The sequence below is a fragment of the Phacochoerus africanus genome, chromosome 2 (genome assembly GCF_016906955.1).
Source record: "Phacochoerus africanus isolate WHEZ1 chromosome 2, ROS_Pafr_v1, whole genome shotgun sequence".
Lineage (NCBI taxonomy): Eukaryota > Metazoa > Chordata > Mammalia > Artiodactyla > Suidae > Phacochoerus > Phacochoerus africanus.
This window is the reverse complement of record NC_062545.1, coordinates 265,593,626-265,665,714: the sequence shown is the minus strand read 5'-3', so window position 1 is coordinate 265,665,714 and position 72,089 is coordinate 265,593,626. Positions and strand designations below refer to the sequence as shown.

The window sequence follows — 72,089 nt, the reverse complement described above, 5'->3', positions numbered from 1 at the left end:
TTGTACGCTGGTACAGTGATACATTAAAACTACAGGTTCGGAGTTCCCGTGGTGATGCAGTGGTTAACAAATCCGACTAGGAACCATGAGGTTGCGGGTTCAGTCCCTGCCCTTGATCAGTGGGTTAAGGATCCGGCATTGCCATGAGCTGTGGTGTAGGTCGCAGACGCGGCTCGGATCCTGCGTTGCTGTGGCTCTGGTGTAGGCTGGTGGCTGCAGCTCCGATTTGACCCCTAGCTGGGGAACCTCCATATGCCACTGGAGCGGCCTAAGAAATTGCAAAAAAAGACAAAAAAAAACCCCAAAAAACAAAAAAACAAAACAAACTGCAGGTTCACTGCAACATCATTCACAATATCCAAGAAACAACCTGAGTGTGCACTGGCAAATTAATGTACAAAGAAAATGTGCTGTATATATATGCAATGGAATATGATCCAGGCATGAAAAAGAAGGAGATCTTGTCATTTAGAAGAGCATGGATGGACCATAAAGACATTATGCTAAGTGAAATAAGTCAGACAGGAGTTCCTGTCATGGCTCCACAAAAACAAATCTGACTAGCATCCATGAGGATGCACGTTCAATTCCTGGCGTCATTCAGTGGGTTAAGGATCCAGCATTGCCATGAGCTGTGGTGTAGGTTACAGAACTGTTTGGATCTGGTGTTGCTGTGGCTGTGATGTAGGCCAGCAACTATAGCTCCAATTCAACCCCTAGCCTGGGAACCTCCATGTGCCACATGTGTGACCCTAAAAAGAAAAAAGGAAGGAAGGAAGGAAGGAAGGAAGGAAGGAGGAAGAAAGAAAGAAAGAAAGAGAGAGAGAGAGAGAGAGAGAGAGAGAGAGAGAAAGAAAGAAAGAAAGAAAGAAGAAAGAAGAAAGAAAGAAAGAAAGAAAGAAAGAAAGAAAGAAAGAAAGAAAGAAAGAAAAAGAAAGTCAGGCATCAAATGCCAGTACTGTGTGATATGACTTGTGTGTGGAAACTAAAAAAATCCAACTCACATAATCAGAGTAGATAGATTACTGGTTGCAGGGGGCTGCAGGAGGGGGGTAGCTGTGAGAGAAATGGCAAGATGTTGATTGAAGAGTACAAGCTTCCACTTGTAAGATGAATTAGTTCTGGAGATCTAATGTACAGCATAGTGGGTGACCAGGATTTGTATCTTCTTGAAGTACTGACCTTTTTAATCAATCTATAATGTCTTATTTATCTCATGTAACATTTTTTTACTTAAAGTCTATTTTTTGATAATTAGCATAGCCATTTCAGCTTTCTTTTTGTTACTCTTTTCAATGAATATCTTTTTCCAACCTTTCTCTTTTATTTGTGGCTCTGTATGTAAATTGAGTCACTTGTATACAGTTTACCATCAGATCATGGCTGTTTGTTTTTACAAACCCATTCTGCCAACCTCTTCCTTTTAATTGAATAGTTTAATTAATTTACATTTAAAGTAATCACACCTAAGGAAGGACTTAACTTCTACCATTTTTTACTTGTTTTCTATGTCTTTCATCTTTTTTTTGTTTTGTCAGTTCCCCATTACTCCCTTTTTTGTGTCTAATTATTTTTTCTCACATACTGTATTCATTCTCCTCTCATTTATGTCTGTGTGTATACTATTTGTATATATTAGCAATAGATAGATATGATTTTATTGATAAAATAGCTGGACAATTGGCAATATAGCACATAGTGTCTGAAATAAAGCCTGGATTTGAATCAGGGCAACAAAGAGCTTTCAAGCTTTATCTGGAAAGAAAGAAATGACTAAATTTTGGCTCCCTAAGCCATTTAAAGCTGTTCCTTAACAAAAATGTTTAATTTTTTCAAAGCAAAATAGAGAGGCCTTTTAGTGCAGTAATTGATCCAACAATGTGGTTTGGCTTCAAAGAATCCTTGGTTTAGTCTTTATTTTTCTAGTTACCTTATTTGTTGAAGTCACATAAAAGGGAGACAATAAGGGCTCAGGATATGAGTCTGTTGTGTGCATCATGTGACAATGGCTTACAAATTACTGAATACATAAATATTAGTTGCCTTCAGATGAAAGATCATATAACAATGGACATGATTTGTATTTATAAGAAATTCATATATAAGACTAAAACAGCAAAGACAGATATTTCATTCTAATCAGGTTATCAAGGTATGCTTCATATATGAGACTGTATTTTAGCCAGGAAAAACAAATGAATGGAGAAATAGAAGGAAGTGAGGTGGTTGAACTCTAAGATGTAGTAAGAAATCTTGGGAATTCCCATTGTGGCTCAGCAGAAGCAAATCTGACTAGGAACCATGAGAATGTGGGTTCCATCCCTGGCCTCACTCAGTGGGGTAAGATCCAGCATTGCTGTGGCTGTGGTGTAGGCTGGCAGCTACAGCTCTGATAATACCCCTAGCCTGGGAACCTCCATATGCCATGGGTGCAGCACTAAAAAGACCCAAAAAAAGTGACAGGAAATGAGCACCATGTATTTGGCAGGGGATGCCAAGACCCTGATGTGTGGGTGCTGTGTGCTTTTATCCATTAAATAGTGAAATGTCTGAAGCTGATCGCTTTCCCCAGGGGTTGTAGCAGGGAATGGTAAACAAATATCTGAGCAGTAGACTTGGGTGTTGGCTGATAAAGGAAGGTTGACCTAAGGTTAGTTTCCAAAGGTATGGCCCTCCCTTTTGTTAGAGGACAGAGGCATAAGGGCACAGCTACTGAACTAGCAGTTTGTATCTGAACTTGAGAGCAATGAGGCAGAAGATGCATAACATGTTGTGGGAGGGAGGAACTCTGGGTGTAGCTGTCCTTTGGAGAAATGGAGAGATTTGGGGGTGGCAGGGTGGATGTTTTATAGTTTCAAGGGCAAGATTGGACCCAGATGTCCCTGCCTGGTACTCCATCCTCTGTGGTACATGAGACATCTCCCAGTTAAGCCCTCACAGGGGTTGGAAGAGCCAGGTCCAGAACATTATTTTCCTTCTTGGACACCTACGTCAGGTGAGGAAGAAGTTGCACTACACCCAGAAGTTGAAGAAAGGGATGTGGGGCCACCCAGGAGGGAGAAGACTTGTAATTTCTCCTGAATCTGTGGAGACAGTCTTGCACAAAGATAATGGATGTTTGTGTGCATACTCTCCCCTCCACCAAACACCAGGGACTTAGTGACACAGTAGTAGAGGATGTTCCCAGGAGGAAAGCAGGAGCTGTATCTACACCTGGCAGAGGACCATGAGAATCCAAGAAAGGGAGCATCACTTTCAAGAAGCACAAGAAGATTGTCTGCAGTCAATCAGGTGCCTTTGCTGTATGCTGTTTCTTGGCTCAATTTTGTCTTTTTTGACAAATCATCCCATAGAGTATAATGTAAAAAAAAATGAACTAAATACATGAAGCAGGACTACCATGTTCTTCCCAGGTAAGACATCAGCTTTGGAATGAATGCCTGATGAGAACGTGTGAATCTCTGATCTCAGAGAATTAGTCATCACTGGATACTAAATAAAAGTGTTAACTTATGTTCATGTGAAATCTAGAGGTTTTTGATCTATATTCCAAAAGTGAATCTTCCTTTACTCATTGCTTGTGAAGCACTCTCCACTGACCTCAGGATTTGTATCATCAGCTGATGAATAGAAAGGTTTGGAGAGAATTTTCTCATCCAAGTTCACTTCCTCCTTCTCAGCCTCCAGGCCAGAGATCAGATCTGAGCCACAGTTGTGACCTATGCCACAGCTTCAACAATGCTCAATCCTTAATCCGCTGTGCCAGGCCAGGGATTGAATCTGCATCTCAGTTCTCCAGAGAGGCCTGCTAATACTGTTGTGCCACAGGGGGAATGCCTACATTCAGCTCAATACTTTTTGAATGGCTTTCTTCCTTCCATTATAAATGATGTGGAAAGAAGCATCTTCTATTTTAAAAGATGACTACTCATCAACCACAAGTTAGATAACTTATCTTATGATTATCAAGATGTGGGTTAATCACTGATAATCCTTAATCAGAGGCAGACCTAAACCTGCTTTGCAGACTGACTCTGTGGTTCCTGTGATCATCAGACATGGAGTAGGAAATAGAAAAAGGGAAATAAAACTCTCAACCACCTTCTCCCTCTCTCTTCCTCTCTCCCTTTCTCTCTCTCAACAATGCTGCCCTGTATCTGTTTCTGAACATCACTTATCTCAAAGATTTTAAAAGACCAAGTGAAAGCACACCTTTGGATATGTTTTTTTTTCCATATTCAGGATGAAGAATATTGCAATAGAAACTGTATTTATACCTACTCAGTGTAAGGACAAGATGGAAAAAAAATCCATGTCCTCCTTACTGTAAGAACCATCAACTGACAGTATTGTTTATCTGTAAGTACACACACATCCATGGGAATGTCCAACCTCACAAGACTCTCTGAATTCATCCTATTGGGACTCTCTTCTCACCCAGAGGAACAAAAACCACTCTTTGTCCTCTTTCTTATCATGTACCTGGTCACCTTGATGGGAAATCTGCTCATCATCTTGGCTATCCGCTCTGATCCTCAACTCCAAAACCCCATGTATTTCTTCCTAAGTGTCTTGTCCTTTACTGATATTTGCTACACAACAGTTATAGTCCCCAAGATGTTGCTGAACTTCCTATCAGAGACAAAGACCATTTCCTACAATGAATGCCTGGCACAGATGTATTTCTTCCTGGCCTTTGGAAACATGGACAGTTATCTCCTGGCAGCTATGGCCATTGACCGCTATGTAGCCATTTGTAACCCTTTCCACTATGTCACTGTTATGAACCACAGACGCTGTGTGCTGCTACTGGCTGCCCTCACAGATTTCTCCTACCTTCACTCCCTCCTGCATGTCCTCCTGGTCAGTCGGCTCACCTTCTGTGCATCAAATATTATCCATCACTTCTTCTGTGATGTGAACCCCGTTCTGAAGCTGGCCTGCTCGTCTACATCTGTCAATAGAGTTGTTGCCATGACAGAAGGGCTGGCCTCTGTGATGGCCCCATTTGGCTGCATTGTCATCTCTTACCTGAGAATCCTCATTGCTGTCCTCAAAATCCCCTCAGCTTCTGGAAAATGCAAAGCCTTCTCCACCTGCAGCTCCCATCTCACTGTGGTGACTCTGTTTTATGGGAGTATTAGTTATGTGTATTTCCAGCCATTGTCCAGCTACTCTGTCAAGGACCGAATAGCAACAGTCATCTACACTGTGCTGACATCAATGCTGAACCCATTTATCTACAGTTTAAGAAATAAAGACATGAAACAGGGCTTGGAAAAACTGATAAGCAGGATTAAGTCTCATATGGATAGTCTTTCCACTGCTAACTCCATGAAAATTTGTGGACCCTGATTACAAAGTGTGGGGTGTGACGATGTGTGCACACATGCACACTCCTGCACACACACAGCCTCTGAGGAAAGTCTTCCATGGAGAAATATTCTTTCATCAACTGGAACCACGCCCTGTCATTTTCCACCCCATGGTCTCTGTCATGCTGCAGTTGGACAGTTCTACCCATGTCTTGTTTCATATGCTACAATGATAGACCCACACCATAATACCTCTCCTCTCTAGAAAATCATATTCCCTTTACTTTTTCCATATTTATTCATAACCTCCCATATTTCCCTATATTTCTAACTTCAGCCAAATTCGGTCTCTTAAATTTTTATATACATCTGTGTAGAAATCTACATGCATGCAAAGTAAAATGAATATATAAACACTCTGCTACAGTTAAATTTCTAGAAGTTTTTGCAGGTGTTGGTGTGTGTATTTGACCTCCAAATCAGATCAGGTGCTCCCCAATTGCAGCATCTGTGTTCCCCAATCATGTGCTGATGGCACCATGGTTCTTTTTTTAAAATTCTTCCAAAATATGGATATCCTATGGCTATCCTGGGCTTTTGGTGTATTAGATTTATGACAAAGAAATCACTTAATTGACTATTATTTGGCCAGCTCTATGCCTTTACACATGTTTTGGTCTCTATTCTTCCTCACCTCAGTGGGCTCAGAGTGAATTCATCACTTGACTCTTTCTGCTATTCCTTGCCTGTGTGTTCTTCTCTTTTAGTGATGGCTGCTTTTCCATATATATATATTTTTTCAGAATGAAGGAAGGATTATTTGTTCTGTTTAATCAGAAATGCTTCCAGGAGTTCCCTTTGTGGCTCAGTGGTTAATGAACCTGACTAGGATCCATGAAGGTGAGGGTTTGATCCCTGGCCTCACTCAGGAGGTTAGGTATCTGGTGTTGCTGTGAGCAGTGGTATAGGTCACAGATGTGGCTCAGATCCCACATTGCTGTTGCTGTGGTGTAGTTGTAGCTGCAGTTCCCATTTGACCCCTAACTTGGGAATTTACATATGCTGTGGGTGTGGCACTAAAAAGCAAGCAAACACACAAGCAAGCCAGCAAGCCAGAAAGCCATCAAAACATCAAGCAAGCAAGCAAGAAAGAACAATGGATGTACTTCAATTTAAAAAAAAAATCAATGGCAGTAACTAAATAGGAAGAAGCCTTTGGTATAAAATGATGTGAAAGACACTTTTAATTTAGGTAAAGAATGAATTATACAGAAAAACATTCAGAATCATAGAGAGAAAGAAAAATACCATAGTTTTCACTTATGTGTAGAATCTAAACACCAAAATAAATGAACAAATATAACAAAACAGAAAGATACTCAGAGAACAAACCAGTGGTTGCCACAATTGAGGGAGGTGGGGGTGCAGATATGGGCAAAATAGGTGAAGGGGATTAAGAGGCACAAATTCCCACTTATAAAAGTAAATAAATCACAGGGCTGTAATGTACAGCACACGTAATATAGTCAATCACACTGAAATAACTTCATATGGTATGCAATCTGTAAAATATAGAATCACTATGTTGTACACCTGAAACTAATATAAGGCAACAATACCTCCATAAAATATAAGAAAGAACAGCAGTCAGATGAATTATTTGATACTGTGTTGTTGTGAAAAATGGAAGTTTGTGTGATTCTTCTGGTATTTGTGTTTTAGCACACAGAAATATTGAGGTCAAACAAATTAATATTTCATGGCATTTTACGCAAGGACTTAATGGAGGAAATTGAAGTTTTAAATGATAGACTAGAAATCTTTAAATCACTTTGATTTTGCCTCAGTCAGCCCTAACCTAGGGTGGGGCAGAGTGTGGGTGAGGATTTATTCCTCAATTTCATTCCTTTATTACATGTGTAGCATGTAAGTTTGAACATTCATGTCATTTCTCATCAATTGATGAGGACTTCTTGCATTGCTGCAGTGAGAAAACTTGTGCCTTCCTCTGGGATGAATGAAGAAGGGTGAATAAAGATGGATTATGATGGCTGTTATGGATGTGGGTTCAAGAAGCACTAGTACATATAACAAGTGAATTTTCAGTCACCATAGTGCTCAAAAACTGGGCAAGCAAAAATGGAACTTTGTTTGTATAATTTCATTTCAATAGTTTAATTGAAATTATTATTATTTTAGCTTATTAGGGCCGCACCCACAGCACATGGAAATTCCCAGCTTAGGGGGTCGAATCAGAGCTGTAGCTTCTGACCTACACCACACAGCAACTTGGTGTCTGAGCCACATGTGCAAACTACAGTACAGCTCACGGCAATTCCAGATCCCTGACCCACTGAACAAGGCCAGGGATGGAACCCACACCCTCATGGGTACTAGTCAGATTTGTTTCCACTGTGCCTCAACAGGAACTCCTAATGATATTTTATTTTTGGAAATTGTAACTCAGTTCTGCCTTTTTTCAATCCAATCCAACAATTTCTCAATGACTTCTGATTTGCAATTTAGGCCCATTCATTCATTCCCCACTTCTCATGGCTATCACTGCTCCTTCCAAGTTCTGTTTCTAATCTCTCAGGGATTATGCAACTTCCTCCACATGTATCCAAAGAGAAAGCAGGTCTTTATCATACTGGTCCATTTTTTGGTCCTACACAAGAATCTGTGGCTGACATCTGACCTTGTTCCATTCATTTGTCACCATGCATGACAGCTAGGACTTGCTTTTGAGAATGGAGACTGGTTCTCATTACTCTTTATACTGTGAGATGATAATCCAATGGAGATGCCATACATTCTTAGCCACCATGCAGTGGGCCTTACCATGTCCCTTTGATGTTCATCTCTCTTCTCCCTACCAACCTGGCTTTTGTTCTTTCATTCATTCTCTAATTTGAATGAGCCACTCTAGACCCTCAGTATGGCCATCTTCAAAAAGTCGACAAACAATAAATGCTGAAGAAAGTGTGGAGAAAAAGGAACTCTGCTATACAGTTGATGGGAATGTAAAGTGGTGCAACCACTATGGAGGACACTATGGAGGTTTATCAAAAAACTAAATATAGAAATGCCATATGGCACTGGGAACTATATCTAGTCACTTGTGATGCAGCATGATGGAGGATAATGTAAGAAAAAGAATGTACACATATATGTGTGACTGGTTAACTTTGCTGTTCAGTAGAAAATTGACAGAAAACTGTAAATCAAGATTAATGGAAAAAATAAGTGTCATTTAAAAAAAAAGAGCTACCATATGACCAAACAATCCCATTCCTGGGCACATATACAGAAAAAAAAAAAACTCTAATTTGAAAAGAAATGTGCAACCCAATGTTCACTGCAGTATTATTTACAACAGCAAAAACATGAAAGCAACACTAACATCAATCAACAGAGGAATGGGTAAGGAATATGTGGTACATATTAACAGTGGAATACTACTCAGCCAAAAAAATAATGAAATAATGCCATTGGCAGCAACATGGATGGACCTAGAGATTATCATACTGAGTGAAGTCAGTCAGAAATTGAAAGACAAATGTCATATGATATCATGTATGAGTGGAATCAAATAAAATATAACAATAAAGAACTTATTTAAAAAACAGAAACTGGGGGAGTTCCCATCATGGTGCAGTGGTTAACGAATCCGACTAGGAACCATGAGGTTGCAGGTTCGGTCCCTGCCCTTGATCAGTGGGTTAACAATTCGGCGTTGCCATGAGCTGTGGTGTAGGTTGCAGACGTGGCTCGGATCCAGCATGGCTGTGGCTCTGGCATAGGCCAGTGGCTGCAGCTCCGATTCGACCACTAGGCTGGGAACCTCCATATGCCTCAAGAGCAGCCCAAGAAATAGCAAAAAAAAAAAAAAAAAAAAAAAAAAAAAAAAAAAAAAAAAACAGAAACTGGGGAGTTCCCATTGTGGCTCAGTGGAAACAAATATGACAAGCATCCATGAGGATGCAAGTTTGATCCCTGGCCCCTCTCAATTGGTTAAGGATCTGGAATTGCAGTTAGCTTAGTGGAGGTCACAGACAAGGCTCAGATCTGACATAGCTATGGCTGTGGTCTAGGCTGGCAGCTAAAGCTCCAATTTGACCCCAAGCCTGGGAACCTCCATATGCCACAGGTATGGCCCTAAACAAACAAACAAACAAACAAAAACAAACTCAGAGATTTCAAAATGAATCATATGGTTACCATCAGTGAAATCACTTGGGGGAGGGAAGAATCAGGAGAGTGGAAATAACATACACACACTATTGCATAAAATAAATGATTAAACAAAACCTTCTGCATAGAAAATGAATGTGTAATCAATAGTTTGTGATCACCTATACCAGAAAAAATAATGGATATATGTAAGACCAATTCACTTTGCTGCACACCTGAAATGAATACAACATTGTAAATTAACTAAAATCCTATATATATATATATATATGTATATATATATATATTTCCCAATATTTTCTTAAAAAGAAAACCTTTCGATTACCTCAAGGAAAGTGCTGAGGACAGTATCTAGCATTCTGGTGTATATCAATCCAGCACCATCATTTTCTTCTTATCTTTTTCCTTTTTTTGCGGGGGGGGGGGGCTTTTTTAGGACTGCACACACAGAATATGGAGGTTCCCAGGCTAGGGGTCAAATCAGAGCTTTAGCTGTCAGCCTATGTCACAGTCATAGCAAAGTCAGATCCCAGCTGCATCTGTGGCCTATACCACTGCTCACAGCAAAACTGGATCCTTAACCCACTGAGCAATGCTAGGGATTGTACCAGCATCTTCATGAATGATAGCTTCATTTCTGCTGAGCCATCATGGGAACTCATTTATTTTTTAAGAATGAATTGTGTCCCATCCAAAATTCATAAATTGAAATCCTAACCCATAGCATCTCAGAATGTGACTTATTGGGAGAGATGTTCTTTAAAGAGGTAATTAAGATAGCCCCTTCGATAATTGGTGCTGGGAAAACTGGACAACCACATGTAAAAGAATGAAATTAGAACACTCCCTAACACCATACACAAATATAAACTCAAAATGGATTAAAGACCAGACACTATAACACTCCTAGAGGAAAACACAGGCCAAACACTCTCTGATATAAATGACAGCAACCTCTTCTCAGATCCTGTTTTTATGACAGTAAAAACAAAAATAAACAAATGGGACCTAATCAAACTTAAAAGTTTCTGCACAGCAATGGAAACCCTAAACAAAATGAAAAGACAACACACAGCATGGGAGAAAATCTTTGTAAATGAATTGACTGACAAGGGATTAATCTCCAAAATTTATAAACAGCAGCTCCATACCAAAAAAAAGAAAAGAAAAGAAAAGAAAAACCATCCAAAAATGGGCAGAAGATCTAAACAGTTCTCCAGAGAATACATGCAGATGGCCAAAACACACATGAAAGATGTTTAACATCACTAATTATTAGAGAAATGCAAATCAAAACCACTATGAGGTACCGCCTTACACCGGCCAGTGGCCATCATCAAAAAGTCTAGAAATAATAATGCTGGAGAGGGTGTGGAGAAAAAGGTATCCTACTACCCTCTTGGTGGGATTGTAAACTGGTGCAACCACTGTGGAAAACAGTATGATGATCCTCAGAAAACTAAAAATATAGCTACCATTTGATCCAGCAATCCCACTCCTGGGCACCTATCCAGAGAAAACCATGACTCTCAAAGACACATGTTCTCTGATATTCATTGCAGCACTATTTTCAGTAACCAAGACATGGAAACAACCTAAATGTCCATCGACAGAGGAGTGGATCAAGAATATACATGATGGAATATTACTCAGCCATTAAAAGGAATGAAATACCAGCATTTTTAGCAACATGGATGGACCTAGAAATGATCATGCTAAGTGAAGTCAGTCAGACAATGAGACACCAACATCAAATGCTTTCACTGACATGTGGAATCTGAAAAAAGGACACAATGAACTTCTTTGCAGAACAGATATGGACTCACAGACTTTGAAAAACATATGTTCTCCAAAGGAGACAGTTTGGGGGGTGGGGGGATGTGCTGGAGTTGTGAGATTGAAATCCTATAAAACTGAATTGGGATGATCATTGTACAGCTACAAATGTAATAAATTCATTGAATAATAAAAAATAAAAACAGAAAAACGAGATAAAATGATGTCATTAGGGTGGTCTCAAATAATATATGACTGGTGCCTTTATAAAAAGAATAGATTAGGACCCAGATATACACCAAGGGAAGACCACATAAAACACATGGAGAAGATGGCAAGCCACACAGTGAGGCCTCAAAGGAAACCAAACCTGCTGATACCTTGATCTCAGACTTTTATCACCGAGAATTGTGAGAAAATAAATTCTGGTGGCTTAAGCCACTCAGTCTATTGTACTATGTTACAGCAGCCCTAGCAAACTAAGAACACTTTTTTTTGTCTTTTTAGGGCCTCACCCAAGGCATATGGAAGTTGAACCTAGGGGTCAAAACAGAGCTGCAGTTGCCAACCTACACCACAGTCACAGCAACCTCAGATTCAAGCCATGCCAGTGACCTACACTACAGCTCATGTCAACACTGGATCCTTAACCCACTGAGCAGGGGCCAAGGATCAAACCTAGTCCTCATAGATACTAGTCAGTTTTGTTACCACTGAGCTACAACAGACACTCCCAAGACAACTTTTTTGATAAATTTTTTGGTGATAACTGAAAAGTAAATGATACTTAAGGTCTCAACTTTTTAATCCACAACAAAGGCTTCCCACATGTCTCCCAAGCTGGCTAGAAAATTAGTTTTCCAAACATGAACATATCTGATTTCTGGATTATCCAGGAGAATATAAAATTGGGAACTTTCCATAACCTCTAGCTTGTCTGAGAATAAGACCTAGAACTCAACTAGTAAGAGATAGGTGTGCAAAAGTCAACATGACAAGGGAACCTGGATTTTAAACCAAAGCCTTAAGGACATAAAGAATTACTATAACCTAAAGACATCTGGTTATGTCCCTGCCATCAGCCCCATGAATTATGTGGGAATATGAGAGAGCCTTCTTCAAGTCAAGCTTGAACTTTGCCATTTTTCCTTGGACAGCCTTTTCCTTAGAAACCTCTTGGAAGGAGGAAGCTGGTTAGAGTGTGAATCCAAATTTTCCTGAGTTCCCTGGTCATAATGCCCTGTCTTAATTTCCATTATATGGTGAGCTAGCATATGTTTTTTTAATAATTTCTTTTGAATAAATTTAAAGATGCTTGCTGATGTACATGCCATAGGTTATCACAGTCATGGGAAGGTAACTAGCACAAATCAACCACCTCCAGTTCAGACTGTTGGGATTTAATGAACTCATTTCAAAAATGAGGAAACTTCTCTTTCTCTTATGGCCTCATGGGGTTTAGGATCAGCTGACCATGGTGCAGACATGGCGAAGTCCAAGAACCACACCACAAATAATCAATCTCTAAAGTGGTACAGAAATGACATCAAGATACCCTGATCACAATGATATGAATCCCTTAAGAGGGCGGACCCCAAATTTCTGAGGAACATGCATTTTCCAAGAAGCACAATGAGAAGGGCCTAAAGAAGATGCAGGCCAACAACAGCAAGGCCATGAATGCATGTGCTGAAGCTATAAAGGCTCTTGTAAAACCCTAGGAGGTCAAGCCCAACATCCCATAGGCATCTCAGTTGACATGCTTACATTGCTCACCCCAAGCTTGGGAAACATGCTCCTGCCCTCATGGCCAAGGGTCTCAGGTTCTACCAGCCAAAGGCCAAGGCTGCAGCTGGAGCTACAGTTGCAGATCCAGCTCTGGCTCTAGCTCTGACTCTCAAAGGTGCCCAAGCCCACACAAAGTCTCCACAATAGAGGTGCTTATCTGCCACTCTGAGGACAGAAGCACTGGTGTGATCCCTTGGCTGCTGTCTATATGGGGCTGGTGTCCACCTGTACTATTTATACACATAAACCTGTGGCAAGATCAGTCAAAAAATGAGGAAACTAAAGTTCAAAGAGGTGCAGTGACTTGTCCAACGTCATGAGCAGGGAAGTGGTAAACAGAACTCAAACTCAGAGTTGATCAATGGGAAATCCCAACTGCAAAGCCAAACACTATGGGGAGAAGTGGGCACTGTCTGAGGCCACCTTAGTCTGTATGAGGATATCACTAAGGACAGTCATGACTTTCCCCAGACTTTCTTTGGCTTCCATTATAAAGGAGTTCTCAACCAGATGAGCCAATGGTCTGACCAGATCAACACTTTTGCCCTCGAGAGACAGCATGTTTTTCTGACTATACAGTGGGATGGGGGTGCCTGGGTGGTCTGTTTCTCTGACCAAGGTCTGTGTTGGGATCAGTTGCGACCCATGGTTACACTGAGACAAGCTTGTGGTAAGAGAGTCCAGGCTTAATTCCCAATCAACCATGCACAAAGAGGATCCAAACTTTTACCTCTGGAAACTATTTGATTAGGCTGTAAGGAGGGGCCCTGAGTGGTTAATTAGCATCAAAGGAAAGGAGCCTGGAGGTTCACCAGCAAGATTTCCCTTGAGCCTTGTTAAAAAGCAAAGATGGGACCTCAACCCTCTGAGGAAGCTTCTGCAGAAAATTTCCTGACACATTGTTATGAGTAAGGTGTCCTGGTTTTCCTCCTGTGCTGCTCTCAGGGGGGCACATTCTGCTTTAATTTTAGAAAGATGAAAGAGTATTCCATAACTCCAAGACTTTGCCTTCTCTCATTTGAGGCCAATCCTCAAGGGCAGCACTGAAGGAACCAATTGAATAATCAGTTTTATAGGAAGGGGCTTGTTTTAATGATTGTTATTTTTTCCATTAAAGCTGATTTACAGTGTTCTAACAATTTTCTACTCTGCAGGAAATTTACCTAGCCACACATACATATATACATTATTTTTCTCATATTATCATGGTCCATCATAAGTGATTAGATATAGTTCCCAGTGCTATACAGCAGGAGCTCATGGCTTATCCATTCCAAAGGCAATAATTTGCATCTCTTATCCCCAGATTCCCAGTCCATCCCACTCAAGGGAGGGGATTTTTAAAGCATTTCTACCCAGGGCCCTTTTCCCTTGTTATTTCGTGGACAACAATATCCTTGATGCAAAAAAATCAATTCCCCTATTCCTTTTGGTCTCTTAATGAAAAATCTTTGTGATAGTGTCTACTTTATCTAAATCAGCAGTTCTAGGCATCATCTGTGTATGCAGCATCATCTGGGGAGATTTAAAACAATCTTGATGCCCAGAACCACACCCTCCACCAATTAAATCAGAATCTTTGAGATGCCACCCTGATATCTGTAGTTTTAAGACTCGGAGGATATTCCAATCACCAGCCAAGGTTGAGAACAAGGGAACTCTTAAGATGACCCCAGTTGTCTTGAAATTTGTTAAAGCCAATGTAGTGATTTTAGGGTTCAGAAAATTAATAACCTTCTCCTCTCTCCTAGGTATGTATTCAGATATCATAAGAGGTGCTTTTATGTGATTAATGTGTCATTATTAGATGCTGAGGAATTCCCTTGTGGCTCAACAGGATCTGACATTGTCACTGCCATGTCTCAGGTTGCTGCTGTAGCACAGGTTCAATCCCATGCCTGGAATTATCCACATGCTGCAGGCATGACCAAAGAGAAACAAAAAAATTGATGCCAAGAGACAGCATAAAGAAAGCACTCTATCAAAAATATTTAATTCTATGTTTCTTATCTTTCATTCTATTTTCCAAGTTTTATTTCTTATGGACACTGATAACACATGAATACAGTCAAATTGTAAGATTCAAACTGAAAGTCCCTTCTGACTCCCACCCACAAACCTCTCACATGTAGAAATATATTTTCACATCAGCACATTTAAAGATTCCTAGCATTGAAATCACACTGCATAAATATATTGTCTTGCAACATGAATTTTCATCTAACAAGATGTCTTGGGGATGACTCAGTTCCAAGTCACTGTTATATACAATCTACACTATTGTTTTTAACTGTTCCCTATTATTTTTGTTTTAGGGCTGCATCCATGGCATAAGGAAGTTCCCAGGATAGGAGTAAAATGGGAGATGCAGCTGCCGGTATACACCACAGCCACAGAAACATGGGATTCAAACCGCATCTGTGACCTACACCACAGGTCACTGCAATGCCAAACCCTCAACCTATTGAGCAAGGCCAGAGATCAAACCCATGTCCTCATGGACATTAGTTGGTTTTGATACTGCTGAGCCACAGCAGGAACTCCCTCTACAGTATTTTAATAACATTTTATAATATGAAATTACTACAGTTTAGTTAAACATTTCTCTATTCCTGGACATTTGGGAGTATATTTTTTCTTGTCTCTATTATTATAATTAATACTTCTATAAACATCTACTCCATATACATTGTTCAAATATACCCTATGCCTTCTATACATAAAAGGTGTTCATACCAAACTGCAGGGGTTGGGAGTTTGTTTTATATGGAATATTTGATAAATATCACTGTCCCTGCCACAACTGGAATATTTATCATTTTCTTATTGAGTTATTGGGATCCTTTGTATTGTGCAGATATTATATGCATTAGTTTGCATGTATACATTATATAGATCAATATTTTCTCCAAGTCTTTTGCTTCTCTTTTAACTTTGTTCTTGGAATCATTTATCACACAGGTTTTAAATTTTAGGTAGTCAGATCTGTCAGTCTTTTCTTTTAGAGCTTCAGGGTTTATATTTTGTTGTGGAAGGTCTGATCCACCCCAAGATTACAGCATCCTGTTAAAATTTTATAGATTTTTGCCTTAGCTCTTCAAATCCATCTGGAATTTATTTTTTATATGTGGTATACATTAGAGATCTAAACATATTTTCTTCCAATTGAATGTCATCCCACAATTTTCTTTTCCACCAGATACTAAAAGGCTAAATATGAGTTACCATTGCAGCTCAGCAGATTAAGAACACGACTAGTATCAAGGAGTATGCCAGTTTAATCCCTGTACTCATTCAGTGGGTTGTGGATCTGGCATTGCCTCAAGCTGTGGCATAGATCAAGAAACAGCTCGCTTCTGGTCTTGCAGTGGCTGTGACATAGGCCAGCAGCTGCAGCTTATATTCAACTCCTAGCCTGGGAACTTCCATATGCCATGGGTGTAGCCCTAAAAACAAAGCAACCAACAAAACAAAACAAAAGGATAAATGGCAAAAAAAAAGGCTAGATGTATTTTTATGTAGGTCTTCTTCTGTATTCTAGTCCCACTCAAGTTAATAGATATCTACTGAGCACCCTACTATGTGTTACATAGGATTTTCAGCACTGGAGATACACATATGTTCAGGACACAGTCACTGCCTGGTGGGAAGTCTCCATCCACCAGGTGAGACAGAGATAACTACAACACAATGTGATGTCAAGTGAGCAAAGTGCAATGTGAGGCTGGAGGCAATATTTGCTTAGTTTATCTAAAAAGTCCATCAAAAATTTACAAAGAGATGGTATCTAAACTGGTCCTTAAAAAATAAAGCAGACATTTTTGAAATAGAAAGGAACAAGTTTGAGAAGTACATTCCACTTAGAATATATCCTTTTGAGCTGTCCATGGGATAGTCTAGAGGACTACAGATGGATGTGCCTGCCTAGAGGTCAGGAAACATCTCCTCTTCCAGTACCTACAGTGCCTGTCACCATAGGAACACGCATGGTTCCTAAGATGCATCACAGCCCCATCAACAGAGCTCAGTAGGATGGAGAAGAGAATGGGAACTGGAAAGAAGGTGGCTGCAGAGTGGCACTGGGACATGTACACCATAGTCATCATTATCACTAACATTTGTTGAGGGATAATTATATGCCAGGCAAGAATCCCTGGGCTATATAGTAGGTCCTTGTGAGTTTTCTATTTTATATACAGTAGTGTGTACATGTTAATCCCATCCTCCCAATTTATCTCTCATTCTCCCATGGTTTCCCCTTTGGCAACCACAAGTCTGAGCTCAAAAAGGATTGTTAGCCAAAATCTACAAAGAATCCTTAAGACCCAAGAATAAGAAAGCAAACTACCCAATTTTTAAAATGGCAAAAATCATGAGTAGACAGTTCACTGAAGAACAAATGGAAAATAATCATACAAAAAAGATGCTCAATATCATATGCTATCAGGAAGATGCAAATGAAACCACAAGAAGATACCACTACACACCCATTAGAATGGGAAAAATCAAGAACTTCCAACACCAAGAGCTGAGGAAGACACAGAGCAACAGGGAACTCTCATCCTTGGCTGGTGGGAATGCAAAGTGGTATAGCCATTTGGGAAGGCAGTTTGGTGGTTTCTTAGTTTCTTACAAAACTAAACATACTCTTATCCAGCAATCATATCCCCTGATATTTACCCAAAGGAGTTGAAATCTCATTTCCAAAGTATATGTGGATATTTATAATAGCGTTATTCATAATGGTCAAAATTTTGACCTTTTTCCTTCAGCAGATGAATGGATACATAAACTGTGGGACATCCAGACAGTGGAGTATGATTCAGCTACAAAAGGAAATGAGCTATCAAGTCACAAGAAGAGAGGGAGAATTTTACATGCCTATCACTAACTTAAAAAGGCCAATCCAAAATAATGTAAGATATATGATTCCAAATAAATGATGTTTTAGAAAAGGCAAACTATGCAGACAGTAAAAAGATGAGTGTTTGTCAGAGCTTGGGGGAGTGTGGGGAGGGGTGAACAGGCAGAGCACAGAGGGTTTTTAGGGTAGTTAAACCATCTGTATGAAACTCTTACCCGTGATTACATATGATTACACATTTACCAAATCCACAAAATGCACAACACCCAGAAAGAACCCTAATATCAGATGAGGACTATGGGCAAAGATACACCAAGGTAAGCTCATCCACTGTAACAAATGCACCACTTCAATGCAGGATGTTAACAACAGGGGAGACTATGGGTGTATGAGGACAGGAGGGATATGAGCAACTTTGTTCTTTATGATCAGTCTTGATGTGAACCTAAATTTCTCTAAAAGAAAAGCTGAGTTAAAGAAGAAAAAGAAGAAAAAAAAATAAAAAAATCAATCCAAAAGTTGTCTTCACATACACATGAGGACAATGTGGGTTAGTGAAGATAAATAATTTGCCCATTTAGTCATGGAAAACTGGGATTCAAAATCAGTAAGTCTGGCTTAAGAAATTGAAACAACAAAAGGTTTAAGAAAGGTAAAGAGCAACAAAAATTAGGCTCAGAAAAGGTGACTACTGCAAAAGGTCACACAGCGTGTAAGAGGCAGAGCCAGCATCTCACTCTATTCATCTGGCTCCAGAACTTGTACCTTTATCCTTTGCCCAATAACATGACACTTGCACCTAGACACTATCATCCAAGCAGACACAGATGCTCAGAGATGTCAGAGGTCATCACCTCTCCATCCTGTCTACACACTGACACCCACAGGAGCACAAGCATGTCCAGAGAGCACATACAGTGTGCCAGCACACACATGTGTATAGTGCACATGGACCCTCATGAACGCACATCCAACCCTGTGGCTTTATGGATCCACTGCCCTTCCCAGGTGCAGAGGCTACAACCCTGGAACCCAGGCTTCCAGGCTCCTGGAAACAGAGCTCAGAAAGTGCATCAGGAAGGCTCTCCCTCCTGGGAAGGCTGCAGGGATCCTCCCCCAGCATTCTGGCTGGCTAGGGACTGGGGGAGGACAACCCCCTCGGCTTCCTGTTGTCAGCAGTTCCACTGTGGGCAGAAAGAAGAACCAGCAGGGTCCTGAACTAAGAGCAGCACTTCATGCTGCCTCCTGCCTCAGAGATTCAGAGCCTGATCACAGACTGTCAACAGGCTCCCAGGCCTGGTCAGGACCCAGAAACTCCTCTGCCAAGCCCACAGGTAGGCAGGCTGAGGGGTCTTTGGGAACAGAGCCCAGGGGTTAACTTCTTCCTGTGATCTTTTCCTAACCCCATTTTCCCTCCTTCATCTCAAAAGCCAGGAAACATTGACCCTCCGCTAGTTCTTCCTCTCTCTCCTTCAAAGTGTAGATCCACATTTTTCAGAACCTACTCTGGGTGAAGCACTGGCTCCTGCTTTAAAGGGAATCACCCACATCCTACAACCCAGAGCCACACAGTTATCTCAGCCAAGAGATGGGTCAGCAAGGGAACAGGAGAACAAAAAAGTTAGCATAATTCAGGGGCTAAGAGCAAAATCTCTGAAGCCATCAGGATCCACCCACCCAGTTGTGTGGCCTTCGGAAGTCACTTCAACCCTTCTCCCTCAAGTACATTATCTGTAAACTGGGGTCTGTAAAGACTATGTATGTCAGTATATGTGAAGTTCCTAGAGCTGAATCAGGCACATGTAAACACTGTGTGATTCTTATCTAGGACATCACTGTGATTGAGAATGCATGTGGGAAGGGGCTGAAATGAAGTGGGGGTCTCAAGGTGGAGATACCTGGGTGAGGCATGGCCAGCTCAGCAGGGGTACAAGAGAATGGCTTTCCACAAAAATTCTACTTTAAGCCCCTCTGGCGGATCAGATGGGTATCAAGGGGCATTAAGTCAGAGAGAATTATTCACAAAAAGGATTCCAGTGGGCATATTGTAAAAGTCCACTTGCCTTGACATCTACAATAACAGGGGCAAAGTAAAGCTTTAATGTGATAGGGGAGTGAAACCTCAAAGAGGGAGGAGAGAGTTCAGAAAGGGGAGGAGGGAAAGACCATCCTGAAAAGGGCCCTGCAGACCCCGGAGCAGGACATCCCTGTTCAGCAGGCTGCACACCTGTCTTACTGAAGGCAGTGGGAAGAGAGGAGACAAGGAGAAGCTGGGTTTCAGAAAACCTGGGCTCAAATTTTTAGCTTCCACCTGTAAGTGATATTTGTCTTGGACTTACCTCACTTAGTATGATGATCTCTAGGTCCATCCATGTTGCTGAAAATGATACAACTAAACTTATTTACTAAACAGAAACAGACTCACAGACTGTTTTATTTTATTTTATTTATTTTTATATCTATTTTTTTTTTTCATTACTCAAATGAGTCAGGCTCACAGACTTTGAAAACAAACTCCTGGTTACCAGATAGGAAAGAGAAGGAAGGATTGGGGTTTGGGGTTGGCGTGTGCACACTAATACATATGGAATGGTTAGTGGACAGGGACCTGCTGTACAGCACAGGGAACTCTACTCAATATTCTGTGATACCCATCATGGGAAATGAATCTGAAACAGAATAGGTATGTGTATATGTACAAATGAATCACTTTGCTGTGCAGCAGAAATTAACACCATTTTGTAAATCAACTACACTTCAATACAATAGTTTAAAATGAAAAAAAAAAATTAAGAAACACCTTAAAAACTGGAGAGTTCCAATTATGGCTCAACAGGTGAAGCACCCAGCACAGTGTCTGTGAGGATGCAGGTTCAACCCCTGGACTTGCTTGGTGGGTTTAGGAGCCAGTGTTATGGCAAGCTGCAGCATAGGTCACAGATGTGCCTGGGATCCAGTGTTGCATGTGGCTGTGGTGTAGGTTGCAGCCGTAGCTAAGATTTTACTTCTAGCCCAGGAACTTCCACATGCCCAAGATTGGCTGTAAAAAGAAAATATAAAAAGGAGCTCAGTAAAGATTCTAAGGTCAGATACTGATGATGGGAAAGCAGAGAGCATTTGTTTGCTCAGAATCTGCCAGAGCTGAGGTCCACAGATTTCACAACTGTTCTGATCTGAAGGCAAGGAAGATAGCAGAGCCTCTGGCTTACTGAGATGAGAGGAGCAAAGGAAGGAGGAGGAGGATCAGGTCAGCAAGGAGGCTTCAGTCTGTTGGTAGGCAGAGGACTTCTGCCAGCAAAGGACATGCCAGTTTAGTTCTCTACACAAATGATGGTCTGGGAGAGATGTTTGATCAAGTAAGTTGAAACACACAGTCTGAAATCAGGCATTCCTAGATTTGCGTTTCAGATAGACCAGCTGTGTGATCCTCCAAACTTCAGTCTCTCTATCTACAAAAAAGGATAGTAATGCTACTAACATCGCAAGTGCTGAGCTCAGATACTCTCCAGTGTGTGTCCACTACATTTTCTTTCACTGTGGTCATTTTTAAACTGCCCTTGCTCATTCATGGGAGCAGGCACGTGAATGATGGTAATTTTGCACCAGTGTTTTACCCGCTAAAATGTTTCTATCCCACTTAAATAGTGCACTCTGTGCTCCAAGTTTCTGTTCTTTGGTTTCAAGTGGGCTGGTGGTGAAGCAAAGGAAATTACATAAGTTATTAGGAATCAAGGGAGATAAAATAAATCTTAGATGATAAATATCCACAGAGTAGAAAATTCCAGAGGAGAAAGTAGACCAGTATAGAAATAGTCTCCTATTTCCTATCTATCATAAAAGGGAGAAAATACATTTTGAGGGATAGTGTGATTTAAATGACTTGGAGAGGTACCAGTCCCTCTTAGTCCTTCCCAGCCACTGACAGATGACAAGCGCCATCATCTAAATGTAATTTCTACAGCTTATTGTATAAGCAACAATAGTACAGAGAATTATGGAAAGCATTACCAAATTCTCACTCAACTTTCTTATTTTTCATTTTGCCAGTAACACAAAATATTTTATTACTAACCATAATTACATTCTTTTATAAATTCCTCTACCATGTAAATATGTGTTAGCATGTATTATTTAAATAATAGGAGGATGGTGAATGAATGTATAGAAATAATAATAAATTTCAGAAGACACATAATCTAATCAAGCTATTATAAATTGTGATTTGAAAGAAATGAAAAGTGCTTCCATTTTTACACTTAAGTTTACTCTGGACCAAAATCCCATGTTTCATCTTAATCATCTCCAAGTCTTAATAAAGCAGCATCCTATCACCACCTAATATGCGTCATGCAAAACCAAAAGCATTGGAAGGAGAGGCTAAATATTAGGAAGGGCCAAAGGTGGTTCATTTCTGAGTTCTAGCACTCTCATTCATGGACCCTGCATTTTCATGCCAAAATAAATAATATCTGTCATGATATGGCATCAGATAACATGAGTTCACCTCTAACTGTGCTGTGCGGGCAAGAAACAGGTATTCCAGGTAAGTGGAAATTGACTTTTAGACATGAGACTGCTCAATCAACTGCAGTCAAAAATCACTGAATTCTTTTCAGGTCTACCTCTGAAAAGTTTACAGAGACAGTCAATATGGCAGGATGCTCATTATCTATGAATATTATGTCTGCAAACCTTCCAGGATCTACAATCTACAATGCTTCTTCTTTTTTTTTTTTTTTTTTTGTACTGTTTTTGTTGGTTTGCTTGTTTGTTTGTTTTGGTAGGGCTGCACCTGTAGCATATGGAAGTTTCCAGGCTAGAGGTCAAATTGAAACTTCAGCTGCTGGCCTAAGCCACAGCCACAGCAATGCAGGATCCAAGCCACATCTGCAAACTATACCAAAATTCACGGCATCATGGTATACTTAACCCACTGAGCAAGGCCAGGGATCTAACCCACACTCTCACTGATGCTAGTAGGATTCATAACCCACACTCTCATGGATACTAGTAGGTTTCATAATAGGAACTCCTTTTTTTGCATGTTTATTGAAGTATAATTGATTTACAAGTCATATTTAATGCATATGATTTGGTGTGGTGATAGTACATGGCAATATACAAATGGCATTTGAGTGTAGGCAGGAAGAAAGTTAAAAAAACCATCTTATTGATGGTACATCGTGGGGAATAGACCTTCCCAAGGCATGAGGAAATATGCAATGTTATCACTTTCAGCTAAATGGAAAGGAGGGTCCCTATGTTTTGAGAAATGTCACAATAGATCTGAAGGATTCCAAGTTCAGGGCCAAGGAGGGTCAGATATCCCTTCACCATCAGGGAAAACAATGTCCCAGAACTGAGGACAGGGAAAGACATGGGGAAAGAATCCAGAGTCAAGTCAATACATTTCCCAGGAGTGAGATGAAGGATAATTGCCTCATATTGGGAGCAGCTACTAAAATTGTTTATGTTCTGGGAGTTCCCACAGTGGCTCAGCAGAAATGAATCCAGCTAGTATCCATGAGGATGCAGGCTTGATCCCTGACCTAGCTCAGTCGGTTGGGGATCCAGTGTTGCCATGAGCTGTGGTGCAGGTCGCAGATGCAGCTTGGATCTGGCATTGCTGTGAGCCATGGCAAAGGACGGCGGCTGTAGCTTCCATTCAATCCCTGGCCTGGGAACATCCATATGCTATGAATGCAGCCCCCACCTAAAAAATGTCTAAGTTCTTAACTCCAACCCAGCCGTCCATCATCCAGAATGTACTCTATGCTGTCACAGAAAACTCTCTTGAATGCCACATATTTATATACAAAAGTATTCACTTCAACACTCCTCTGTGATGGGAGGAAAAAGTAATAGGGATAAGTGACCCATTTCTGAATATAATATGTGTATAGATCCAGGCAGAGAAAAAAAACTTTAAAATATGCCCACATCTATGGTACTCTGGGAAGTGGAATTTTTAGTGAACTTTCACCTTTTCATTATAAAATTAATAAAAGAAACATGTGCCCCTTATTTTTTAAAAGTTAAATACGGAAGGACCTCCCCACTACCCCCTCCATCCCTCTCACTTCAGGAGGCGAGGACAGCACAGAAACACACACAACACACAAACACAGCATAGGAAGGGGACATCTTTTTGGACAAAAATGAGATTATTCTATATCCATTGTCCTGCAACTTGTTTTTGCCACTTAAAATATCACAGACAGTGGTGTAACTGGGATGACATAGCCCAGCAAGGAATCACTCTCTCTCTGCCATCAGACTGACTGAACTCAAATCCCAGCTCTACTACATACAAAGTGGTTTAACTTTGCTAAGCTCTTTTTTTTTTTTTAATCTGTAAAGTAGAGATATAATGGTGCCTATCTCTTAGGATTTGGAGACAATAAAATGATAAAAGACATGTAAAGATAGCTCAGTGTGTCATGTATATCCAGGGTTAATAAACATTTACTAGCATTACTCATTTAAATTCTTTACACTGTGTGATATGAAGTAAGGCTAATTCACTATAAGTTATTGTAATAATTTAACTTCTTTTGGATATTTAGTTTGTGTGATCTGTGGGTTGTTTGTTTTGTTCATTTGTTTGCACTGTTTTATTTGGCAATATAAGGAGTGCTACAATAAAAATGTGTGTATATAATTTTGTGCTTCACATATATGACTATTTTTAAATGACAGATTTCTGTAAGTGAATTATTGGATAAGGAGAGGTAGTTTTCAGATCTGATGGAAACTACCAAAAGGTTTATTTTGATAACCTCCTCACTATCAGGGAACTTGAGGGTCTTCTTGCACTTGGATATTAAAAAAAAATAAGGCCATTCCAATGAATGATAATTGTACTTAAGTCTAATTTATGTTTTCTGATCACCAATGAGGTTGAACATCTCATATGTTTTCTTTGGTGAATGTGTTGTAGATATTTTCTTGGAGTCTAGAGATTCTATTTTACCTTTTCTTATGGTCTCTTTTGGTTGAATTTTCACATTAGAGCATTTTGTAATCCTACATTTTACTTCTTTGCTTGGAATGTCATCCCCAATCTTAGACCATAAAAAAAGTTCCCTTTATTTGGGGCTAATATATTTTATGGTTTGGATTGTTTACATTTAGATAATTGATTTATGTGAGTTTTATTTCTATGTTCAGGCTAGAGAGAAATCTAGCTTTATTTTTTTCCAAATGTTCAGCCAGTGTCATAAATGTCACATGTTTAATAGTTCATCATTTCTCCCTTGCTATGAAATAAATATTGCATATTCTATACATATCTAGATCTATATACATACATAAATACAGGTACATAAAATTCTTTATGTTGATCCATTGATTTATTTTTCTGTGTGTACAATTACCTTATTGTTTTCCATTATTATGTGCTTTGATTTTCAGTTTGAAAAGTCATCTCTCATTAGTCCAGTATTTTCAAAATGATCTTGCCTTTCCTTAGCCATTTACTCATGTAGATGACTTTGAAAAGGGCCTTCTCAAGTCCCATTAAATTCTCTTGGGGTGTTATTATATATGAAGTGAATTTGATTAATTTGAGAATGGACCTTTTTTTCTCAGATTTATTGAGATATGATTGACATGTACCACTGTGTAAATTTAGGGTGTATGATGTGATGATTTGATACACTTTTTATAATTGACATGTAACACTGTGTAAATTTAAGGTGTATGATGTGATGATTTGATACACATTAACTGCAAAATGATTGCCACAGTAGTGTTAGTTAACACCTCCATCACCTCACACCATTTTCTTTGTGTATGTGTGTGTGGTGAGAACATCTAGGCTCTACTCTCTTATAAAGAATGGAGGTCACCAGGGATGGGAATTGGGGGAACTGGGAAAATGTTGTTTAAACGTACAAAATTGCAATCATTAGATCAATAAGTGCTGGAGATCAGCACAGCGATTAGCGCCAACAACAGTAAATTAGATAGGCACTTCAAAAGTAGCTAAGAGACTAATCTTAGTTATTCCCCACAAAGATATAAATGATAATTACATACGGTGATAGAGGTGTTAGCTAATGTTCCGCTAGTAATTATAGTGCAATATAAATATGTATCAAATCAACATGTTCTTCACTTTAACTTACACAATGTTATATGTCAATGACATATAAAAATAAATTTTAAATGAATATGTGAATAATCTACTCTTTCATTATAATTCAAGTATATCATATAGTGTTGTTAACTGTAGTTGCCATGCACCATTATGGATCCCTAGAACTTATTGATCTTATTAACTGGACGTTTGTACCTTTGACTCAGACTGACATCTGCCCATTTCCTCCACCCTTCAGCCCCTGGCCACTACCCTTCTACTCTCTCTTTCCAGGAGTTTGTCTTTCTTAGATTCAGTCATGAGAAAGAAGGAAGGCCTACCACGTATGACAACGTGAATGGACCTTAAGAGCACTGTGCTAAGTTAAATAAGTCAGACAGAGGAATACAAATGCTGCATGATATCATGTACCTGTGGAGACTAAGAACAGACATTTGAAATATTCCTTTGTTGGAGTATCACACTTCCACTCAGTCTGATCATCCTTTCTATTCCGTTATATCCTGTCGCAGCATAGTTATTCTCACCTCTCTTTACAAACTCCTTCTCAGGTTGATTCCTAATTCTATTTTAGACTTTCATCCTATATTTTTCTAATACATGGAAAGTATTAATAATCACATACTTAATATGTATCTGAACACTATTATAAACTTCGTAGGTTTTTAAAGAGTTCAGATGTTCCTCTTGGATTTTTCTAGATGGACAATCAAATCAGTTTTTAGTGTTAGTTTCATATTAACTGATTTTTACACCTCCTTTCCATTCATTTTGCTTCTTCAATGGCTTAAACTACCACCTGAGCAATATGACAAAATAGTAGTAACCGAGGCCACCTGTACATCTTTCTGTGGTATTGTAGGAAATGAGATTCATATTCAAAGTGTTATATTCCTGTATTATTAGAATGTTTAGAATGAGAACTTCAAAGTTTTTAGTCAGGAAAAAATATGTATTTAAAGGAATAAATTCAGTACCATAAGCAATTGCTTGTAGGAAAGTTGACACTTGAAGAACATTGGGTAAGAAATACAAAATCGTCCTGAGTCAAAAATTCCCATTTTAATTCACAGTCAACACTCCAAATCCACAAGTTCTTTATTTATGAATTCAACCAACCCACAGATGAAGTAGTACTGTACTATATATTTATCGAAAAAATCTACACATCAGTGGGTCTGTATGGTACTCCTGTGTTATTCAGTGGTCAATTCCATTCCTATTTTGAGTGGCATCCATCAACCAAAAACATAGGATTCAAGTGTCCAGATCACTATTGGCCAAATATAAATGCATAAATAAATATTAAGCAGGTTTTGCTCTGAAGCCATAAGAAAGTTTCATGTGAACTCTCTGGGACCAAAGAGAATTCATTAAATCCAATATGGCCCATGACCATATGGACCATCACCTATGGATGTATGAGTAGGAGAGGATCAGTGAGAGGATCTCATTCATGGAGACCCCTTGTATTAAAGCATCCTGATTCAAGGTGTGACTCAGCAACCCCTTCCCCTAAGACAAGAAGGGAGCAAAAGGAACAGGAGAGGTAGTGTATCAGTCAAGAAGCAACTTCAGAAGAATATTTAGAAAGAGTATTGAGAAGAACTCAAAAATTTAGGCAACTTAGAAGTTCCTAACATCATCTGGAAAAAATACAGTTTCTCAAATAGGGAGCACATTAGAATTATTTAACTTTCCCATTGGTGGATTTTACCTCCTGCTCTCTGTACTTTATTGAAATAATATCATAACAAAGAGCAGTGGTCGTCTTCTCTCTCTCTTTTTTTTTTTTCTTAGGCTGGAAGTTAGCCAAGAAGCCATTTTGGTCAAATTGCCATCTCTCCTATAGCTTCTTCAAACTCTGTGCAGGAGGTCAAGGACATGGACATGGAGACAAAGAACGACAGCAGCAGCATGTCAGACTTTATCCTTCTGGGCATCTCTTCCAACCCTCAGCTTCAGAAACCCCTCTTTGCTGTCTTCCTCATCATGTACCTGGTCACCCTGGTGGGCAATGTACTCATCATCCTGGCCATCAACTCTGACACCCAGCTCCACACCCCTATGTACTTTTTCCTCAGCAACCTGTCCTTCATGGACATCTGCTTCACCACAGTCATTGTGCCCAAGATGCTGGTGAACTTACTCTCGGAGACAAAGTCCATCTCCTATGTGGGCTGCCTGGTCCAGATGTACTTCTTCATGGCCTTTGCAAACACTGACAGCTACCTGCTGGCCTCTATGGCTATAGACAGGCTGGTGGCCATCTGCAACCCCCTCCATTATGATGTGGCTATGAGCCCACGGCACTGCCTCCTCCTGCTGCTAGGTTCCTGCACCATCTCTCACCTGCACTCCATGCTGCGTGTGCTACTCATGTCCCGCCTGTCCTTCTGTGCCTCCCACACCATCAAGCACTTCTTTTGTGATACCCAGCCTGTGCTGAAGCTGTCCTGCTCTGACACCTCCTCCAGCCAGGTGGTGGTCATGACTGAGACCCTGGCTGTCATTGCAACCCCTTTCCTCTGCATCCTCTTCTCCTACCTGCGAATCATCCTCACGGTGCTCAGAGTGCCCTCTGTAGGTGGGAAGTGGAAGGCCTTCTCTACCTGTGGCTCCCACCTCTCTGTGGTGGTTCTGTTCTATGGAAGTGTCATCTATGTCTATTTTAGACCTCTATCCATGTACTCAGTGGTCAAGGACCGGGTGGCCACAGTTATGTACACCATAGTGACACCCATGTTGAACCCTTTCATCTACAGCCTGAGGAACAAAGATATGAAGAGGGGTTTGAGGAAAGTAAGGGACAGAATTCACTCATAGGAAGAACATAATAGAATATCACAATTGGGAGGTAACCTAAGAGGTGATCAGGTTATCCTTCCTTCCTACCATTTTCACATGGAACCAAAAGAGGTGATAAGAGGTGGTGTTGAAACACAGTGAGAGCACCGACATCAAAGCAGGATTATTTTGTTTCTACAGTGACCTTGATCAGTCCCAGGCTAATTACTGCTAGGAATCCTGATTTCAGGAGAAATAGTGGAAAAAAAGTACCTCCAAATTATGCTTGCATACATTTGACAATGATCAGTACTCAAGTACTAGAAAATCCTATTCATTTTTATAAGACATTACATGGACTCCATAGAGTATAGGGAATGTCTTCTTGAAATGTCCTTAAGTATGAATTGAATTTTGACAGTTGAAAGTTAATAGAACAAGGAAATAGAGAGTTTCACATGTGGAAACCATCCAAGCAAGTAAAAGCAATAAACACTGGAATGTGTTTGAGAGACAGTGAAAAGCCCTGTGGTGCTTCCTTGATTTGAGATTAGGGAGAATAAAATGGGGATGGGGGGTGGGGGTGAGAGCAGACAGAAGAATCTATAAAACAGATTTACCTCCCCCAACACCACAGTGTCATCACAGTGTGAATTCACAGGACTCAACACGTTTTCCCTTCCTTATTAATTATTTTTCCATGTGGCCAGAGTCCTCACTGAAATGACCATTTTGTCCTGGATAAGCAACTGTCAGAGTCAAGATAAGTGGGAAGAAACTGAAGTTGAATACAAGTCTTTTGGACTTAAAGATAAAACAATAGATACATCCCCATTGAGGCCCAGGGGAAATAAATCTGACTAGTACCCATGAGGATGCAAATTCAATCCCTGGCCTCGCTCAGTGGGTTAAAGGAATTGGCATTGCTGTGAGCTGTGGTGTAGGTCACAGATGCAGCTTGGATCCTGCATTGCTGTGGCTGTGGTGTGGTCCATCAGCTGTGGCTCCAATTTGATCCCTAGCCTGGGAACTTCCATATGCCAGTGGTATGGCCCTAAAAAGAAAAAAAAAAGAGATTTAACAAGAGGTACATAACAACCTAATGGAACACAGGGATGCCTGGGCCCCAACATCCAAGTCCTTGCCATTGCTCTATGTCCACTTCCAATTTTCAAGAAGCCATAAGCATCCAGGAAACACACTCCTTTTGCAAAAGCCTATTTATTTGCACAGGCACCTCTGGCTTTCACCACTATCTCCCACCAATCACTCAGCTTTGGGAAGACTGGCCTGGAAGATCTCTACCCATTCCACTTATTCTATTTATGTGCCAGGTTTTGCATGCTCAGCCAAATACAAAAATCACATTAGAATATGAAAAATTCACAGAATATAGTAAATAAATAAATTCATTAATGATACTTTCCATAGTTTATAAAGTTCATTAAGTCCTTTGGTCCCAGGAAAGCTAACAGTTTTTTAGTTCAAACCTCCCTCTGCCCTTAGTACCAAAGACCTTTTTCTCAAGAACACATAGTTGTTAAGAAATCAAGATCCTTTACTTAAGATTTATAGATATTCCAAAAAATTCAAATAAAGAGAAATACTTAATTAGTGACCATGCAATAACACATTTGAGTGAATGATTAGCCATAAACTTCTCAGTCAGAACTAAACTGTTGTCTTTTTTAGAATATGAAGAAATTCGCTTAAGATGTCTTGCCACCATTCAGAAGTGAGTTCATGGGGACAGGTAGTGTTTGGAGACATTCATAAAATGTTTGCTATCCAAACAAAGCAGCCCAGAAATTAACCTGGGGGGTTGCTAATAAGCACTGCTAAGAATAAGTCCCATTTGAAAGTAGATATAATCAGAGGAAATGTCCCTGTAGTCCTTCTAAACACTTTGCCAGGTTAGGAAAATTTCTTCTCTACAGCCCTTGGGAGACCAGGAAATTTCTTCACAGTCTTTCCACCATACAGAAACCTTGGAGCCTGGCTGACTCTACAATGGAATAAGACTGCTGTAATGAGGTCCTTTGATGAGAATATAAGGAAGGGAAATGGATTAGGGTCCTTCTGCTGAAGGCTCGCATATATGTAAATGTCGTCAATTTTTCATAATGTTGATCTAAGAAAAATCTAGTTCTTTGAACCTATTTTGCCTGTTGATCAGAGTGAATGACATAAAGAAGGAGGCTTATATGAAAGCTGAGGAGGGCCTAGGGAAGTGGGCTGAGTATTTCTCACATTGAAGAGGCTGATAGAGGAGGTATTAGCCAAGAGGTCTGATAAGAAATGGCCATATAAGGCAAAAATAGAAGAAGTTTCAAGAGGCAGTAGCTATTAATCCACATCAAAATATAGCAAAAATTTAAGCAAAATAAGTCAGGAAGATGGTTCATCAGCTTAAATGACAAGGAGGCCGTTGGTAATGAGGTTTTAGGTCATGAGACTTTAATGAAAAGGGGACATTGGTAATGAGGTTTCAATGGGGGAATGTAAAATCAACCAGACTGTAATTTGTTAAGGAATCACTTGTGATTCTGTACACTAGCAATGAACAATCTGAAAAGTAAATTTAAAAACAGTACTATCAGTAGCATTAAAAGAATAAATTACAGAGGAGTAAACTAAACCAAGGAGGTAAAAGACTTATCTACTGAAAATAAAAATATTGGATAAAAGAAATTAAAGAATACACAAATACATGGAAAGACTTCATAAATAGAAAGGTTATGCATTATTAAAATGTCCATAATATATAAAGTGATCCACAGATTCATTGCAATTTTTAGAAATCCCTTAAATCCCAATTGTCTTTTTAAAAGAAATACACAAATCCTAAAATACATATAGAATTATAAAGGACCCAAAGTGTCAAAAACAATCTTGAGAATAAAAAACAAAGCTGGAGGCTTCATACCTCATATTTTGAAAATATATTACAAAGCCACAGTAAGCAAAATAGTATAGTATTGGCATAAAGACCAGTAGAACAGGACAGAGAACTCAGATATAAAACTAAATAGAAACCATCAAATTTTCTTCCTTTATTTTTTTAGGGTGGCAACTGTGGCATATTTCCCTCAGTAGTGGTTGAATCAGAGCTACAGCTGCAAGCCTACAACACAGTCATAATGCAAGATCTGAGACCTTCTGCAAACTACACCACAGCTCACAGCAGCACCAGATCATTAACCCACTGAACAAGGATAGGGATTGAATCTATACACTCATATATACTAGTTGAGTTTGTTATGACTGAGTCACAATGGAAAATCCCCCATCAACTAATTTTATTTATTTTTTATTTTTGTAAGTTATTTATTATTATTTTTTCCCACTGTACAACAAGGGGGTCAGGTTATCCTTACATGTATACATTACAATTACATTTTTCCCCCAGCCTTTCTTCTGTTGCAACATGAGTATCTAGACAAAGTTCTCAATGCTACTCAGCAGGATCTCCTTGTAAATCTATTCTAAGTTGTGTCTGATAACCCCAAGCTCCCAATCCCACCCACTCCCTCCCCCTCCCATCAGGCAGCCACAAGTCCCTTCTCCAAGTCCATGATTTTCTTTTCTGAGGAGATGTTCATTTGTGCTGGATATTAGATTCCAGTTATAAGTGATATCCTATGGTATTTGTCTTTGTCTTTCTGGCTCATTTCACTCAGGATGAGAGTCTCTAGTTCCATCCATGTTGCTGCAAATGGCATTATGTCATTCTTTTTTATGGCTGAGTAGTATTCCATTGTGTATCTATACCACTTCTTCCGAATCCAATCATCTGTCGATAGGACATTTGGGTTGTTTCCATGTCCTGGCTATTGTGAATAGTGCTGCAATGAACATGCTGGGTGCATGTGTCTCTTTTATGTAGAGTTTTGTCCGGATATATGCCCAAGAGTGGGATTGCAGGGTCATATGGAAGTTCTATGTATAGATTTCTAAGGTATATCCAAACTGTTCTCCATAGTGGGTGTACCAGTTTCCATTCCCACCAACAGTGTAGGAGGGTTCCCTTTTCTCCACAGCCCCTCCAGCACTTGTTATTTGTGGATTTATTAATGATGGCCATTCTGACTGGTGTGAGGTGATATCTCATGGTAGTTTTGACTTGCATTCCTCTGAAGATCAGCGATGTTGAGCATTTTTTCATGTGTTTGTTGGCCATCTGTATATCTTCTTTGGAGAAATGTCTATTCAGGTCTTTTGCCCATTTTTCCATTGATTGATTGGCTTTTTGGCTGCTGGGTTGTATAAGTTGTTTATATATTCTAGAGATTAAGCCCTTGTCGGTTGCATCATTTGAAACTATTTTCTCCCATTCTGTAAGTTGTCTTTTTGTTTTCTTTTGGGTTTCCTTTGCTGTGCCAAAGCTTTTCAGTTTGATGAGGTCCCATAGGTTTATTTTTGCTCTAATATCTATTGCTTTGGGAGACTTACCTGAGAAACTATTCATGATGTTGATGTCAGCAGAGTGTTTTTCCTATGTTTTCTTCTAGGAGTTTGATGGTGTCCTGTCGTATATTAAGTCTTTCAGCCATTTGGAGTTTATTTTTGTGCATGGTGTGAGGGTGTGTTCTAGTTCATTGCTTTGCATGCAGCTGTCCAGGTTTCCCAGCAATGCTTGCTGAATAGACTTTCTTTTTCCCATTTGATGTTCTTGCCTCCCTTGTCAAAGATTAATTGACCATAGGTGTCAGGGTTTAGTTCTGGGTTCTCTCTTCTGTTCCATTGGTCTGTCTGCCTGTTTTGATACCAGTACCACACTGTTTTGATGACTGTGGCTTTGTAGTATTTCTTGAAGTCTGGGAGAGTTATGCCTCCTGCTTGGTTTTTGTTTCTCAGGATTGCCTTTGGCGATTCTGGGTCTTTTGTGGTTCCATATAAATGTTTGGATTGTTTGTTCTAGTTCTGTGAAAAATGTCATGGGTAATCTGATAGGGATTGCATGGACTCTGTAGATTGCTTTGGGTAGTATGGCCATTTTCACAATATTGATTTTCCGAATCCAGGATCATGGAATATCTTTCCATTTCTTTACATCTTCTTTGATTTCTTTGATTACAGTTTTATAGTTCTCGGCATATAAGTCCTTTACCTCCTTGGTCAGGTATATTCTGAGGTATTTGATTTTGTGAGGTGCAATTTTAAAAGGTATTATATCTTTGTATTCCTTTTATAATATTTCATTGCTGGTATACAGAAATGAAACTGACTTCTGAATGTTAGTCTTATATCCTGCTACTTTGCTGAATTTATTAATCAGTTCAAGGAGTTTTGGCATTGAGTCCTTCGGGTTTTCTATGTATAGTATCATGTCATCTGCATACAGTGACAGTTTGATCTCTTCTCTTCCTATATGGATGCCTTTTATTTCTTTGGTTTGTCTAATTGCTGTGGCTAGGACTTCCAAAACTATGTTGAAGAGCAGTGGTGAGAGTGGGCATCCCTGTCTTGTTCCCGATTTGAGTGAGAAGGCTTTCAGTTTTTCCCCATTGAGGATTATATTTGCTGTGGGTTTATCATAAATGGCTTTGATTATGGTCGGGAATGTTCCCTCTATAGCCACTTTGGCGAGGGTCTTGATCATGAGTGGATGTTGGACTTTGTCAAATGCTTTTTCTGCGTCTATTGAGATGATCATATGATTTTGACTTTTTTTTTGTTAATGTGGTGTATGATGTTGATTGATTTGCGTATGTTGAACCATCCTTGTGAACCTGGGATGAACCCTACCTGGTCATGGTGTATAATCTTTTTGATATGTTGTTAGATTCGGTTGGCTAAGATTTTGTTGAGAAGATTTGCATCTATATTCATCAATGATATTGGGCGATAGTTTTCTTTTTTGGTGGTATCTCTGTCAGGTTTTGGAATGAGGGTGATGGTGGCATCATAGAATGTCTTTGGGAGTAGTCCTTCTTCTTCAACCTTTTGAAAGAGTTTCAGGAGGATGGGCACCAATTCCTCTTTATATGTTTGATAAAATTCACCTGTGAAGCCATTTGGTCCTAGACTTTTTTTTGTAGGGAGTGATTTTATGACCTCTTCAATTTCATTTCTAGTGATCGGTCTGTTCAGTTGGTCTGTTTCTTCTTGATTCAGTTTTGGCAGGCTGTACGATTCTAGAAAATTGTCCATTTCTTCCAGATTGTCAAACTTGTTGCCGTATAGTTGTTCATAGTATTCTCTTATTTTTTTTTTTGTATTTCTGCTGTATCCGTTGTGATTTCTCCTTTTTCATTTATAATTTTGGTTATTTGGGTTCTTTCTCTCCTCTTTTTAGTGAGTCTGGCCAGGGGTTTGTCAATTGTGTTGACCTTTTAAACGAACCAGCTCTTGGTTTTATTAATTTTCTCTATTGTTTTTTGAGTCTCTATTTTATGGATTTCTTCTTTGATGTTTATAATTTCCTTCCTTCTGCTGACTTTAGGTCTTTTTTGTTCTTCTTTTTCTAATTCATTTAGGTGGAGGGTTAAGTTGTCCATTTGGGATCTTTCTTCTTTTTTGAGAAAGGCCTGTATTGCTATAAATTTCCCTCTGAGCACTGCTTTCGCAGCATCCCATAGATTTTGAGCGGTTGTGTCTTCATTATCATTTGTTTCAAGGTATTTTTTAATTTCCTTCTTGATTTCCTCATTGACCCATTGGTTTTTTAGTAGCATGTTGTTTAGTCTCCATGCAGTAGGTTTTTTTCTCTTTCCTTTTCCCAGGGTTGATTTCTAATTTCATTGCATTGTGGTCAGAGAAGATACTTGAGATAATTTCTATGCTCCTAAGTTTATTGAGATTAGCTTTGTGTCCCAATATGTGGTCTATTCTTGGGAATGTTCCATGAGCATTTGAGAAGAATGTGTATTCTGCTTTTTTTGGATGTAGTGTCCTGAAGATATCAATGAAGTCTAACTTTTCTACTTGTTTCCTTTAGGATCTCTGTTGCTTTATTGGTTTTCTGTCTAGAGGATCTGTCCATTTATGTGAGGGGGGTATTAAGGTCTCCTACTATGATTGTATTATCATCAATATCTCCCTTTATGTCTGTTAATATTTGTTGTATGTATCTGGGTGCTCCTGTATTTGGGGCATATATGTTGACGATAGTAGCATTCTCTCCTTGGATGGATCCCTTAATCACTAAGTAGTGTCCTTCTTTGTCTTTCTTTATGTCTTTTGTTTTAAAGTCTATTTTGTCTGATATGAGCATTGCGACTCCTGCTTTTCTGTCATGTCTATTGGCGTGAAATATTTTTCCCCATCCTTTCACTTTCAATCTATATGTATCCTTTGTCCTAAGGTGCGTTTCTTGTAGGCAGCAGATTGAAGGTGTTTGCCTTTTTATCCACTCAGCCGCTCTGTGTCTTTTGATTGGGGCATTCAGTCCATTGACATTTAAGGTGATGATAATTGATAGATGATTATTTATTGCCATTTGAACCTCGTGTTCCAGTTGATTCTATGGTTGTCCATTCTTCCTTTCTTTTTTTTTTTTTTTTGTTGGATAGTCTCCTGTTATTATCTGCTTGAGTGTATTTTTTTTTTCATTTTTTGCAAATGCAATATTTGGTTTTGGCTTGTGGTTGCCCTGTTTTTTAAGTATGCTAACCGTTTCCCATAATTGTGTGTTTTAGCCTGATGGTCCTGTAAGTTCAAACACTTCATTACTATATTAAAATTAAGAAGAGAAACATACAAACAAACAAAAAGGGTTATTTACTTCCTAACATCCCTTGCCCACATTTTATGGTTTTGATGACTCTTTTTTATTTTTTTTCTTTTTAATTTTATTTTGTTTGAGGCCTGTTCATGGTTAAATCTGTATGCTGGCTTAGTTGAGTGACTGCTTTCTGATTGCGGTTTCCTCAGTCCTAATTCTTCCTCTTCTTCTTTTTTTTTCTTTTCTTTTTTCTTCCCTTTCCTTCCTTTCTTTTTGGTTTAGAGAAGCCCTTTCAATATTTCCTTTAACCTGGGTTTTGTGTTGCAGTATTCTTTAAGTTTTTGTTTGTTGGAAAAAATTTTTATTTCCCCTTCTATTTTAAATGATATTCTTGCTGGATAGAGTATTCTATTCTATTTTTTCCTTTTAGCACTTTAAATATCTCTTGCCATTCCCTCCTGGCCTGTAGTGTTTCTGTAGAGAAATCAGCTGATATTCTTATGGGGGTTCCCTTGTAGGTAACATTCTGTTTTTCTCTTGCTGCCTTTAGGATCCTCTCTTTATCACTAATTTTTGCCATTTTTATTATGATGTGTCTTGCTGTGGGTCTATTTGAGTTCAGTTTGTTTGGGGCCCTCTGTGCTTCTTGTATCTTGAACCCAGCATCCTTTAGATTTGGGAAGTTTCCATTGATAATTTCTTCAAATATATTTTCCATCCCCTTATCTTTTTCTACTCCTTCTGGAATTCCTATTATGTGTAGATTGTCCTGCTTTATATTATCCCATAGGTCTCTGATATTGCTTCCCTGTTTTTTGATTCGGTTTTTTGTCTGTTGACCCGATTGAGTGATTTCCATTATTCTATCTTGCATATCCCTGATTCGTTCTTCTGCATTATTCATTCTGGTTTTTACTGTCCTTAGTTCAGTTTGCATCTCTGCAAATGAATGTTCTAGTTTTTCTTGGCTCCTCCTTATATTTTCTACTTCCTTTCTGAAGGTATCTGCATTACTGTTCATATCTTCTCTTAATTCCTTCAGTATTTTCACTATTTCTCTTTTGATCTCCAGGTCTGTCAGACTGCCGAGATCTGTTTCATTGTTGACTGTTTTAGGTGGGTTTTCCCGTTGGTTTGACTGGGGGTGGTTTCTCTGCTTCTTCATCTTGCTTGTTGTTTTCTTTCTCCTGAGGGAGTTGTACTCTCCATGATTGGGCAGTGTTTGTCTTGTCTCTGCCGTGGAATATTTCCTGAGGGCTAGCGTTGTTGGTCAATCTTTTTTGAGGCAGTGTGGCTTTTCTGGAGTGTTGATGGGGCTAACAGTGTTTCTTTGAAGCAAAGGAGGGCTTCCTGAGGGCAGTCAGGACTGGGAGGTCCACACCACGATGGTAGCAGATTTCACTTGGTCATGCAGAGCTTGCTCTGGTGTTTTTAGGCTGTGGGGTTCTTGCAGGGGGTTGGCAGTGTTGGGCAGCTGTTCCTCAGGAGTACAGCACCCCCTGGGGGCTGGAGCAGCTATCTGGGTCACTGAGAACCTAAGAGGCTCTTCCCTAGGGCAGCCCAACTCAGAAGGCTGGCCTGAGAAAGTAGGCAGATCTTTTCACCGTCTGGCCAAGCTTGTTGCAGCTTTTCTGGGCTGCAGGGGCTCTTCCAGGGGGCTGGTGGTGCTGAGCATCTATTCCACAGCAGTGGGGCACCCCCTAGGGGCTTGGGCCGGTAGCAGGGCCACTGGAAACCCTAGAGGCTCCTCCCCAGGGCAGCCCGACTCAGAAAGACCGTCTGAGATCTTTTCCTGGCTTGGCCAGGCTTGTTGCAGCTTTTCGGGGCTGTAGGGGGTCCTGCCTGGAGCTGGCAGTCCTATGCAGCTGATCCACTAGGGCACCCCCTGGGGGCTTGGGCGGGTAGCAGGGCCGTTGGAAACTGAAGAGGCTCCTCCCGGGGGCAGCCCGACTCAGAAAGACCATCTGAGATCTTTTCCTGGCTTGGCCAACCTTGTTGCAGCTTTTCTGGGCTGCAGGGGGCCCTGCCTGGAGCTGGCAGTCCTATGCAGCAGATCCACTAGGGCACCCCCTGGGGGTTTGGGAGGGTAGCAGGGCCGCTGGAAACCGAAGAGGCTCCTCCCCAGGGCAGCCGGACTCAGAAAAACCTTCCGGGAATTAGGCAGGTCTATTCACTGCCTGGCTAGGCTTGTTCTAGCTTTTCTGGGCTGCAGGCCTTTTCTCGGGGGCTGGTGGTGTTTGGTGCTACTCTGCGGAAGTGTAGCCCCTCCAAAGGGCAAGCAGGCCTGTGCAGGGACAGCCCCCGCGGTGGTAGGCTTCAGGCAATTGTTGAGGCCAGCCCTCCTGGATGGCAGGCAGCCCCAGGTTCGGCGAGAGTGCAGGGGGTGGTGGGGGTGGGGGGAGGGGATACACTGGGAAGCACAGCTTTCAGCTAGCTAGTGGGCCTGTAAGCTTGCTGTGGCGTGGGGGGTATTCTATGGGGACCCTCCCCTTCTTCTCTCCCCTCCCCAGCACGGGCACAGACCAGGCTCTTTTCCCAGGTTCCCTCTGATACGGCTTTCCACTTCCCTGCCCCTAGAGTATTGCTCCCTTCCTCTGCAACAGCTTTGTTTTCTAGTCTCCCAGGCAGTCTCTGCCCAGTCAAATGGTTTCTAGACCTCCCAAGCCGTTTCCGCTCTGCCCTGCCCCCCCAGCCCGGGGACTATCCTCTGGAGCCTAGGTCTCGGTGTCCAGCCCCCACCCAGGAGTCCCCCTGCCCTTTCTCGGCGACCAACCTTCGGAGGTGAGGTCTCGGTGCCCAGCTCCCACCCAGGTGTCCCCTGGCCCTTTCCCGGGGACTAACCTCTGGAACCGAGGACTCAGTGCCCAGCCCCCACCCAGGCGTCTCAATTTTTGGTGACTGTGCCTGTAGTTCAAATGGTCCGTTCGGTTATTGATCGGCTTTTCCGTACTCCAACTTACTGATACACTCTTCTCTGCATCTGGAGATTCCTCCGGTTCGTTTGATCTTTCCCCCGTGTAGGTGACTTTCCAGGGTGCGGGATCCCTTTCTCCTCCTCAGTTCCCTTTCGGGAGCGCCTGTCCCGCTCGGATTCACCTTCTCTCACTCTCCTCTTTTCTCCCGTTCTGCCCAGTAATGTCACAAACTTCTTGCCGTTATTGGAGTTTAGGTTCTTCTGCCAGCGATTGGTTGCTGTTCTGTGCGAGTAATTTATTCTGTAGATGTGCTTTTTTTTGTTGTGTTTGTGGGAGAGGGTTAGCGTGTCCCTCTACTCCTCCGCCATCTTGTCTCCCCCATCAACTAATTTTAAAAGACAACTGTACAGTAGAAAAAAAAAAGGTATTTGGGAAATAAAAGTAAAACAAAATTAAAAAAAGAATATACAATCAAGCATTCCCTGGTGGCCCAGGAAGTTAAGAATCCAGGATTGTCATTGATGTGACTCAGATTGCTGCTTTGGTGCAGGTTTGATCCCTGGCCCAGGAAATTCTACAGCCAGCCATGGACAAAAAAAAAAAAAAAAAAAAAAAAAAAGGAAAAAAGACATGTAAATCAACCAACATCATACAGGAGATTCACAAAAGAAAAGTCAAAAACCATATGATCATCTCAGTAGATGCAGAAAAAGCATCTGACAAAGTCCAAAATTCATTCTTAATCAAAACTCTTACTGAAGTGTGTATAGAGGGAACATTCCTTAACATAATCCAAGTCATTTATGCCAAAAACACAGCAAATATAATACTCAATGGAGAAAAGCTGAAAGCCTTCCCACTAAAATCTGGAACAAGACAAGGATGCACACTCTTCCCACTGCTATGCAACATCATATTTGAAGTCCTAGCCACAGCAATCAGACAAACAAAAGAAATAAAAGGCATCCAAATAGGAAGTAAAGAGGTAAAACAGTCACTGTATATATGCAGATGGCATGATGCTAAGGACTCAACTCAAAAACTAATTGAACTGATCAACAAATTCAGCAAAGTAGCAGGATAGAAGATTGACATTCATAAATCAGTCACATTTCTAAATACTAACAATGAAATATTAGAAATAGAATACAGAAATACAATACCAATAAATCTGCACCCAAAAAAATCAAATACCTGGGAATACACCTGACCAAGGAGTTGAAAGACTTATTTTCTGAGAACCATAAAACAGTAATCAAGGAAAATAAAGAAGATGTAAAGAAATGCAAAGATATTCCATGCCCCTAGGTTGGAAAAAATAATATTGGCAATACTACACAAACCAATCTACAGATTCAATGCAATCCCTATCAAATTATCCATGACATTTTTCACAAAACTGGAACAAACAATTCAAAAATTTATAGGGAACCACAAATGACCCAGAATTGCCAAAGCAATTCTGAAAAACAAAAGCCAAGCAGGAGAAATCTCTCTCCCAGACTTCAGGCACTATCATAAAGCCACAGTCATTAAGATAGTGTGGTACTGATATCAAAACGGACATAGAGACCAATGGAACAGAATATACAACCCAGAAAAAAAAACCCTGACATCTTTTGTCAATTAATGACAAAGGAGGCAAGAATATAAAATGGGAAAAAGACAGTCTTGTCAGCAAGCATTGCTGGGAAACCTGGACACCTGCATGCAAATCAGTGAAACTAGAATATACCCTCACACCATGCACAAAAGTAAACTCAAAATGGCTGAAAGATGTAAATATGTGACAAGACACCATCAAACTCCTGGAAGAGAACATAGGCAAAACATCCTCTGACATCAACCTCATGAATATTTTCTCAGGTCAGTCTCCCAAAGCAAAATAAATAAACCAAAAATAAACCAATGTGACCCAATCAAACTGGCAAGCTTTTGCTCAGTAAAAAGTAAACAAAAAGACAATTTATAGAATGGGAGAAAAGTTTCCAATGATACAATAGACTAGGGCCTAATCTCTAAAATTTACAAAAAACTAATACAACTCAACAGCAAAAAAGACAACAATTCCATGGAAAAATGGGCAAAAGACCTGAATAGACATTTCTGCAAGGAATATATACAGATGGCCAGCAAACACATGAAAAAATGCTCACCATCCCTGATCATTAGAAAATGCAAATAAAAACTACCATGAGATACCACTTCACACCAGTAAGAATGGCCATCATTAATAAGTCCACAAAGAACAAATGCTGGAGGGGCTGTGGAGAAAAGGGAACTCTTCTGCACTGTTGGTGGTAATGTGTGCTGGTATACCCACTATGGAGAACAGTATGGAGGTACCTTAGAAAACTATACATAGAACTATCTTATGACCCAGCGATCCCACTCTTGGGCATATATCCTGATAAAACTCTCCTTAAAAAAGACATGCATCCACATACTCATTTTAGCACTATTCTCAGTAGCCAAGACATGAAATCAACCCAAATGTCCACTGATAGATGACTGCATTAGGAAGATGTGGTATATATACACAACAGAATACTGCTCAGCCATAAAAAGAAAAAAATAATGTATTTGCAGCAATGTAGATGGAGCTAGAGACTCTCATCCTGAGTGAATTAAGTCAGAAAGAGAAAGACAAATACCATATGATTTCACTTATATCTGGGATGGAATATATGACACAATGAAACTTTCAACAGAAAAGAAAATCATGGACTTGGAGAATTGACTTGTTGCCAAGGGGGAAGGGGAGGGAGTGGGAGGTACTGGGAGCTTGGGGTAAATAGATGCAGAATGTTGCCTTCAGCATGGAATAGAAATGGGATTTCTGTCTAGTATGGAACACATAATGTGAGAAAAAAGATTGTATACATGTAAGTGTAACTTGTTCACCATGTTTACATTTAAATATAAATGTATATATAAAAATGATTTAAAATGTGTATATATACATATGTTATTTAATATATATTTCTACTGTATAAATATGTATATAAATATAAATGTATATATATGTAAATGATTTTAAAAATAATATACAATGATAATAGTAAAGTCTCTTCAATAAATGGTGTTAGGAAAAATGGATATCCATATGTAGAAGAATTAATTTGGAACATTAAATGATTTACAAAATTCATTTTGAAACTGATAAAAATTTTCATATTTGACCAAAAAAATATAAAACCCTTTGAAGGAATGTTCCTTGACATAGGTCCTTGTAACAAGTTCTTGGATATGATGCCAAAAGCACAGACAGCACAATCAAAAGCAGACAAGGGGAAATACATCAAACTAAAAAATTCTACAAAGCAAATGATACAATAGAGTGCAAAATGCTTTAGGGAATAGGAGAAACTATATGCAAAAAGAATGCAATATGATGTTCATCTACAAAAAATATAAGGAACTCCCACAACTCAATAGCAAAAAAACTCCCAAATCACCTGATTTTTTAAATGAGCAAAGGACATTAACAGACATTTCTCTGAAAAATACATACCAATGGCTAATGAGTATATGAAAAAGAGCTTAAATGTTAGTAATCCATCAGGGAAATGCAAATAAAAATAAACATGAGATAACACTTCACAACTGTTAGAATAGTCATTATCAATAAACAAAGCAAAACAAAACAAAATAAAAAGTGTTGAGGATGTGGAGAAACTGGAACCCTTGTACACTATTGAAAGGATTTCAAAATGATACAGCCACTATGGAAAACAGGATGGAATTTCCTCAAAGTATTAAAAACAGAACTACCATATCATCCAACAATACAACTTCTGGGTATTATTCCAAAAGAACTGAAATCGGTATCTCAAGGATATATTTGCAATCCCATGTTCATACAGCATTTTTCTCAATGTCCAACGCAGGCAGACAACCTAATTATACCTTAACGAATGGATAAAGAAAATATGCTGTATACCTACAATGAAATACTACTCAGCCATTTAAAGAAAAGGAAATTCTGGAATATATGACCCCATGGCAAACATGGAAGATGTCATGCTAAGTGAAATAAGCCAGTGACAGAAGGACAAATATTGCATGACTCCATTAATGTGAAGTAGCTGAAAGAGGCACATTCATAGAAACAGAAAGTAGAATGTTTGTCCCCAGGGGATAGGAGGAGGGGAAATGGGGAATTGTTGTTCATCTGGTAAAGAGTTTGTATTAAACCATGAAAAAAGTTCTAGAGACTTGCTGTACAGCAATTGTGCTTATTGTTAATACTGTACCATGCAACTGAAAATATGTTAGAAGGGAGATCTCATGTTACAGTTTTTTAATCACAATTGTTATTAATTTTATTGGAATGTAGTGGCCTTACAAAGTAGTGTTAAGTTCAGGCATACAGCAGGGTAAATCAATTGCACGTACATCCATTCCTTTTAAGATTATTTTCCCATATAGGTTATTATTTTCCCATATAGTAAATTTCCCTGTGCTATGCAGTAGGTCCTTGCTCCCTGTCTATTTTATATACAGTAGTGTGGATATATGGATCCCCACCCCCTTTAATCCCTCAACCATGTTTCCCCTTTGGCAAATATAAATTTTAACCACAATATTAAAATATAATAATACAAGAGGAAAAAAGAGAAGCTCTAAATAAAAGTAGAAAAGAGGAACAGAACCAGATGGCTCAGAAAGTAAAAGACCCTATTTTTGAAAATGTTATGAAAACAACAGCTAATTACACAAAAACATATTGAGATAAGAAGGAATGTATGAGCTAAGGTTTCATATCCAGTCAAAATTACTTTCAGTATGAAAGCCTCTTTCACTATTCAAGTTCTCCTGAGGAACCTACTACAGCAAAAGTTTCAGGAAGCACGATGACTCACCAGACAGCAAATTAAGAACAGGTGAGAAACAGCAAGCATATATTTACCTGTATAACTAGTACTAAATGGAGTGATGTCACCAAGATGGTGGAGAAGCAGATCCCAGCATCCACCTCCCACCCACATAGATCAGCAACTAGACAGCTCTCCACCAACAAAAACAGCTCTGGGAGAGCTCCTAAATCTACTTAAGAGACTTCAGGTTTTCTCTTGCAGCTCAGCGGGCTAAGGATCAGTTGTTGTCACTGAAGCTGCTGGGGCATGGGTTTGATCCAGGTCCTGGGAAATTTCATGTGCCATGGGTGCAGCCTAAAAGAAAGAGAGAAATAAGGGTGGGGGGGACTTCAACAACACAATGAAAAAAAAATACCCTTGAGAATAAAAGCACCAAAAGGGAAGGACAAACAGCTTCGTTTTGCCTGCATCAGCCCATACTCCAGGCTGGCACTGCTCGGTGCCAAGGGGAACTCCCTAGTAGGAAAGAGTTTCCCTCTGAGGAAAAGGAAGAATTGTAAGTGAGCAACTAGCTTCCCTGGCCTTTGGGGACACCAGTTGAGGGTCCAGCTTCACCCGACCCAGAGATCTGCAAAGCTGAGGACATAGAGATTTCTAGGAAGCAGGAAGAAAAATCAAGACTTGCATTATTAGCCTTGTAGTAAGAGAGACCATAGTTCCCAGGGATCTGCCCTGCCAATGACTCCAGCAGCTCTCTCCCCTGAAGAAATCCATGGCTGGCACAGCCACCAAGATCCCCAGCAGATTTCACTAGATTTTGCCCCACATGTATTTACACTTCCTGATGCCAGCCACTTGAGTCCATCTCTGCTGCCCCACCATCCCTGCCATATACAATGGACTATTGCAGCATTTTTCTCCATCGCTTAGATATGGAAAAAAAAACCTAAGTGTCCATTGACTGATTAATAGATATAGAAAATGTAGTGTGTCTGTAGATAGATGATAGATAGATAGATAGATAGATAGATAGATAGATAGATAGATATGGTTATGGGTCTAGAGTTCCACTAATAGGATGATGGAAAAGCTCTGGAGGTAATTGTTCCACAACTGTGTTAATGTACTTAATGCAACTGAACTATACATTTGAAAATGATTATAATGGTAAAAATTATGTCAGGTGTATTTTTTTAAATAGTTTTCTTTTAATGGATGGATTAATAGGTGTGGCTATATGAGCACCAACTAATCAACAAAGAACATTTTTTTTAAGTTTCAACAGAGAACATTTATGTGAAGACCTGGATACTTCTCTTGACCCACTACATTCTCCCCCACCTCTTGGGAGAAGCCCCAGGCTTTATCTATGTGTTTTCATCTGTTTCTTTAGAAATCATTACTAACACGGACTAATTATCTGGGATGCTAAGAAAACCAATGCTATGGTAGCCTGGGTTCTCTTGGACTTCACTGAGTGGCCTCAGTTCCCAAATCAGGGATTGGACCTGGACCACAGTGATAAAAGCACCAAATCCTAACCTCTAGACCATCAGGGAACTCCCTCAATGGAGAGGTCTCTACTTCTCTCCAAGAAAGGTGTTTAAGGAGTTCTCTGGTGTTGGTACCAGGAGACGCTTCTTATCTCCTTGGAGTGACGTCACACGAAGGACAGTCAGGTACTTCCCAGCCCCCACCCAATCACTCAACACCTGATGGATCCTGAAGGTGGCATGTGGTGGATAGTTGGGGATGGATGGATGGCTCATGATTCCAGTGCCAGGGGCTCAATGGAGGGGTCACCTCTTAGGAGGGAGAAGAAAAGTGGCCACTTCAGGAGTTGATAATGTTATATCTAGGCTGAGGCAACAATCACAGGCACTCAATATTGCAGGTATTCACACCTACCTCTGGAATCTGGGGCTTTATCCTTTTATTGGCCTGATCTGAACATTCCTTCTATGCCCCAAGCCCTCCAATCCTCCTCTAGACACCAGGCCAATAAGGCTGAGGAGAAGGTAACCCTGGCTGTCACCATCACTTACCTGAGTAAGTAGTTGGTATCCTCAACTCTATACCTAGAGTATTTCTAACATGGAGTGTGAGAAACATTAAAACCTTCCGATCTGATACATTCATTCTTACCGAGAAGGAAAACTAATGGTCCAATTACATGCAGCAAGAAAATGCAAGGGTTGGGCACAAGAGGGGTTATCTCATCCAGCCCACCCTGCCTCCTGTATTTCTCTGAGGGCTTCAAGCTCCTCCACACACCTTGTTTCCCTTCTCTATTCACAAAATTGAGGGAGGATTGGCTCTGAGTGGTTGAAACTCCAAAGGGATTGACCCTTTCAGAGGAAGAGTGTTTCTTGAGGATGATAAGGGGAAAAAAGTCCAGCTTCTGTCATCCAGAATGTCCCCAAAACTGCCTCCTTGAGGCCTCAACTGGCCCTCAGGAAATAGATCATTTAGGTCAGAATTTAGGTTTGGAAATTTTCTTTACCACTGAAATCTTGTCTTCAAAATTATCCTTTAAAACAAAATCTGTAAGACACATGAAGGCAGAAATTTTCTGGATAAAAAGGAAGAATTCTGGGACTCCTAAGTCTTCCTATTCACACTATGCCTCACTAATGACATGTCCATCACACAGGAGTACCAACCATGGGTTAGAGGAAGAATGGGACAAGAGATTTGCGAAGATTTGAAGCTGTGTCATGGGAGTAGGGGGACAGGTGACAGTGAACACAAATGACACAGAAAAGTGAAGTAATATGCAGTCATTGGCCTTAAACATCTGAAGAGTGACTTGGTGTCTCCTCATTTCTGTGTCCGCAAGACCTCTCGTGACTTCTGGCACTCAGGAAGTGCCTACTTAATGCTTAACAAACCAATCATTCCACAGGAAGGAGAAAAGCAAAATTGTGGTCATTTGTTATAAATGAAGACAGTTAAGAAAGGCTATTGGTTTAGAATGGATAAGCAATAAAATCCTACCAAATAGCACAGGGAACCATATCTCATCTCTTGGGAAGAGACCATGATGGAAGATAATATAATAAAAAGTATATATATATATATGACTAGGTCACTTTGCTGCACAGCAGAAATTGGCACAATGTTGTAAGTCAAATGTAATTTTTAAAATACTAAAAAACACAAAAAGGAAGGCTATTGGAAATGTGAGGTTTAGAATTCTTGACTCCTGGCTTTAACTCCAAAAATATAGATGTGGCTCTTTGGGTTTCCATGAAGTTAGAAGGCAGTGAGTTCTCTGTCTCTAGATGTATTCAAGCCAGATGACCACTGTCAAGGCTATTCTAGGTTTCTTGCTCTGGGTGATGGTTTGAAAAGGATGATCTCTGAATTTTCTTCTGGCTCTTAAATTATTCAGGTCTATACACATTTCTTCAGGCACTTATTGAACACCTATTATGTGCCTGTTTCCTAATGTTTATATACACAAATTGATTAATTAATGTTGTTAAAGAGCAGAAATAGTTAAAGTTTACATTTATAAGAAGCTAATTCTGTGCCATCTAAATTACTAAATTATTTGCATGTGTATTATGATGATCCTAGCTTTTTTCTTTTTCTTCACTTTTTTTTTTTTTTTTTTACAGCCGCACTCCTGGCATAAGGAAGTTCCTGGGCCAGGCACTGAATCCAAGCACAGCAGTGACCTACTTGGCAATGCTGGATCCTTTCATCCACTGCACCAGGCTGGGGATCAAACCCACATCTCCACAGTGCCCTGAGCCACTGCCATCAGATTCTAAATCCACAGTGCCACAGCTGGAACTCCCCTTATAACTACTTGGAAGCACATTCTTTTTAATTCCTGTCTTTATAAATTAAGAAAACTAAGATAAAATGCTTAAGAAGCTCACTTAACTCACTCTGCCAAGAATCAAGGATACATCAATTCTAAACTACTGTCATGACATGTACCTTTTTCTTGTGTGGTGCCATTATTTTTTTCTTTTTCAGCCACACCCAAGCCATAAGGAAGTTCCTAGGCTTATAATCAAATCCAAGTCCCAGCTGTGGCAAAGTTGGATCCTTAATCCACTTCACTGTGCTGGGGATCAAACATGCATCACCACAGAGACAATGCTGGATCCTTAACCTGCTGCACCACAGTGAGAAATCCTGTAATGTCTTTCTTAATACCATCAACTTACATAAAATGAAAAGTTTCATCAAACCAGGAAGAAGCTCTCCTGGTGCCAGAAAGTGATCTGCCCTCTGCTACACCATTCTAGAAAGCCGTATTGTCCTCACCACATACAGCTTAAACAGTTTCACCTTCTAGAGAGTAGTAGAATTTGGAGTTTCATGGAACTCCTTATATAATTGTTACCCAAACTCCCAAATGCATTCCAAAAAATTTTCCCCAAAAGACTAGCACTAGGAACTCCAACTTTTTTTTGGTCTTTTTCTCTTTTCTAGGGCTGCACTGGGACACATGGAGGTTCCCAGGCCAAGGGTCTAATTGGCGCTATAGCCGCTGGCCTATACCACAGCCACATCAACATGGGACCCAAGCCACATCTTTGATCTACACCGCAGTTCATGGCAATGCTGGATCCTTAACCCACTGAACCAGGCCAGGGATCAAACCCACAATGTCATGGTTCCAAGTTGGATTCCTTGGCCACTGAGCCACCACAGGAACTCCAAGGAACACCAACTCTTAACATCACATGGAGACATTAAGATATTCTTTTTTTGGGGGGGGGGCACACCCATGGAATATGGAGGTTCACAGGCTAGTTTGAATCAGAGCTGTAACTTCCAGCCTACACCACAGCTCACAGCAATGCTGGAACCTTAACCCACAGTGCAAGGCCAGGGATCAAACCTGTATCCTCATGGATACTAGTCAGATCCCTTTCCACTGAGCCACCATGGGAACTCCAAGATATTCTGATACTCATTTTTAGGAAACTAGAAGGAGAGAAACCCTGGCCAATATAGAATAGCCTGAGGAGGAAAATTTCATAATTTCTGTCTTTATGGATAAAGGAAATGTAAGCTCAGGAGGGCACTCATGTTCAGTGTAAAAGTGACAGAGACAGAATGGAAAGTCAGACCTTGTATGACACTGAAATCCATAATCTTGTCAACTAGACCCACCACTTGGAACAATTTAGAACTGGAAACTCAAGCCCAGGACACACACCTAATATTCCTTCATGTTTCCTACTTGCAGGAGAGCAATGACAAGAGGAAACCAGACTCACATCACTGAATTCCTCCTTCTGGGACAGACCAGTGACCCCCGAAAGCAGGCATGGCTATTTGCCAGCTTCCTGGCCATGTACCTAGTCAACATGGCTGGCAACTCAGTCATCATTGCAGCCATCCAGGGGGATGCTCACCTCCACACCCCCATGTACTTCTTCTTCTCCAACCTGTCTTTCGTGGACATCTGCTTTACAAATGTCATTGTGCCAAGTTTGCTGGCAAACATATTGAGCAGGGGAAAGAAGGTCCCCTTTGCCCAGTGCCTCACACAGATGTATCTTTGTGACCTGTGCGATCACTGACAGCTTCCTCCTGGCTGTCATGGCCATTGACCGCTATGTGGCCATCTGCAACCCACTGCATTACACCACAACCATGGACCCCAGGCGCTGTCTCCTGCTTGTGATCACATCCTGGCTGGTGTTCCACCTCCACTCGCTCACCCACACCATCCTCATGGCCCGCCTCTCCTTCTGTGGGCCCAACATCATCCACCACTTCTTCTGTGATGTCCAGCCACTGCTGATGCTCTCCTGCTCGGACACCTCTGTCAATGAGCTCTTGGCCTTCACAGAGGGCTCCTTTGTGATCATGAGCCCCTTCCTCCTCATCATTGTCTCTTATGTGTGTATCACCCATGCCGTTCTGTGGGTTCCTTCCGGGAGAGGCAGGTTCAAGTTCTTCTCTGCCTGTGATCTCACATCACAGTTGTGACATTGTACTATGGAACAGCCACCTCAGTGTACATCTGCCCCTTGTTCACCTACTCAGTGACACAGGATGGTGAGGTCACTGTCATTTATACTGTGGTAATCTATAGCCTTAGGAACAAGGACCTGAAACAAGCTTTAAGGAAGCTGGCCGGGAGAAAAGAACAAACAATAAAGACTTTATGGCAAAGTAGTCTGAAATTACATAAATATCTCATCCTTCATCAAATGTCTTCCCATCTATTCATTTACCTATCTTGGTATCAAATTATTCTTTTACTTTAGCCAGTGAGTTATACTTGCTATACCTGTATCCTTTCAATATGTTCCCACAATTCTTTGAGAAATTTTGTATCACATCAAGACGTTCCAGGAGCTCCAGTTGTGGCTCAGCAGTTAACAAACCTGACTAGCATTCATGAGAATGTGGGTTCGACCCCTGGCCTTGCTCTGTGTCTTAGGGATCAGGCATTGCGGTGAGCTGTGGTGTAGGTAGCAGACATGGCTTGGATCTAGCATAGCTGTGGTTGTGGCATAGGCCATCTGCTACAGCTCCAATTTGCCCCCTAGCCTGGGAACGTCCATATGCTGGAGGTGCAGACCTAAAAGACAAAAAAAAAAAAACAAAAACAAAAGTTGTTCCAGACTTGTACTTTCTCTGCTCCAGTCCTGGATTTCCTTAAAATCTGGCTTCCCCGCGTGGATGCCAGCTTCAGCCTACTCAGACACAGATAGTACATGCTAATTTAATTCTAGCCCCTTTGGGGATCTGACTCTCCTCTCTAGGATCAACTTCACACAGATGTCCTTCTCACCCAATGCTGTTTTCCCCTCAGGTATGGGTACCCTCTTACCATATTTCTTCTCTGATTCGCCATCCTGTATCTTCCTGAACCCCTCCCACTGGCCTCCCCCTTTGATGGAAGCCCTCTTGCTCATCTTACATGGACTCCCACATCTCATGGCAGGTTGTCCTCATCTTGGAAATCCTCTGCCTTTGTTCAGGCTCTATCACCCTATACCAGGCTGTCGTTTGCATAGATGTTATCTGCACTCTGCCTGGACTCTGTATTAGTCTGGGTGCTACAGAGAAACAAAAACACAAGGATACCGACATCTAGATATGAAAATAGGGATCTGACTTATATGACTATGGAAGCTGAGCAGTCCCAAGATCTTCCATTGGCAAGTCAGAGAGACAATGGTAGAGTTCCAGTTTGAGTCTGAGTCCAAAGACAGGAGAAGACCAGTGTCCCATCTTGAAGACAGGATGAGAGGGCCCTCTGCCTGCCTGTCTCACTTCTCCCTTACTCAGGATTTTTGGTTTATCCAAGCCATCAGTGGAAACTCATGAGCTACCTGCTTTACCACCACAGACTAAGACACTTGGTCTACCTCTTGTGGTAGAAATCTGACTTCTGTCCAGACTCGCTTATTCATATTTAGCAGCACTGGGACTTGTCCACAGGTCTGTGATTGTCCTCATCTTGTTCTCTTGTCATGGTGGAGACTGGATGATCCTCAACCATCGCAAACATCTCCTTTGTGCTTTTCAAGACGAGCTGCTCTAGTCTCCCTTCGACCTTTCACTCATCTGGTTTACAGCTCATTTGCTAAGCAGGATGGCAGACAAGTCTAGAGCCTAACAAACAGTTAAGCATTTATTAACCTAAGTTTTTAATCCTTTCTGAGGTATTCTAATTTATACTGACTCAGAAGAATGACTTTGTGTAGATTGTAGCTTCAGTTTGGTCTCAATCCCTGGCCCAGGAACTTCCATAGGCCATGAATGTGGCCAAAAAAGGGGGGTGAGGAGATTGAGATGAAAAGAGAGTAATACATGACTTATGTTCACATCTTCTCATTGCTTGAGACTAAGTCAAAAGGCCTTCTCCAGCTGAAACAGTAGCGGAAATTCTGATTATAATTTGTACATCCTGTATTCATTCTAAAGGCCAACAAGGAGAAGGGGGATTGGATTGAGTCCTGGGTGCCCCAACCCACAGTGTCTGTTTCATCCCACTTTGATGGACCCTTCTCCCACCACCGAGCTTGTGATCTCTCAGGGGAGTTGAGACAGTAGCATAGGCAAGAGCATATAGAGTGGGGAGGGAGTCTCCATGTGACTGTGGAGAGAAGCCATCACTACATGAATCCAAGGAGGTACCAAATGAATCAAATCTAAAGGTGAGCAAATTCGTAAGCAAATATGGTAAGCTTTCATATAAGAGGAAGAATAGAAGTGGCGAGCAAAGATAGAGAGGCTCTGTAGTTAAGTGATGCCAAGGGAATGGCACATAAAAATTCACATGGCAATCAGATGCTACAGAAAGCAAGAAAGCAAGGATGTCTCTAGCCTTAGGAAGTCCTGATAGATGTTGGAAAACAGGAATAGGGTTAGTTCACACAATTTATGGATAGCAAGCTTAGGAGCTGGAATCATTTTCAATAAACATAGCAAGCCTAAGATTCCATTCGTTCTCTCATTACTCCAATATATTCACTCTCAGCTTGAATCACATTTGGCTATTTACAGATCCCCAGACAGATCTATTGACAGACTGAACATGCCCACCCATGTTCTTCTGCCTTAACTGTTCTTCCCCATGACTCACAGTCCATCTTTTACTTATGATTTCAATAATCATCTCAAGACATTTCTATTTGAAATGCTTTTCTCAACCCATATCTAAACTAGTCTCACCCAAGCATCAATCCAATGCTTGCCTTTATTTTTTTTAATTTTTATTGCAATGTAGTTGACATAATCAGTGCTTGCTTTTCTGTACCCTCAATACACCTTACACATACTTTTTTTTTTTTTTGCCCTGTACATCTGTTCATTTATTGGTGTGGACTGTGTTTTGTTTTTTTTGTTTGTTTGTTTGTTTTGTTTGTTTGTTTGTTTTTGCCTTTTTTTCTACTGTATATCATGTTGACTCAATTACACATGAATGTATAAATACTTTTTTCCTCATATTATCATGTTCCCTAATTAGTGACTAGACATAGTTCCCAGTGCTACATAGCAGGAAGATGGACCACTCCCTAGTGTGACTACATGGTTACATATCTCTCCCACACTAGACTGTAAGAATAGGGACTCACTCTTATTGATTTCTGATGTTTAGTATCTAACAAAGTACTGAGTGAGTCAATGAATTGAAGATTTTAATCAAAGAAGCAACATGATTAGAGGCAAAAAGCTCTCTCAGGGTAGTTTCTGGCTTCCTCATTCTAAGAAGCTGATTGATTCAGTGGCTAACTTCTATCAATGATGGCAGGAATACCTTTTAAGTCTTTGCTATTTCTGGGCCTTAAGGCATTCCTTTATTTTGAGTCTAAAAACACTTAGAAATACAATGTTGATAGCATAGCAACAAGAACTAATCCTGTTTAGAATTACTTTTAAAATCTTCACAAACATTTTCAAGGAAAAATACTGTGCAAAGTTATGCTCTTGTCTAAAGTAGAAACTTGCTTAAGTTTCTTAAAAACTTGAAGTTTTCATAGACTATGTCCTTGGATCCATGGTTACCAGCATTTTTGGTCAAAAAGAAACTAGTTCATCCCTCAAAGGCACCTCAGTGAAACCTAAGTTAAGTTTTCAATTAAAGATGAAGAATGACTTATTATTGCTTTAAAATGAGGCATCCTCTTTCTCCTGTTTGGACTGCAAATATCTTCCATGTGAAATCTATTATAGCATCTGCATAAGTGGATCTTAGGTATTATGTACTGTTGTCAAGGCTCAGAAGAGGGCATAATCCATAAAACCATGAATTATGGGGACATTTGATAAAACTTCTGCAAACGCCAGTGTGTGCCATTACCCACCTCCAGGTGCCAGCCAGTGGTAGAAAAGGAGTCAGGTACTAATTACAAATGGAGATTTTATTAGATAGATTTAAGAGGAACAGATGAGCCCAAAACCCCTTTTTATTATCTACTGTACACTTAGCTAATGCTTTCTGCTGTGAGAAAGGCTTAAACAGTAAGCACAAATAGCACAATGAAATTGTAATACTCTCTCAGCATGGACCTGGATTATTTCAGCCACCAGCAATGTGAGTAGCTGCAGGTGTTGCACTAAATAAAGTAATATAAAGTGTCTAAAAAAAAATGCTGTGTATGTTGTTTATTTATTTAATAAATGGTTTTGAATGTTCATGGTGAGCCAGACTCTGCATTACATGTTGGGCCAGGGGTGCATCCATGAACTCAAAATAAGATACAGCCCTACCTCACTGAGCCCTATGACTGATGGAGAGCCAGGGTGGTCAGCACTACCAGAATGGGGGGCAGTGGCTAAATCTGTAGATGTAAAAGGTGGGCTAGCACCTTGGAGGAGAGAATCAGATGGAGCCATCTAAGACATTCCTAGTTGAAGTTTCTACATAACAGAGTGGACAAAGTGTGGACTTTAGGAGAAGTAAAACCTTGAATTTGAGCTTAGCTGCAGTACTTCCTAACTATGTGACTTTGGACATACTATTTACTGAGACTGAAACTCATCCGCCTCACATGTAAAGATCAGGACACTGCACTTGAAGAGTTACATATCAAATGTCATGAAATTGTTCAAAAATTGTTATTATTATTAAAGGAACATATTCTTTTTTTAGCTTAACTCATCTTCCAGGCAACCTTCTCTGAGACACAAGTACTAAAAATCCCATGTTAGAGATGACAATCCTAAAATACAAACAGGCTAAGAGGTTGACCCACATCACAACTAATTGGCTAAATAGAACCCAGGAATCTTCATTTTTAGGACCATTTCCATGGTATGACATTTCACCCCCCCAAAAAACAGGGATGGCTGCAAGGCTAGGGATTCTCTCTTTACCTATCTCAACCTCTTTCAAAATAGCAATAATAATAAGCCACTAATTATCAGATTCAAAGAAACTTGTCACATGGCACCTTGAGTTTTGACTGCCTTTACTCTTCTCCAAAGTTTCCTTCTTAATGAGATCCCTGGAGATGGTAAATGGAAAGACAATGTTTCCTTGAGGAGAGGTCACGTGAAGGGCAACCACCTCCTTACAGATTCCTACTCTTCCTCATCATTCAAGTGAATCTGCAGAGGCCAGTGATGGTAGCTGTGGACAAGAGAGAGCCTTGGGTTCCAGATGCCTGGAGCTACTCTGAAAGATTTCCTCTCTAAAGAGCAAGAGAGCAGCCTCTGAGATGACAATCACATGCACAGCTCTTAGAGGGTAGTGAGTCCTGTCAGCTCCTACACCAAGCCTTTTCTTCCTTCACTCAATATGAGATCTCTACATATGCCCCCAGCCCCACGCTCCTCCCCTCATCACCAAGGTCAATGAGGCTATGGAGGAGATGCTTGGACTCTATGATGGCCACCTCAGGGGTCAGCAGCCCTTTTCTGAGTAAGTAATCACTATGTTCCACCCCATCACTATGCCCAAGTCCTACAAATTCTGGGGTATTAGAAACTGAGACATCATTTTGCATAACATCCTCTTTTTATAAGAGTGAATCATAAGCATCAGCATAGCAGAGAGTACAAACCAGGTCACCTGCCTAAAGGTCCAATGTCCTTGTCTCCACTCTTCTCCATTCCCCCCTCCCCATTTACATAACACAGGAAGGATTTGTTCCTGAAGAGTAAGACCCAAAGGAAGGAGGCTGTACTCTGGGGATGGGACAGATGTAACTGCCTCAACACTGTCAGGTAGGACCCAGCTTCTGTTGGCCCAGCCTCACCCCTGGTCACCCCCAAAGCCAGGCATACTATGGAAGCCTCCAGATGCTCCAGGCTCACCCCAACTTCTGAATATCTTCCAAACAGCATTGCCCTGAGCTGACATATGGGCATGATATGGCGAGATTGTAGCATTGGGTAAATCGCTCCCTCACCAAGCCTCAAGTTTTCCCTAAGGAAAGCAAGTATGCTGTTTTCAACTATATCTTCATAATATTTCTTCAAGTAATTTAATATTCAAAATACTAGACATCAGAATTGCTCTGATTCACAAGAAAGGGACCTGGAGTGCCACCCATTGAGTATTCCCTTCAGATTCTCAACCTCTCCTGGGGTGGTCTCTGAGTCCCCCCAAGGAAGCATGCTGTGGAAATCTATGACATGGATAAATGCTTAAGATCACTTCCACCTCCAACAACCTACAAGTTTACAAATGTCCCACAATAATTTACAAGCTAAAAGGAAATACATGGCATCACACAGGGAGCTTGAGCCATGCCAGCCAGTAGCTTAAAAAGGAGACCACAGCTGGTGGGATGATTTAATGCCAAATCCTGTTAGGTAAGATCTCAAAAAAACTGGGGAAATTTCACCCAGGGGATAAGCCTGGGGACATGTCCCTGTTTTCAAACATCAGAATGGTCTTCCTATTTCTTCTGAGCCCCTTGGTTGTAACTCAGTGAAAATGTCTTGAGCGGATTGTAAATCATTAAATTAAGTCATGAAAGAATAGCATAACCAACATCACTAGGAGAGAGTAAAGTCAGCTAACAGAAGATGCCGATACTGCCAGGCTTAGAATCCTTGGCTCTTTCATTTCAATCCAGGATATAGACAAAATCCAAGTTTTATTACAAATAACCAAGGGACCCAATTTATGTCATGTGGACTCTCTTACTAGAAATATTTCAGTAAATTTCAATGGCCTAGTATCTGCATTTCCTGATGGCTTTTTTTTCTGTGAGAACTAGAAGGAGAGAAATCCCTTTAGTTATGTTGAAGCCTTGAAATTCTTTCTCTTATTCATAGAGTTCAGAGAAAAGGACGGAATTAACCACACACCTCAATTCATAACACTGCCAACACTAGGGCCCTTTTTCACTTTGTTTGTTGGCTTCCTCTCTCATGCATGTATTTTTATACCCCTTCTCCCCATTCCTATTGCCTTCCCTCCATTCTAATATGCTTAATGTTTTACTTTGTGTATGGACTTCCTTGTTGATTTGTTGCATTTCTAAATACTTTAAGTTGTACAATGTGATGTTTTGATATGTGTACACACCATGATGATCACCACCTTGTTGCATTTTTAATTTTTATACATCTTCTTGTGTTCCAGACATTGATTTTCTTCTTTTGAACTCAGATTATAGATTTAAAATCTACCAATGTTGCCATTAATCCTCCTAGTCAGGTAGTTCCCACTGTGGCTCGGTGGGTTAAGGACACATTGTCACTGTAAGGATGCTGGTTCAATCCCTGGCCTTGCTCCATGTGCTAAGGGCCTGGAGTTACCACAAGCTGCAGTGTAGGTCACAGACACAGCTCAGATCCAGCAATGCTGTTGTGTAGGCCATAGGCAGCTGAAGATCTTATTCAACCCCTGCCCTGGGAACTTCTATATGCCCCAGCTGTGGCCATGAAAACAAAAACAAATATATATATATATATATACTTCTTTGTTGGCTTCTAAACAGCTGCATGGTACCTTTGGTGAGCTTCTGTCCATCTTCCATCCCAGTGATGGACACCCAGATTGCCACAAACTCCCCATGACTGCAAATGAGTGTGAAAAAAAAAAGCATCACATGAAACCATTTATTAACGTGGATGTTAACCCTGGTAATTTCTCTGGGATATTCATCTAGGAGCAGGATTTATGGGTCATGAAATATTCTTCAATGTTTGATAGAATTCACATTAAATCAGAGTTCCCATCATGGCACAGCATAAATGAATATGACTAGGAACAATGAGGTTGCAGGTTCAATGCCTGGCCTTGCTCTTTGAGTTAAGGATCTGGCATTGCCATGAGCTGTGGTGTAGGTGGCAGATGTGGCTTGATCTGGCATTGCTGTGGCTGTGGTTGTGGTGTAAGCCTGTAGCTGTAGCTCTGATAAGACCTCTAGCCTGGGAACCTCCATATGCTGCGGGTGCAGCCCTAAAAAGCAAAAAAATAAATAAGACCTCACTTTAAATCCATTTAGGGGAGTTCCCGTCGTGGCGCAGTGGTTAATGAATCCGACTAGGAACCATGAGGTTGCAGGTTCAATCCCTGGCCTTGCTCAGTGGGTTAATGGTCCAGCGTTGCCATGAGCTGTGGTGTAGGTTGCAGATGCGGCTCAGATCCTGTGTTGCTGTGGCTCTGGCATAGGCTGGCAGCTACAGCTTTGATTAGACCCCTAGCCTTGGAATATCCATATGCTGCGGGAGCAGCCGAAGAAATGGCAAAAAAAAAAAAAAAAAAAAAAAAAGAATCCATTTGGGTCTAAATTTCTTCAAGAGGAAAACAATTTATGCTCTTTTTTTATTTTCTTGCAATTATTTAATTAACTTTATTTATTTATTTATTGCTTTTTAGGGCCAAACCAATGGCATCTGGAAGTTCCCAGGCTAGAGGTCAAATTGGAGCTGTAGCTGCTGGCCTATGCCACAGTCACAGCAATGCCAGTTCTGAGCCTCATCTTCAACCTACACCACAGCTCATTGTACCACCCAATCCTTAACCCAAAGGCAAGGCCGGGTATTGAACCAGTAAACTAATGGTTCCTAGTTGGATTCATTTCTGCTGCGCCCCAATGGGAACTCTCTGTAAATACATTTTGTTTATTCTTCTTAATCATTTCATCATGTTGATTGACTCTTTTTAAGACTTGTGTAGGTCCTCTTTATGTTAAAGATTTAAACTTTGCCCTCTCACACTCCTAGTGCAAACTTTCCCCAGTCACCTTTCATCCTTTGGTTTTCTTTTTGATTTGTGGACCTAAATGGGTTTTCTGTTTACAAAAATGAAACATAAAAATAATTCCTTGTGATGCTTCTGTCAGTGTTATTGGAAATCCTTCTCTGTGTAGAGTTCATGTTAGTAATAAATTGTTTGATTTTCACCTCAGTGAGATGTGTTATTTTTAAATAAGTCTTATGGAGATGTAATTTGTATATCATAAAATTCATTTTAAAGTCTATAATTCAGTGGCTTTTAGTATGTGGTGTGTTATTTTTTTTTGGCTACACCCACAGCATTGGAAGTTTGTAGGCCAGGCATCAAACCTGTGGCACAGTATTGAACTGAGTCACAGCAGTGACAACACCAGATCCTTAACCCACTGTGCCACCAGGGAACTCCAGTGTGTTATTTTACTGAAACAATACATGACTCTTAGAATGATATTATGTATTTAAATAGCTCTCCTCCATATACAACTCACTATCTTCCAGAATGTCCTGGAACTTCCCTTGTGGTGCAGATTGTTAACCATCTTTCTCTGGTTTGCCACAGCTGTTGTACAGATTACAGTTATGGCACAGGTCCAGTCCTTGGCTTGGGAACTTCTGCATACTACAAGTTTGGCAGAAAAAAAGGTTTCCTCTCCATTTCAGGTCCCATAATTATTCAAAACCAGGATGCTGACTACAATGGAGTTCTCATTCACTCATATATAGCATATACATTGTCCCTCAGGGCCTTTCTTTCTAATATTATTTCCTCCTCTGTGGCACATTACAACAAGCCCACCTAGTTTAAATGCCATGTCATCTTCAAAAAGTACCCTCTCACACCAGCCCACTCCAATAATCAGACATATTCTCTTTTTATTGTGAGCTACACTACCCTTCAGCTGGTGTTCATATTCTTGGCCTTCCAAGATCAAGAATAAAAATAACTCTTGCAACTTCCATTTAACATTGCACTAGAGGTTCCAATCAGCACATCTAAGTAAGAAAAGGAAATAGAAGGCATTTAGATTGTAAAGAATGAAAATTATCTCTACTTGCAAATGGCAGATGCTGTATATTTTTAAATTATTATGAAATCAATCCCCACAAAAACCTAGTAGAAATAATAGATGGTCTGAATTCAACACAATCCCCATTAAAAATCTCAGCTACGTTTGTTGCAGAAAATGACAAGCTGAACCTAAAATTCACATGGAAATGCAATAGAACCATAATAACCAATGCATTCCTGAAAAAGAAGACTAAAGTTGGTCGACTCACACTTCCCAATTTCAAAACTTACTACAAATTAATTAACTAAGTACTAATTCATGCTTAGTACTTCACATGAAATGATGCTCAACATCACTAATCATCAGAGAGATGCAAATCAAATTGTGATGAGATATCACCTCACACCTGTTAAAACAGCCATCATCAAAAAGAATGTAAATCATAAATGCTGGCAAAGATATGGAGCAAACAGAACCCTGGTACACTGTTAGTGGGACTGTAACTTGGTGCAGCCATTATGGAAAACAGGATAATAGTTTCTCCAAAAACTAAAATAGAACTACCCAACAATTCCACTCTTGAATGTATAACCCCCCAAAATAAAAAACCACTACTTGAAAAAGATACATGTACCCAGATATTCACAGCAGTTGAATTATTTACAGTTGCCAAGATATGGAAGCAAACTAAGTGTACATATATATATATACACAATGTACTACTACTCAGTCATAAAGAAAATGAAATTGTGTCATTTTCAGCACCATGGATGGTATTAGAGGACATTATGCTAAGTGAAATAAGTCAGAACAAGACAACTATCATGTGACATCACATATATGGAATCTTAAAAGTACAACAAACAAGTGAACCTATCATAAAGAAGCAGACTCACAGATATAGAGAACAAATTAGTGATCACTAATGAGGAGAGAGAAAAGGGGAGGGGCAAGAAAAGTTCAGAAGATTAAGTACACACTAAATAAGCCACGTGGATATATTGGACAGCATGGGGAATATAGCCAGTATTTTATAATAACTCTAAAGGGAGTATAACATTAAAAATTATGAATCACTAAATTGTACACCTGTAAGTTCTTTAATTATTGTACAGAAACTATACTTCAATTAAAAAGGAAAAGGCCATACTAGCATAATGCTACAAAAAGGAATACAATTGAGAGTTCACAAATAAACCTTCACATTTATGAGAAATTTGTTTTCAAGAAGGCTTCCAGGGAAATTCAAGGGGGAAAGAATAGTGCTTTCAACAAACAGTGCTGAGGCAACAGAATAGGCAGAAGCAATAAAATGAAGCTGGACCTTCACCTCACACTACATGCAAAAATTAACTTAAAAGGATGATAGGTCTCAATGTAACAGCTTAAACTATAAGACCCTTAGAGAAAAGCATGGGGTTGAGAATCATAGTGACCTTAGAACAGGCAATAGTTTATTTGGTATGACACCAAGCTGCTTGTCTGCATGAGAGGTAATAGAATAAAATGAATCAACAGGAATTCATCAAAGTCACCAAGTTATTGACTTCAAAATATACCATCAGGAGAGTGTATAGACAACCCACAGAAAGGTGGAAAATATATGCAAGTCATATATTTGTATAAGAATATATGAAGAATTCTTACACCTCAACAAAAAGACAAATAAACCACTTTTAAAATGTGCAAATGATTTAAAGAGACATTTTTCCAAATCAAAAAAATGCAATGGCCAATTAGCACATGAACAACACACAACATCATTAATCATCAGGAAATACAAATGAAAATCACAATGATAATCACTTCACTTCTACTAGGATGGTTAATTTTTTCAAAATTTTTAGTGGACAATATCAAAATGTTAGCAAGGAATGAGAGGAGGGTGAACCCATTTGTATTGGTAATAAGAACTTAAAATAAAGCAGTGAATTTGGAAAACATGGGCAGTTTCTCTAAAAGTCCAAACAAAGAGTTACCATACCACCCAGCAATTCAATTCCTAGGCATATAACTAAGAAAACCTACATAAAACATAAGTGTCTGTACATGAATGTTCATAGCAGCACTATTCATAATAACCAACGAGCAGAAACCATCCAATAAAGCACACAAGTGCTGAAAATTTTCTGTTAACTCTAGTATCAGTTCAGGCCCACATAAACAAGTACTAAAAAGTAATTAGGGGAAAATATATTAGGGAAGATGCTTATGAAAGATAAAGAGAATAGGAAAGATACCCAGACACAAGCCCCTCCATTCACATAAAGCATAATCCTCTTGCCATGGAGGAGGGGGACAGAAAACCCAGCTGTCTTCTTACAAATTTTTCCCTGAAAAAAGAGCCAGCCACCACCCTCCCACCCCAGAATGGTAGGAGGAAGTTTTAGTAAGCAAGGGAACTTACTTAACAAGGTTTGTCTTGGTATCCAAAAGCAACTCTCCACCCTCGCTGGCCAGGATCTTGAAAGATTTTAGAGAGGCCTCCACTGGGTTCAGACAACCATGTTGTCCAGAGAGATTCAGCAACACACTGTACCTTCAAGCCTGCCTCCTTGAAAAGCCTCCCAGTCTGTGAACTGAGGGCAGAGTGTGCATTTTAAGGACACAGGCAGGGTCAAGTTGCCTCCAATCAGCCAAATCCTACTTGCAGGTCAACCAGCAGTCACTTCTTCTCTGTCCTCTCCATGTAACTGAATAGGACCCTAGGAGGTCTTCCTGGGAAACAACACCCCCATCCCCTGCTCCACCCCATGTCCTCAGCCTCCTGCTTATCTGTAGATATATTTAGCCTCCTAGGCCTTCCCAGAGTTCCAAAGAACACATTTAATCAGAGAAGTGAGAAAAATACAGAAAGGGAAACATTCAACCCAGACAAAAAGAATAATTTAGCCAAAAAACAAGGTCAAGGACATTTAGTTCCTCCTAAAGTGCTAAAGGTAATATTCTGAGCCATATCTTTGATCTGTTTGGCAGACCCTGAAACCCCTACCATGTGGGAAAAGTTAATTGCTTGGTAACCACAAAACATGTACTGCATGGAACCCTAAGTCTGATGATGTTGACTCCTGATTACCTCACCAACAACCAGTCAGAGGAATGTCCACCAGCTGGTGGAGCTGATCCTGCACCTGAAACTCTCTCCCTCTCACTGTCTTTAAAAATATTTCCCTAAAAGCCTTTGGGTTTTTGTTTTGTTTTGTTTTGTTTTTAGGGCCACACCTGTGGCATGTGGAAGTTCCTGGGATAGGGGTCAAATGGGAGCTATAAACTCTGGCCTATTCCAGATCCACTGCAACACAGGACCCAAGCTGCATCTGTGACCTACACCAGAGTTCATGGCAACACCGGATCCTTAACCCACTGAGTGAGGCTAGGAAGCAAACCTGAATCCTCATGGTTAATAGTCAGATTCACTTCTGCTGAGACAGGATGGGAATTCCCCAACCACCAGCTTTTTTCAGCATTAACCACCTTGGTGCCCTGCAGCAAATGCTGTCCTATCCTTCACTGCAGCCCAGTGTCAGGAGAGGCTATACTGCCCACAGGTGAAGAGAATGAAATCTGGCTTGGTGACACATACAATCTGGTGATCAGCTCCTATAATCTCACATGTCTCCCTCTTCTGCAATGTGCCATAAATGACCAGAAAGAGGGGTCACTGGCTTGGAGGTGGCTCATTTGGTGGTTATCTGGCTGCATATGGAGGCAGGTATCACAGCAACAGTGTAGCTTGTGCAAGAAAAAAAAAAAAAGCATAGTTTAGGATAATGATTTCCAAAATAAGGAACAAATTTTTCCACTACAAGCCAATGATCTGAATCACTTATTAAGTCCCCTAGGCTGGGGACTCAGGATAGTCACTTGAGCCCTCATGTGATTTAATAAAATGATACATTCGTATACTCATCAGATATGAACACACAACATTCTGGATAATGGCACAAGCACCTCCTTGCAAGGCAGTGATAATGTTCTCCAGGCCATCCTTTTTTTCTAGGGGCCAGAGGCCAGGAATATGCCACAGCAGTGACAAACAAGTTGCTTAACCTGATGAACCACCAAGGAACTTCCCCCATCAGCAGATTGATGGGTTGTCTGTATACAGTGATTTACATAAAAAGAATACTCATGACTAATATTATTGATTGTGTGTGCCCCAGACAAGGTTTCTGGATCAGTACTGGTAACACCAAATGGATCAATAGTGGTCTTAAAGAGAAAGACAAAAAACATATGATATCATTTATATGTGGAAGTTAAAATATGACATAAATGAACTCATCTACAAAACAGAAACAGACTGACAGACATAAAGAAAGGCTTTTGGTTGCCAAGGGGGAAGTGGGTGGAGGATAGATTCATTGGGAGTTTGGGAACAGCAGAGGCAAACAATTATACATAAAATAGATAAATAGCAAGGTCCTACTGTATATCTCAAAGATCTATGTTCAATATCCTGTGATAAATATGAAAAATAATGTATTTATATGTATAACTGAATCACTTTGCTGTACTGTAGGAACTAACACAACATTGAAGTTCCCAATGTAGCCAAGAAGGTTATGAAGCTAATATCCATATGGATTCAGATTAAATCCCTCACCTTTCTCAGTGGGTTGAGGATCTGACATTGTTGTGGCTGTGGTGTAGGCTGGTAGCTACAGCTTGGATAAGAGCCCTAGCCTGAGAACTTCCATTTGTCACAAATGCCATGGATACAGTACTAAAATGACAAAAAAAAAGCAAGAGGCTGGGCATTCCATGCAAGAGGAATATGTGAGGTGTTAGGAGACCCACAAGAAGAATTTGTGTTGTGTAAAAGGTCATAAAGCATAAGAAAAATATGGAATCCCAATAATGAATTGTAATCTGGGTGAGGGCAGGGAGAATAGATGGGGAAATGGAGCCCAGGGGATGCTTCTAAGCAAGCAGCATAACTGTCGTCCCCACATAGAGCCTGGTGACCCACTCAGCCAAACTGTTCCAACCTTCCCTGGCTCCAAAGCATTGTGTCATCCTGGGCTTTCCCCTACCACCAGCTGTCATGGAGTCCCCAAAGGCTGTGGAGAGGGAGTCTCCATGGAGTTAAGGACAGCAGAGGGGGAGGAAGAGGAGTTAGAAGTCAAAGTGAGACCCTTCCCTCAGGGTCAAAGGAAACTACAATCCCCCAGTTTCTCTGTCTTCAGTTTGGCATGTCCCTGCCACCTCCCCCTGCCATCATCACCCCATGGCTGGACTGAAGCTGCTCTGTGGGAAGAAGGCCTCACCCACCTCCATCTTCTAAGTATATCCTACTAATCCCCTAACACTTACCATCATGGTGATAGCAGCCTGAGACATATCAAAAGTCTGTTTGCTGAGGAGGAATGAGCTAAGAATAGGGCCTTCTTAGGAAATGGGGAGGCCACATCCTAATAAATACCAGGAGTCCAGCCTCACCACACTGAAGAGTATGGTGGGGCCTGGGAAGAGAGGATGAGTCAAAATGAAGTCATCAGCAGACAAAAAGGAGCTAGCAGGAGGCAGCTGAGAGCAATGTGCAAAGTGTTGGCTGGGAAAATGCTTAATAGTGAAGAAGTGACAGTGTGTGACCTAGGCTGGGGCATTGACAGAGAGATAATGGGTGGGACTGATTTTCCTGTCTTCATACCAAATATTGTCTCCTGCACAACAGAAATGGATATTCATGTGTTTGGGTCTCCATTAGGCTACAATTTACTAAGTGCATACAATGGGCCTAGCTTTGTAAGCACCTTACAGACAAGATCTGTCAGCAAACAGTGTGATCCCAAGTAAGAGCACTGTATTGTATGAATCATCACAGCCTAAGCCAAGGCCACCAAGCTATTAAGTGGGGAAATGTTAAAGATATGTGTGTGGATGTATATGATTCCAGAGATGAGACTTTTATTTCTAAACAGTTTTAATGAAATTGAAGAAGGCTGTCAAAAATATTGGGCTTCCAGGGTCCCTGTTGGAATATTCCAATCACAGAAAAATGGATGGCAGTAGCTCTGCAAAGTAAGTTTCCTATGGAGCTGTCTGTGTGGATTCTGGTCTCAGGCAGGTGGAGAGTAAAAATGTGAGAATATCTCAGACACACACACACACACACACACAATTATTTATTTCTCTTGTGTGAGTGAACTCAAGGTGTGTGTTTTTTAGACAAAAGTACTTAACACACTATCACCTACACATACATGTGAAGTTGAGATTTATATATTTCTCTGGCTTATACTATCACTAGATAAATACAGTCAGGATGTAAGTCAGAGTAGGAGACAAGATGGTGGAAGAGTAGGGGCACACGCAAGCCCTCTCCCACAAACACAACAAAAAAAGCTCATCTACAGGATAAATGACTCACACAGAACAGCAACCAATCGCTGGCAGAAGAACCTAAACTCCAATAATGGCAAGAAGTTCGTGACATTACTAGGTAAAACAAGAGAAAGAGGAAAGTGAGAGAAGGTGAATCCAAGCTGGACGGGCACTCCTGAAAGGGAACTGAGGAGGAGAAAGGGATCCCGCACCCTGGAAAGTCACCTACTGGGGGAAAGATCAAAGGAACCAGAGGAATCTCCAGATGCAGAGAAGAGTGTAGCAGTAAGTTGGAGTTCTGAAAAGCAGATCCAGAACTGAATGGACCATCTGAACTATGGGCACAGTCACCAAAACTTGAGACGCCTGGGTGGGGGCTGGGCACCGAGACCTCGGCTCTGGAGGTTAGGAGGTTAGTCCCTGGGTAAGGGCTGGGGGGGGGGCGGGTGGAGCAGAGACTGCTTGGGAGGTCTAGAAAGCAGTCTGTCAAGTTTGACCCAGCAGAGACTGCCTGGGAGACTAGAAAACAAAGTTGTCACAGAGGAAGGGAGCAATACTCTAGGGGTGGGGAAGTGGAAAGCTGCATCAGAGGGAACCTGGGAGAAGAGCCTGGTCTGCACCCATGCTGGGGAGGGGAGAGAAGCAGGGGTGGGTCCCCATAGAATACTCCCCACGCCACAGCAAGCTTAAAGGCCTGCTAGCTAGCTGAAAGCTGTGCTTCCCAGTGTATCCCCTCCCCCCACCCCCACCACCCCCTACACACTCACCGGACCTGGGGCTGCCTGCCATCCAGGAGGGCTGGCCTCAACAATTGCCTGAAGCCTACCACCGCGGGGGCTGTCCCTGCACAGACCTACTTGCCCTTTGGAGGGGCTACACCCCTGCAGAGAAGCATCAAACACCATCAGCCCCCAAGAAAAGGCCTGCAGCTCAGAAAAGATGGAACAAGCCTAGCCAGGCTGTGAAAAGATCTGCCTAATTCTCTGATGGTCTTTCTGAGTCGGGCTGCCCTAAGGAGGAGCCTCTTGGATTGGCAGCAGCCCAGCTAGCAACCCAAGCTCTCAGGGGGTGCCACAATCTTGCAGAACAGCTGAAAAGGACTGCCAGCTCTCTGCAGGGCCCCCTGCAGCCCAGAAAAGCTACAACAAGCTTGGCCAGACTGTGAAAAGATCTGCCTACATTCTCAGGTCGTCCTTCTGAGTTGGGCTGCCCTGGGGAAGAGCCTCTTGGGTTCTCAGTGGCCCAGATAGCTGCTCCAGCCTTCAGGGGGTGCTGTACTCCTGAGGAACAGCTGCCCAACACCGCCAACCCCCTGCAAGAACCCCACAGCCTAAAAACACTAGAGCAAGCACTGCCTGACCAAGTGAAATCTGCTATCATCATGGTGTGGACCTCCCAGTCCTGTATCACACAGGAAGCCCTCCTTTGTTTCAAAGAGACCCTGTTAGCCCCATCAACACTCCAGAAAAGCCACACTGCCTCAGAAAAGATTAACCAATAATGCCAGCCCTCAGGAAACAATTCATGGCAGTGACCAGGCAAACAATGCCTGGTCACAGAGAAGACAACACCCTCAGGAAAAAGAAAACAACAAGCAAGATGAAGAAGCAGAGAAACCACCCCCAGTCAAACCAACAAGAGAACTCACCTAAAGCAGTCAACAATGAAACAGATCTCGGCAGTCTGACAGACCTGGAGTTCAAAAGAGAAATAGTGAAAACACTGAAGGAATTAAGATAAGATATGAACAGTAATGCAGATACCCTCAGAAAGGAACTAGAAAATACAAGGAGGAGCCAAGAAAAAATAGAACATTCATTTGCAGAGATGCAAACTGAACTAAGGGCAGTAAAAACCAGAATGAACGAAACAGTGATATGGAAGATAGAATAATGGAAATCACCCAATAAGATCAGCAGAGAGAAAACCAAATCAAAAAACAGGAAAGCAATATCAGAGACCTATGGGATAATATAAAGCAGAACAATCTACGCATAATAGGAATTCCAGAAGGAGTAGAAAAAGATAAGGGGATGGAAAATATATTTGAAGAAATTATCGCTGGAAACTTCCCTAATCTAAAGCATACTGGGTTCAAGATACAGGAAGCACAGAGGGCCCTGAAAAATTGAACCCAAATAGACCCACAGCAAGAAACATCATAATAAAAATGGCAAAAGTTAGTGATAAAGAGAGGATCCTAGGGGCAGCAAGAGAAAAGCAGAATGTTACCTACAAGGGAACCCCCATAAGATTATCAGCTGACTTCTCTACAGAAACACTACAGCCCGGGAGGGAATGGCAAGAGATATTTAATGTGCTCAAAGGAAAAAATATGCAACCTAGAATACTCCATCCAGCAAGAATATCATATAAAATAGAAGGGGAAATAAAAATTTTTTCCAACAAACAAAAAATAAAGAATACAGCAGCACAAAACCCAGGCTAAAAGAAATACGGAAAGGTCTTCTCTAAACCAAAAAGAAAGGAAGGAAAGGGAAAAACAAAGAAAAGAAAAAAAAAAAAGAAGAGGAAGAGCTAGGACTGAGGAAACCACAATCAGAGAGCAGTCACTCAAATAAGCCAGCATACAGATTTAATCATGAACAGGCCTCAAACAAAATAAAATTAAAAAGAAAAAAATAAAAAAGAGTCATCAAAATCATAAAATGTGGGCAATGGAATGTTAGGAAATAAATAGATCCTTTTTCTTTGTTTGTATGTTTCTCTTCTTAATTTTAGTATAGTAATGAAGTGTTTGAACTTACAGGACCATCAGGCTAAAACACACAATTATGGGAAGGGGTTAGCATACTTAAAAAACAGGGCAATCACAAGCCAAAACCAAATATTGCATTTGCAAAAAATGAAGGAAAAAAACACTCAAGCAGATAATAACAGGAGAACATCCAACCAAAAAAAAAAAAAAGAAAGGAAGAATGGAGAACCATAGAATCAACTGGAACACGAGGTTCAAATGGCAATAAATAATCATCTATCAATTATCACCTTAAATGTCAATGCAACTGAATGCCCCAATCAAAGACACAGAGTGGCTGAGTGGATAAAAAGGCAAAAACCTTCAATATGCTGCCTACAAGAAACTCACCTTAGGACAAAAGATACATATAGATTGAAAGTGGAAGGAGCAGTGGCAACAAAACACATAATTAAATCAAACGCCAATAGACATGACAGAAAGCAGGAGTTGCAAAGCTCATATCAGACAAAATAGACTTTAAACAAAAGACATAAAGAAAGACAAAGAAGGACACTACTTAGTGATTAAGGGATCCATCCAAGGAGAGAATGCTACTATCGTCAATATATATGCCTCAAATATAGGAGCACTCAGATACATACAACAAATATTAACAGACAAAGGGATATATTGATGAGAATACAATCTAGTAGGAGGACCTTAACCCCCCTCACACCCTGGACAGATCCTCTAGACAGAAAACCAAAAGCAACAGAGATCCTAAAGGAAACAGTAGAAAAGTTACACTTAAGTGATATCTTCAGGACCCTACATCCAAAAAAAGCAGAATACACATTCTTCTCAAATGCTCATGGAACATTCTCAAGAATCGACCACATCTTGGGACACAAAGCTCACCTCAATAAGTTTAGGAGCATAGAAATTATCTCAAGTATCTTCTCTGACCACAATGCTATGAATTTAGAAATCAACCCTGGGAAAAGGAAAGAGAAAAAAACCTACTACATGGAAACTAAACAACACATGCTACTAAAAAACCACTGGGTCAATGAAAAATCAAGAAGGAAATTAAAAAATACCTTGAAACAAGTGAGAATGAAGACACAACCGCTCAAAATCTATGGGATGCTGCGAAAGCAGTGCTCAGAGGGAAATTTATAGCAATACAGGCCTTTCTCAAAAAAGAAGAAAGATCCCAAATTGACAACTTAACCCTCCACCTAAACAAATAGAAAAAGAAGAACAAAAAAGATCTAAAGTCAGCAGAAGGAAGGAAAATATAAAGATCAAATAAGAAATCAATAAAATAGAGATTCAAAAGACAATAGAGAAAATTAATGAAACCAAGAGCTGGTTATTTGAAAAGGTAAACAAAATGGACAAACCTGGCCAGACTCACTAAAAGAGGAGAAGAAGAACTCAAATAAACAAAATGATAAATGAAAAGGGAGAAATCACAACGGATACAGCAGAAATGCAAAAAACCATAAGAGATACTATGAACAACTATGGCAACAAGTTTGAACAGTCTGGAAGAAATGGACAAGTTTCTAGAATCCTACAGCCTGCCAAAACTGAATCAAGTAGAAACGACCAACTCAACAGACTGATCACTAGAATGAATTGAAGAGGTCAAAAATCACTCCCTACAAATAAAAGTCGGGACCAGATGGCTTCACAGGTGAATTTTATCAAACATATAAAGAGGAATTGGTGCCCATCCTCCTGAAACTCTTTCAAAAGGTGAAGAAGAAGGAATACTCCCAAAGACATTCTATGATGCCACCATCACCCTCATTCCAAAACCAGACAGAGATACCACCAAAAAAGAAAACTATCGCCCAATATCATCGATGAATATATATGCAAAAATTCTCAACAAAATATTAGCCAACCAAATACAACAACATATCAAAAAGATCATATACCATGACCAGGTAGGGTTCATCCCAGGTTCACAAGGATGGTTCAACATACGCAAATCAATCAGCATCATACACCACATTAACAAAAGAAAAGTCAAAAATCATATGATCATCTCAATAGATGCAGAAAAAGCATTGGACAAAGTCCAACATCCATTCATGATCAAGACCCTCGCCAAAGTGGGTATAGAGGGAACATTCCTGAATATAATCAAAGCCATTTATGAGAAACCTACAGCAGATATAATACTCAATGGGGAAAAACTGAAAGCCTTCTCATTCAAATCTGGAACAAGACAGGGATGCCCACTCTCACCACTGCTCTTCAACATAGTTTTGGAAGTCCTAGCCACAGTACTTAGACAAGCAAAAGAAATAAAAGGCATCCATATAGGAGAGAAGAGACAAAACTGTCACTGTATGCAGATGACATGATACTATATATAGAAAACCCTAAGGACTCAACCCAAAAATGACTTGAACTGATTAATAAATTCAGCAATGAAATATTAGAAAAAGAATGAAAAAAAAATACCTTTTCACTTTGCATGTCACAAAAACAAATACCTTGGAATACACCTGACCAAGGAGGGAAGGGGATTTTATGCTGAGAACTATAAAACTTTAATCAAAGAAATCAAAGAAGATGGAAAGAAATGGAATGATATTCCATGTTCATGGATGGGAAAAATCAATATTGTGAAAATGGCCATACTACACAAAGAAATCTACAGAGTCCATGCAATCCCTATCCAAGGACCCGTGACATTTTTCACAGAACTAGAAAAAACAATCCAAACATTTTTATGCAACCAAAAAAGACCCAGAATCACCAAAGCAATCCTGAGAAACAAAAACCAAGCAGGAGGCATAAATCTCCCAGACTTCAAGAAATACTACAAAGCCACAGTCATCAAAACAGTGTGGTACTGGTATCAAAACAGACAGACAATGAATGGAACAAATAGAGAATCCGAAAATAAACCCTGACACCTATGGTCAATTATTCTTTGACAAGGGAGGCAAGAACATAAAATGGGAAAAAAAGTCTATCAGCAAGTATTGCTGGGAAACCTGGACAGCTGCATGCAAAGCAATGAACTAGAACACACCCTCACACCATGCAAAAAATAAACGTCAATGGCTGAAAGACTTAAATATACGACAGGACACCATCAAACTCCTAGAAGAAAACATAGGCAAAACACTCTCTGACATCAACCTCATGAATATTTTTTCAGGTCAGTC

At 40.4% G+C, this 72,089-nt stretch overlaps 3 protein-coding genes across 3 annotated transcripts; all 3 read left to right on the top strand.

The window, feature by feature from the left end:
• Positions 1–4,340: 4,340 nt before the first annotated feature.
• On the top strand, positions 4,341–5,368 carry LOC125121371 (olfactory receptor 1L3-like). Its single transcript, XM_047769601.1, has one exon. The coding sequence runs from the start codon at positions 4,378–4,380 to the stop codon at positions 5,353–5,355; it is 978 nt and encodes a 325-aa protein (XP_047625557.1). The 5' UTR covers positions 4,341–4,377; the 3' UTR covers positions 5,356–5,368.
• Positions 5,369–27,922: 22,554 nt separating this feature from the next.
• Positions 27,923–31,242, top strand: LOC125121370 (olfactory receptor 1L4-like). Its single transcript, XM_047769600.1, has 2 exons — positions 27,923–28,840; positions 31,222–31,242. Exons 1-2 carry the CDS (start codon positions 27,923–27,925, stop codon positions 31,240–31,242), a joined length of 939 nt encoding a protein of 312 aa, XP_047625556.1.
• An 18,206-nt stretch (positions 31,243–49,448) lies between these two features.
• On the top strand, positions 49,449–52,269 carry LOC125120908 (olfactory receptor 1468-like). The gene is given in 5 exon segments (XM_047769281.1): positions 49,449–49,753; positions 49,755–50,167; positions 50,170–50,376; positions 50,973–51,022; positions 52,141–52,269. Coding segments are annotated over 5 exon segments (1,104 nt in total).
• Positions 52,270–72,089: the final 19,820 nt, after the last annotated feature.

Excerpts from the sequence above, each read along its gene's own strand:
- LOC125121371 (XM_047769601.1), top strand. The coding sequence starts at position 4,378 with ATGGGAATGTCCAACCTCACAAGACTCTCTGAATTCATCCTATTGGGA.
- LOC125121370 (XM_047769600.1), top strand. The coding sequence starts at position 27,923 with ATGGACATGGAGACAAAGAACGACAGCAGCAGCATGTCAGACTTTATC. Across the intron at positions 28,841-31,221 it reads TGAAGAGGGGTTTGAGGAAA|ATGGTTCATCAGCTTAAATG; the intron begins GTAAGGGACAGA and ends TAAGTCAGGAAG.